We start from the raw sequence: 72,089 nt of genomic DNA on the forward strand, positions 1-72,089 counted from the left end.
GAAAAATGCGCCGTATTTGATAGCTTGCTGCGAGACCTCACACCGAGCACATATACTGCGGGTGGGTTGCCTGTTATGCAACATCCCCCAAAAACACGAAGAGGAGAGTCCTGGCCCCTAGCCCTGCCAGTGTAGCAGAAATGATGACAGATGATGATGGCAGCAGCCGTTCGTCTCTGCGTGAGCAGCTTAATGTTGTTCGTGTGTAATTTACGTTGAGTAGGCTAACCACGTTATTACATTAATGCATGTAGGCTGAACTAGCAAACATCATCATAGCTACATGCGGCTGTCCTCTTGTTTGATGGCAGATACTCCCTTCACCCTGGCCAAAAAGGCTAAAAAGACCAAAGAAAAAGTGGAAAACAGTTAAACATGAGAGGTTTAGGACAAAGTTTGTGTTTTTTCCATTGTTTAAGCACTGCTTCCAGCCAAGAGTGATACCATATATGCCCCATAGCTGCAGAAAAGGCTAACATTGTTATCTTTTTACAAAAAACAGCTGAACATGAGAGGTTTTTCGACAAATTTTGTGTTCTCCATTCTTTAAGCACCGGTTTAAGCACCGTTTAAGCACCGGCACCGTTTCAAAAGTACCGATTTGGCACCGGTATCGGATAAAACCTAAATGATACCCATCCCTAGCAACAAGTTTAATGTTCAGAAACCTAAAGTATGTATCAGCAGCAGAATGGAGCTAAAAATAAATCTAATCAAATCAAAATTTATTTATATTGCACATATTAAAACAACAGTGTTGACCATAGCACATGTGATGTGACAATAGAAGTGATTTGATTTGAGAGTTCAAACTCACTGCTGTAATAACTAATAATGATTAATATAATAACTATAATATTGGCCATATCATATTTACACTGACTTTAGTCTCATGAACAACATTAACTATTTGTTATTTACTAGCTAATCTTATATGACTGTTCAAGGCAAGGCAAGGCAAGTTTATTTGTATAGCACAATTCAACAACAAGGTGATTCAAAGTGCTTTACAGAGACATTAGAAACAAAAACAAATAAAAAGCATGATTTAAAATTGATTAAAACAAGCAAACAAAAACAAACAAACAAACAAAACAGTATATAAAATCAAAACAGATAAAATCAGAACAATAGATAAAATCAGTAGTTAAAATGTTAGTTTTGAAATTTAAGCTTAAAAGTGTGGATTTGGTGCTTTATTCAAATGCAGCTGAGAACAGGTGAGTCTTCAACCTGGATTTAAACAAACTGAGTGTTTCAGCTGATCTGAGGCTTTCTGGGAGTTTGTTCCAGATATAAGGAGCATAAAAGCTGAATGCAGCTTCTCCGTGTCTGGTTCTGACTCTGGGAACTGTTAACCCTTTAAAGCCAGTCAGAGCGGGCACGCTCTGTTTTGCGTAACTATTTTTAAATCCCGGTAGCTCTGCAACCACGTAAGCTAGCGCAATAATTTTTTTTGCATATGAAACTGGAGGAGTTGTACTTACATCTTATGCCATCAGCTTGTCCTAAGTTACAGTTTCCTTCCACATATAGCTTTGCAAAAACTGCATAAAAAGCGCTTGCAGCAACAAAAACACAATATTCCAGAAACACGCTTTGCCGATCCGATCAGCTGTTCATAACACTTCCTACGTTGGAATAGACGTCAGCGCGAACTTTTGCATGTCCACCATGACCTGCCCGAAACCGGAAGTGACGTCATTTTGCGGAAATTTGTAAATTTTGTAAATTTTGTGTAGTAAACTGTAAATTGTAAATATTGTAAAACTTTTCTTCTGTCATTTAATGGTCGGGCATTGTACAGCTACAAGCATTTCACCCCCATGTCATACTGTGTATGGTTGTGTGTGTGTGACAAATAAAATTTGAATTAGAATTTTGAATTTGAATTTGAAATGTAGTTTTTTTTTACCATCAGGGCCTCATGAGCCTATTCTGGTGTTTTTAAAAGTTTTCTTTGACTTTATGCCTTTCTGTGTCGTTTCTGGGATGCTTAGGACTCATATTGCACTGCTGGAAATAGTTTATTTTGATGCATATGCTGCTTTTTTGCAAATTTGCAGTATAATATTTATTTTCGTTTTTCCTGCAGTATATAAAAATTGGTGTATTTCAAAAATAAAACTATGAAGACACTCAAAATAAATTTCCTGTGGTGGGAAACTATTCTGTGCAACTTTTTTGTATTTACAGTTTTGAGGGATAAGCCTCTTAAATTTCTCTAACTAGAAATATATGTTAAAAAAACAAAAGCGATTTTCAATTTTTTGGTAGTTTATTGCACTTTTTTGCAATTTATGTAATTACTATGCACTTAATGCAGACATATTATTAACATCTGGGCTATAATGGTTGTATTGATGTATAGCAACTTGAAATGCTCCCAAAAATGGCACTACAACATAAGCTCTGGCGGACTTGGTTCTATGGTAGGTCTTAAAGGGTTAAAAGACTGGATCCAGATGACCTGAGGGATCTGGAAGGTTCATACTGGGTCAGGAGGTCACTGATGTATTTTGGTCCTAAACCATTCAGAGCTTTATAGACCAGCATCAGAACTTTAAAGTCTATCCTTTGACGGACAGGCAGCCAGTGTAAAGACCTCAGAGCTGGACTGATGTGGTCCACTTTTTTGGTCTTAGTGAGGACTCGAGCAGCAGAGTTCTGAATGAGCTGTAGTTGTCTGACTGATTTTTTAGGTAGACCTGTAAAGATGCTGTTACAGCAATCAAGCCTACTAAAGATGAATGCATGGACTAGTTTTTCCAGGTCCTGTTGAGACATCAGATCTTTTATCCTTGATATATTCTTGAGGTGATAGTAAGCTGATTTTGTTATTGTCTTAATGTGTTTTTCTAAGTTTAGGTCTGCATCCATCACTACACCCAAATTTCTCGCCTGGTTTGTGGTTTTTAGGTGTATAGATTGAAGTTCTCTGGTGACCTGTAATCGTTTTTCTTTGGCGCCAAAGACTATTACCTCAGTTTTGTTTTTGTTTAGCTGGAGAAAATTGTCGCACAACCAGTCATTAATTTCCTCAATGCATTTACCAAGAGCCTGTACAGGGCCTTGGTCTCCTGGTGACATTGTGATATATACTTGTGTGTCATCTGCATAGCTGTGGTAGTTTATTTTGTTGTTGTTTATAATCTGTGCCAGTGGGAGCATGTAAATGTTAAACAGAGGGGGTCCCAAGATGGAACCTTGGGGAACTCCACATGTGATACTTGTCTGCTCAGATGTGAAGTTACCTATTGATACAAAGTATTTCCTGTTTTCTAAGTATGTTTTGAACCAGTTTAGTACAGTTCCTGAAAGACCTGCCCAGTTCTCCAGTCGTTTGAGTAATATGTTGTGGTCAACTGTATCAAATGCTGCACTGAGATCCAGTAAAACTAAGACTGACATTTTTCCACTGTCTGTATCCGGTTGTTCAGTGATGACGCGACGAATCCTACTTCCGGGCCTAAAGTAGTCTGCGTTTAATATGGCTTTTGTGTTGTTAACATGTTTAATGTTAAGTATTTTCTTCTATTTGATCTCAAAAAGCTCCTAAAACAGTCAGTGATCACTGTTGACCTCCCTCGGCTTTTATTACCGCTAATCATTTATTTAAGCTCAGTTTTTAAAACCTTAGGATGTAACTACAGCCCAGCCCATGCAGCAGTATATGAATGACTAACCTCATATTCCATCCATCCATCCATCTTTATCCGCTTTATCCGAGGCCGGGTCGCGGGGGCAGCAGCCTAAGCAAGGAGGCCCAGACCTCCCTCTCCCCAGCCACCTCCTCCAGCTTATCCGGGGAAACACCAAGGCGTTCCCAGGCCAGCCGAGAGATATAATCTCTCCAGCGTGTCCTGGGTCTGCCCCGGGGCCTCCTCCCGGTGGGATATGCCTGGAACACCTCACCCAGGAGGCGCCCAGGGGGCATCCTTGTCAGATGCCCAAACCACCTCAGGTGGCTCCTTTCGATGTGGAGCAGCAGCTGCTCTACTCTGAGCCCCTCCCGGATGGCCGAACTTCTCACCCTATCTCTAAGGGAGAGGCCAGCCACCCTTCGGAGGAAGCTCATTTCTGCCGCTTGTATCCGCGATCTCGTTCTGTCGGTCACTACCCACAGCTCGTGGCCATAGGTGAGGGTAGGAACGTAGATCGACCGGTAAATTGAGAGCTTCGCTTTTACACTCAGCTCCCTCTTCACCACGATGGACCGGTGCAGCGTCTGCATTACTGCAGCTGCAGCCCCAATCCGTCTGTCGATCTCCGGCTCCCTTCTCCCATCACTCGCGAACAAGACCCCGAGATACTTGAACTCCTCCACTTGGGGCAGGAACTCATCCCAGACCCGGAGTGGGCACTCCACCCTTTTCTGGCTGAGAACCATGGCCTCAGATTTGGAGGTGCTGATCCTCATTCCCGCTGCTTCACACTCGGCTGCGAACCGTTCCAGTGCAAGCTGGAGGCCCTCACCCGTTGAAGTCAACAGAACCACATCATCCTCAAAAATTAGAAATGAGATTCTGAGGCCACCAAAGCGAAAGCCCTCCGCCACTTGGCTGCGCCTAGAAATCCTGTCCATAAAAAATTATGAACAGAACCGGAGAAAAAGGGCAGCCCTGGCGGAGCCCATCACCCACCGGGAACGAGTCCGACATTTTGCCGGCAATGCGAACCAAGCTCTTACAACGGTTGTATAGGGATCGAATGGCCCGTAGCAATGGGCCAGACACCCCATACTCCCGCAACACCTCCCACAGGACACCCCGAGGGACACGGTCGAATGCCTTCTCCAAGTCCTGGTTGGGCAAACTCCCATGCACCCTCAATTATCCTCGAGAGGATAAAGAGCTGGTCCAGTGTTCCGCGACCAGGACGAAAACCGCATTGTTCCTCTTGTATCCGAGGTTCGACTAGCGGACAAACTCTCCTTTCCAGCACCCTGGCATAGACTTTCCCAGGGAGGCTGAGGAGTGTGATCCCCCTGTAGTTGGAACACACCCTCCGGTCCCCCTTCTTAAAGTTGGGGAACACCACCCCGGTCTGCCAGTCCACAGGTACTGCCCCTGATCTCCACGCAACATTGCAGAGGCGTGTCAACCAGGACAGCCCTACAACGTCCAGAGCCTTCAGGAACTCGGGGCGGACCTCATCAACACCAGGGGCTCTGCCACCAAGGAGTTGTTTAACTGCCTCAGTGACCTCGCCCCCGGAAATTGGCGGGTCATTCCCCTCATCCCCAGACTCTGCTTCCTCCTCGGAAGACGTGTCAGTGGGATTAAGGAGGTCCTTGAAGTATTCCTTCCACCGCCTGACAATTTTCTCAGTCGACGTCAGCAGCGCTCCGCCAGCACTATACACAGTGCAGGTAGAGCACCGCTTTCCCCTCCTGAGACGCCTGACGGTTTGCCAGAATCTCTGCGAGGCAGTCCGAAAGTCTTTTTCCATGGCCTCTCCGAACTCCTCCCACACCCGAGTTTTTGCTTCAGCCACTGCCCGAGCCGCATTCCGCTTGGCCTGTCGATACCTGTCGGCTGCCTCCGGAGTCCCACAGGCTAACCAAGCCCGATAGGACTCCTTCTTCAGCCTGGTGGCTCCCTTCACCTCTGGTGTCCACCATTTGGTTCGGGGATTACCACTACGGCAGGCACCAACCACCTTGCGGCCGCAGCTCAATGCAGCAGCTTCGGCAATGGAAACGCTGAACATGGTCCATTCGGACTCAATGTCCCCAGTCTCCCTCGGAATGCTGTTGAAGCTCTGCCGGAGGTGTGCGTTGAAGATCTCGCGGACTGGGGCCTTTGCTAGACATTCCCAGCACACCCTCACTACGCGTTTAGGTGCACCAGGTCTGTCCAGCGTCCTCCCCCGCCACCTGATCCAACTCACCACCAGGTGGTGATCAGTTGACAGCTCAGTCCCTCTCTTTACCCGAGTGTCCAGAACATATGGTCGCAGGTCTGGTGATACGATTACAAAATCGATCATCGACCTACGGCCTAGAGCGTCCTGGTGCCACGTGCACTTATGGACACTCTTATGTTCGAACAGGGTGTTCGTTATGGCCAAAATGTGATTAGCACAGAAGTCCAATAACAAAGCACTGCTCGGGTTCAGATCAGGGCCGTATCCGGGTGGCGGCCAGGAGCACAGGTCCTGGCGGACTGACCCCCGGCTGCCAAGACTGGCAATAGGGATCTAACCTCATATTATGGATGGATTATCTCAGTTGTTCTCCTGGCTGAAGCTTGGTCCTTTTACAGCATCCTGCCATGCGATTACATTTGTTCCTGACCACTGAGAACGCTCACGTTAACTTTTATCGAGTGGAAAAAAAGTTAGCTTGTTTATATTATGCTAACATAGCTGTGTTGCTAGCGGTCACGTAGCACATCATTATATACCAGCTAGCCCAACTTCAGTAACCCTACAAATGTCACTGCTGTTTAATTTTCTGTCTTCATTTATGTTGGAAGTGATAACAGAGCTGTACGTTTTAATTTGTTTCCAAAACCCCACAGTCAGGAGATGCTATATTGTATTTAGATAGAAGCTAGCAAGGTAACTCCCTGCTAACTTCTAACTCCGTTAAATGTCATAAATTCCGTTTTCATGGATGCCTGGATGTTAAACTCAATTGTTACACCTGGTAGAGCAGGACGCTGATCATTTTATTAAAGATGAAAGACTTCAGACAGTTTTTCAACTCTCAGTAATGCCATAGTGATCGTTTGATATATGGCCCTGCAGCGAAGTTTAGGTCCAGACACGGCTAGTGACGTCAGACTGAACAACCGGATTCAGACATATGTCATTGAACACTTTGGTCAGAGCAGTTTCAGTGCTGTGGTTCTGTCTAAAACCTGACTGGAAGGCATCATCGCAGTTATTCTGTTTTCAGAAGTAATTGAGCTGTTGAGAAACTGCTTTTTCAATGATCTTACTTAAAAATGGGAGATTTGAGATCGGCCTGTAGTTGTTCATTTGTGTCTTGTCAAGATTGTCCTTTTTCAGTATAGGTTTTATTACAGCAGTTTTTAGTGGTTCCGGAAACATACCTGACATTAAAGAAAAGTTGACAATCTGTAACAGGTCTGACTCTAAAGTCTTTGAGACCTTTTTGAAATAACTTGTTGGCAGGACATCTAAACAGCAAGAGGAGGAGTTCAGTTGACCTAAGATGTCCTCCAGGTCTTTGCTGTTAATAGGGTGAAACTGTTTTATGGTGTTTAAACAGTTTTTCGGTGGGCACAGTACATATTCTGGATCTGCTGTTGATGTACCAATTGATTGTCTAATCTTTTGGATTTTTTCTTTGAAGAATTTGGCAAAGTCATTGCAGGCCATGGTTGAATGAAGTTCAGCTGCCACTGGCACAGGAGGGTTTGTTAGCCTGTCAACTGTAGAAAATAAGTCCCGAGCATTATAGCTGTTTTTGGTGATGATGTCAGAGAAGTAGGACCTTCTTGCACTCCCCAGTTGTAAATTATAATTGTAAAGTTTTTCTTTATAGATGTCATAGTGAACCTGGAGGTTTTTTCTCCATCTGCGCTCAGCTTTCCTACACTCTCTTTTTTCATTTTTCACTAGTGTGGAGTTTCTCCATGGAGACTTTTTCCTTCCAGAGATAACCTTCACCTTAATGGGAGCAATTGTATCCATTACATTTAACATTTTTGCATTGAAGCTATTGACGAGCTCATTGACTGAACCTCTGGACAGGTCAGGTGTTAATGGGAAGACCTGGTTAAAGATCACACTACTGTATTCAGTTATACACCGTTTTGTGATCACTGCTGTTGATATATTTGTGTGGCCTGAAATTTTACTTTCAAAGAAAACACAGTGATGATCAGACAGGCCCACATCAGACACAGTAATGTTTGAAATGCTCAGGCCCTTGGAGATCAGTAGGTCAAGAGTGTGTCCTCTATTATGTGTGGCCTCTGTTACATGCTGAGTCAGCCCAAAGTTGCCCAGAGTGTTACTCAGGTCTTTAGTCCCTTTGTCCTGAGGGTTGTCCACATGGATGTTAAAATCCCCAACAATAATTACACAGTTGAAATTAACACAGATCACAGACAGCAGTTCACTGAGGTCATTAAAAAAGTCTGTGCAGTATTTGGGAGGCCTGTAAACATTAAGAAACACAACTTTGGATGGGGCCTTCAGCTGTAAAGCCACATATTCAAAAGACTGAAAACTTCCAGGAGATAGCTGCTTACATTGAAATGATTCATTAAATAAGACAGCAACCCCTCCTCCTCTCCTGCTCACCCTGGCCTCACTGATAAAACTGTAGTTAGGAGGGGTCGTCTCGATGAGAACAGCTCCACTGTTACTTTGGTCCAACCAAGTTTCAGTTAAAAACATAAAATCAAGGCTGTGCTCAGTGATTAAATCATTACCGTAATTGTCGGGCTATAAGCCGCTACTTTTTGCACAAGCTTTGAACCCTGCGGCTTTTAGTCAGGTGCGGCTTTTCTATGGATTGTCCATGATTTTTGTCATATCATAAGACAATTTGTTTTGTTTGTTCTGCTGTTGTACGGCACTACGTTGCAGAGGTGTGGACTCGAGTCACATGACTTGGACTCGAGTCAGACTCGAGTCATTAATTTTATGACTTTAGACTTGACTTGAAAAAATGTTCTAAGACTTGTGACTTGACTTGGACTTTTACACCAATGACTTAGGACTTGAATTGGACTTGAACTGGTTTACTTGAAAAGACTTGATATTTTACCCCAAATATAAAATTTAACATGCATATTATATAGAGATTGAAAATGTGACGTCATTCACGGGTAGAACCGCAAAGGATTCTGGGAACTCGTGGCAAGCGGTACTAGCGCATGCAGGCTTTCAATTAAAATCAGTTATACAGCGATAAAAAGAAACACAAAAATGTCAAGAAGCTGTTGTATTATTAACTGCAATAGCCGGTCGCATGACAGCCACGGGAAGCCGACGGGTAAAGAGATCGGTTGTTATCGGATTACGTCGCTGAAGAGAAATTGTTCGAGCCATGTTTCCGAAGAAACAAGGAGGCGACTGGATTGCAGCCATTCAAAGACCAAATATAACTCCAGCTCACAGGTTAGTCTGCTCCAAGCATTTCCACAAAGGTCAGTCTGCTGTTGTAGTTAATACGTCATTTTTCTTAACATAATTGGTGATATAGGTTACAAGCAAGCCTGGCGCTGAACAGAAATTGTCGCGCTATGCTCCTTTGTTTATTGTGCATGAATAGTGAATTGTCCTGACACAATATTGCGTTTCGCTTCTGTTATTATGGTACATTGACAAAAACATATACTTTTATCCACAGGATAAAACAGTTGTTTTGTATCACTAATTGCCCAGTACGATTACAGCATACAATATTATTGTCACTGCTACATTTCTGTGATGCTACCAGAAATTATTTCCACTGCTAATTAATTACCATTGAGCTCAAAGGTCCTATTAATAAACGGTTAACGAATGTGTATTTATGACGACGATTTGTGAGACTGGTAAACTTATGATACGTACGATGGTCTTTACTTTCTACACGGTGCATTTCAAGGTCCTGCACCCATCCGTCGGTAAACTGTACCTGGGCTTGTTGCAGTGACCGGAAGTTACTAAACTTCATGAGTGTATGCACTCACTCCAAGAAGCGTATAATTATAAATATGCATATAAATATGCTACGATGAGATAGCTGACTTCATCTAACTAGCAAATGTTTTCCAGGCTACGTTGGTGATGCAGTTTTTTTTTAAATGATATTTTAAAAAAAATATCATTTATTTATGTATGATATTTTTGTCATGCGATTTTAAAGCCAGTCCTACAACCGCATCCAAGAATAACATGCAGCTTATCTCAGAACTGTCGGTGAAAATTATTCTTGGAGCTAGGTTTAATTGAGCTGCATTTTAAAGAGGTGCAATTTCACAATTTGTGTATATTTTCTAAGTTCACTATTTTGTCATGTGTTGAGAAAAACACAGATTTAAAAATTACATGGTCTAATATTTACATTTAGCATAAAACTGCAACATGCTTTTTTTCGTTTTTTTTTTTAAAGACTCGAAAGGACTTGAAATTCAAAATTTCAGACTTGTGACTTTACTTGGACTTTTACACCAGTGACTTGAGACTCGACTCTGACTTGCCTGACATTACTTGAGACTTGACTTGAGACTTGAGGATAAAGACTTGAGACTTACTTGAGACTTGCAAAACAATGACTTGGTCCCACCTCTGCTACGTTGCCTGGCGGAAGGATCGGGGTTCAAGAGTGGTATGTTAGTCACATGTCCGTCCGCCAGGCAACGTAGTGCCGTACGAAGTAGCGTGAAAAACAAACTTCAAAGTAGCGCTACGCGTTCAGCGGGAGGCGTGGATGACGAGCGGCGATAAACTTGCGAAAAGCAAGTTATGCCCAACTCCACCGGTGGATTCTGACAGCGTGGAAAAGTGTGAAAACATCCGCGATCACCACCAGATTTTGAAGGGCTGGACTGCTGCATGATGGAGAGGAGGACACCGACACTGACAATGAGGATTTCTTTGGTTTTGAAAGTGACAACGAAGGAGAGAAGCGGAGAGTGGATGACGAAGCCATCCTGAGCCTGTTTGTATCCGACACTGGAGAAGAGGACTTTGGTGGTTTTAGTGCGCAGGAAGAAGAGAAAGATGGTGGTGAATGACTGACTTTTCTTCTTGTTAAAGCTGTGTCACTGCACCTGAGCCTAAAAGGTAGGCCGAATCTATTTTTCTGGTGTGCTGTAGGTTACTGTTATGTACTACATGTGCAAATATGTACCCATAACTTGTTTTTCAAAATATTAATAAAAGGGGTGTGTCTCCAAACAGCCATCTCTTTTCTGACAATTCCCTTTGTGCATATTCTCTGACATATGATAAGTCAACATCGAAACACCTGCGGCTTTTGGTCAGGTGCGGCTAATGTATGTACAAAACAGGATTTTCCCCTGATTTTAGCTTGTGCGGCTAATATTCAGGTGCGCTTTGTAGTCCGGGAAATACGGTAATTAAAAATGTTTTCCCAGCTAAAGATCTAACATTTAATAAAGCCAACTTAAGTGTTTTAGAGGCATTACTTGTCCCCTCGTGTTTGGGAGCAGTCTGTGGCACACAAGGTATGTTTACTATATTTAAAGATCTTTTAGAGTGCAGCTCTCTGTGTTTTGACCAGGCCACATGTCTCCTGTCACCTAAAAGTACAGAAATTTTAAAACCTTCTAGTAAACAGGGTCCCAGCTTCTTCCACTGCCATAATCCTCGCAGCCCAGACCCTCCACACATCACACATCAGACTGTGGAGACAGAGCATGAAGGTGGTAAAGAGGAACTAAGGGGGGCGAGGCTGGGCAATGTGACTTCGATTGCTCTGTTGAGGGTGGGGCTCGATGGCGAACCTTTAGCTGCTCTGGTGGGGGGTTTATGGGGGACAAAAAGGGATTGGGCCGGGGGGTAGATCTGAGCCCAGCATTGACCCGCTCCATCAATTCCTCAGTGAATTTCAGGTGTGGGCAGGAGGGAGAAAGGGAGGAGGAGGAGGGTGATGGGGGTGATGGCCTGTCAGGGGTTTGGGGAACTGGGGAAGATCGTGGTCCCTGGTCCTGGTCCTGGTCGTCTGTGTTGTTGAAAGAGTTGGAGGCAAATAGGGACCCCTCTTCTTGCCTCAGATGCCTCTCCTTTCTGAGGCTCTTCCCGGGTGGGGGCAGATGGAGCTCCTCCTCAAGGTTTCTGCTGGGCTTTGTCTGTTCTTGGAGTACTGTTTGTTCCTCTTTATGAGATAACTCCTCGTTTATCTCAGCCTTGGCACCAAGCACAGATGGATGACGTATGGAATAAAACAAGTTGGAGGTGAACAGTTTCACCCCTGACTTGTTAAAATTAAATCCATTTGCTTTAAACAGATGCCTGCGTTCCCAAAAAATATTAAAGTTGTTGATAAAATGCACTGAGTGGTCAGCACATGCTGATAGTACAGATATGAAGCCCAACAATCATGTTTTACAGTCCTGTGGTCTCAGCCTCAGATACTTATTAAATCACACAAAGCTCATTTAGAAACAAATAAACAAACAAAATATGCTCTCCTTCATTTCTGTCAACCACACGTTTCTGAAGCTATTCACATGGTTGCTAGGCAACCTGGGCAGCACGACGGAGGCTAGACCGTCCCATTTCACAAGCCTCACACTTCCGGCCTTAGCGGTCTTTGAGTACGCTGCCCTTGAGGACTGTTGAGGCTGCGTACTTTAAGGCTGCAGACCCTGAATTGGGACACAGCCAGCTTCTTCCCCACAGCTGTCAGGCTCCTGAACTCTGCCTCCTGACATCTGACCCACGTTAACACATGGACTGGACATACACACAGCCACAACCACCTACACACACACACACACACAATGGACAACAGTACCCTCAAACACACAATAATAACATGGACTGAACCACCACTCACAACCACTAGCACTTTATATAGCCTCTTAACTGCACTACTGTATAGTTCTGTGTAAATAATCATACGATAATTTTTAATTCTATAACTGTTTACAACTTGCATAGTTCCCATTTCTGTATAGCTGTATATCTCATATATGAATTTCCTTCATATTCTGTATAGTTTTTTTCACATTTATATCCTGTTCATTGCCTGTACATAGCTTGTACTCACTACAGCCTGTACATACTTATAGTTATAGCATATTCATAACATACTTCATACTGTGTGCATATTACATACCGTAATAGACCCATTTCTGTAATATACTTACATATCTATATTATTGCTAATATATATTGTAATATATCTATATCATGGCTAAAGCACTTCTGGATGGATGCACACTGCGTTCCGTTGCCCTGTACCTGTGATTCAATGACAATAAAGTTGAATTCTATTCTATTCTATACCACACCTTTTATCTGTACCACTGACAGTTCATGTGCTGACATGTTGCGTCCACACCTTCTCTGTCAACATTCTTTTCCTCAAAGCACAGCTGCTGCCATTAGATTGATGATGATTGTAAAAATAAAGACCTCACCTAAGCAGCTTATATCCAGTGACTCAACAAGTAAACAAAGTAGAATTGACAAAAATAATACCCTATTGCAAAATGTATAAACGCTTTCAAGTTTAAAATTAAAGATCTGAAATTTCTTTAGAGGGAATTAATGTACACATCCAAGGCCAATTCAATGGCACTTTAAATGATTTACTCTAACTGTTATAATGGAAGGAGTACCAAAGGGCTGAAATGGTCAAATATATATACAAATATCAATAAAATGCTCCTCTGATATCTATAAAATTAACATTAAATATCATGTATGTTCTGCAAGCCTGAGATAACTCACACAGTTATCACACTAGTGATCAGCATCAGCCAACAGCAAATATCATAATGTGTACTTTATGCAAATATTTTCATCTCGAAAGCTTCAACTTAAGACAGCGGCTGAGGTGCGACAAAGGATCACTATTTTTGTACTAACTTTGTCTTTCTTTTCTTTTTTACGAGTAGTGTAATTGAATATTTATCTGTTATGCTCTAGATTAAAGACTATGGTTTGTTTATAACATTCTCTACTTACCTTTAGCTGTTTTGGCAGAAAGTGGTAGCTTTATTTATACAGCTTCTCTTACTTTTTGACTTGGTCATATGCGTTCTTTTAGCCTCATTGAATTTTCAGTGTTTTTTGCATATTTTTAACCCACAATGTTCTATATGGTTTTTTTTAGTTAGAGTTTTTTTTAGAGATATGACCATATATGAGGGTGGAATTATTTTCAGCTAATGAGAAAGATCCTCTAGTAAGAAGTATTCATAAAATGTTATGGTGCAAAGCATGGACACAAATTTCAGCTAATTACTGCTGAGTAACAGGCTAATAGATTATATATTTATACGTATGTATGTATATTTGTGTGTGTATGTTTTGTGGGTTTACATAAAACATTTAAATTGTGTGCAACAGTTGTGTGGCAATTCACAAGTCAGACACAACCCCAATAACTGTTTGCACATAGTCCATAACCCCTCCCTCCCTCTCCTTTTGAAAAGTTCCTCTTTTGTTGATAGCTACATAGATAGCTTGGTAGATGTATCATACAGGTTCTTCTTGACTCATATTCCTGCTTTTGTAATTTCATCTTTTTGCTGGTAAGACACCTTAAATTTACACTCTGTCTCATCTCACACTAATCTGTACTGAACCTCCAGTCATTAAGTTTCCCAAATGTATTTTTCTCTCACTATATGTGTGTGTCTATATATATATATATATATATATATATATATATATATATGTATTAGAGATGATATTTTAGGTTATTCATCAGCAATAGAGTTAATACTACAATGGCACAAGTAATTCATGCAATTACACCAACCGACAGACTCTGAAAGTATTTTAAGTTCTGTGTTTTCCTTTCTGTTGGCTGTCATGCTATTTGATTCAACTTTAGGCAACACACCGTGATGTGCTCAGGAGTAGCAGCTGGTTTATGCTGGTAAATGCTATCTGTGCAAATACCATAAATACAAGAGGACATTAAACCTTCTATGTTTATCTGATTTTTCTGCCTTCCAGTGCAGTGCTCTTAATATGTTGCCAACTATAAATAATTTTAATTAAAGAGTTATCATTTCTGTTACTGTTTTCTTAAAGGCTTAGTGCAAATTTTCACATTCACTCACATTGTATTTGTTCATAGATTGGAACTCCATCAAGATGTATTTCAAAAGGGGAAAATTCAGAGTGCACATTTTCCCACTACTGAATATCACAGCAATTGTTTTGGTCTCCATCCTTTTATGGAATTTATCTGGATATACCTTCTGTCATCAGGAGTCAAGACTTTGTGCCTGTCACAAATGTCTAACAGACAGTGATCCTTGGTTTAATGACATCATTAGTGAATCTCCTAAACCTTTTATGTCACAGAAACATAAACCCTTGGAGGAAGATTTCAACTGGTGGAAGGTAAATAATGAAAACATATTACAATAAACCTTTGTCCCACTGTGGCCATGTTAAAGTTGTTTTAACTGCCCATCCCTTGTTTATTTTATGACACCTGTGTTTACTGGTATAGCAAGAGCAGTATATTCAAGTGTGTGCTACCTCCACCCAAAAAACCAACACAAATATTCCTCCGTAGTTTAGCTACGGATTAGATAAGTTTAAAAAACCTTGTTTGATACTTATCTTTCTTTCTTTTATGTTTACTCAACTCTTTATCCTTGCAACCCGTATTTCTAACTGGCTGAAGAATTGTAAAATACAATTACTTATATAGACATCTTTAAAACAGTGGTTCTTAACCTTGTTGGAGGTACCGAACCCCGCCAGTTGCATATGCGCATTCACTGAACCCCTCTTTAGTGAAAAATAAAATATGATTTTTTTCAAATTCAAGACATAGATATGTTTTTTACTGGTGCACAAAATGAGCCGTGGTGGAGGCTCTGCCGAACCCCTGAGACCGACTCACCGAACCCCTAGGGTTCGATCGAACCCAGGTTAAGAACCACTGCTTTAAAATGACAAAAGAAAAAAAAAGAAGTTTCACCACTCATCTGAGAAGCTTCTTCAGTTCTAAGAGCAACTGGTGGAGAGTCCCAGATCTGAACCTTATTGGAAGTATCCAATTGGAGGGATAATAGGTACTTTGTATCAAACCAGTGATTTATGACCCGCCGTCAAATGCTGTATGACAGAAGAAGTAATAAAGGAAGTAATAAAGGTTTACGACAGTCATAATTTTTATGAATATCATAAAATTATATAATAAACAATATAAATAATCATATGACCCAAAATATATCATCATGGAAGTATGGTGATGTAATAGGATGATAAATAGGATGTTAAATGGCCTGCATTTGTATAGTGCTTTTCTAGTCCCTAAGGACCCCAAAGCGCTTCACACTACATTCAGTCATTCACCCATTCACACACACACTGGTGACAGCAAGCTACATTGTAGCCACAGCTGCCCTGGGGCGCACTGACAGAGGCAAGGCTGCCGGACACCGGCGCCACCGGGCCCTCTGACCACCACCAGTAGGCAAACATGGGGTTAGTATCTTGCCCAAGGATATTTGGCATGCAACCAGGAGGCAGCCTGGGATTGAACCACCGACCTTCTGATTAGCGGTTGACCTGCTCTGCCACCTGAGCTACAGCCACCCACCCATGTTAAAGCCAAAAGGTTTACTTTTTTGACAAAAAAATTTCATCCTTTTTAGACAACTGTTTTTGGGGACCCGTGCGTGTGTGTGTGTGTGTGTGTGTGTGTGTGTGTGTGTGTAAAAACGTGTTAAAAGGATCTCTTCACAGCCCCCTCACCCAGTTTTCAATTGGAGATGCTCCATGTTTCAGCCATAACTGAAGAGTCCATTCCTGGAAATGGCTTGCATTACCTGGATTTAATTGACACACAACTGAGTTTAAGATTGAAAATAATGAACAGTGATGGCTCTTATCTGGCCCTTGATGTCCTGGTTGTTGTACTTTTGAAACGGTGCCGGTGCTTAAACCGGTGCTTAAAGAATGAAGAACACAAACTTTGTCCAAAAACCTCTCATGTTTAGCTGTTTTCCACTTTTTCTTTGGCCATTTTAGCCTTTTTGGCCAGGGTGAAGGGAGTATCTGCCATCAAACAAGAAGACAGCCGCATGTAACTATGACAGTGTTTGCTAGTTCACCTTACATGCATTAATTTAATAACGTGGTTAGCCTACTCAACGTAAATTACACACGAACAACATTAAGCTACTGATGCAGAGAAGAACGCTGTTGCTGCCATCATCATCTGTCATCATTTCTGCTACACTGGCAGGGCTAGGGGCCAGGACTCACCTCTTCGGGTTCTTGAGGGATGTTGCAAACTCCAGGTCCGATAACAGGCACCACACCTGCAGTAGATGTGCACGGTGTGAGGTGTCGCAGGTCAAGCTATCAAATACGGCGCATTTCTCGGCTTTTAAAAAAACGCTATGCATCGCCAAGTGTTTCATCAGATTCGAGGAGTTACCTCCTTTGCACAGTACCTTAAAGCACTTGTTGCAGGCTGCTGAGTTTGAATCTTTTGCTGTGAAGTACAGCCAGACTTTTGACTTGGGCATTTTTAATCTGTAGCTCTGCTCTAAAAGAACATACGTACCTGGCCCCACCTACTATGCTTGCTAAGGTAAAATGATTGGCTAGAATCCAAAGTGTATGACATCTCAGTAAAATAAAAAAAAGCACCGAAATAAAGCCCTGAAATGTGCACTGCTTTTCGGTCTGGTTACTACCGTTTATGTCAGAAGTATTTTTTGCCTGTTAAAAACATTCAATTCAAGACTCATTCCACGCAATTATTAAAAAAAACATTATAATACAGTATAGGGCAGTATAGGGCCTTGTATCTACCACTCAATTCAATTCAATTTTATTTATAAAGCACCAAATCACAACAATAGTCGCCTCAAGGTGCTTTATATTGTAAGGTAGACCCTAGTGATATGCGATACCACTGATTTCCTTTCCGATCCGATACCAAGTAATATTCAGGGTGGTATCGACGATACTGATCCGATACCGATACTTTGTACAAAACGGATTTTATTTATTGTATCTCAAATTATAGCGTCATAATGATTACAGGACATCAGAATACCTTCTTCTTATCACTTAATAATGCAGAGTTCATCATATAGAAATAAAAAAACTAAAGTTGTGTGCTATTTGAACACCTTGCCTGCCTGGAGGACTAAAGGACTCCGTGAGAGACTCTCACCCTAGCAGCACCTGTCCCTCTCCTCCTCTTCAGTTCGCCTCAACATACGCTCGTCATATTTTGTGATATGATTTACTCTGAGGTGTTTGACAAGGTTAGTGATGTTGCCACAACCATACATGCCAACCCTCCCGATTTTTCCGGGAGAATCCCACCTTTCTCCAGATTTTCCACCCGGACAACAAAGTTGAAAAACCATATCGCAGAATTCATAGCGCGGCCCAGCCAATTCCAGTTTCCAACAATGACGGCAGCGACTTAGTTTTAATATCACTCTTATTTCTCTTTCTGGGTCGCAAAAAAACTTTTAACATATTTTCAGGTGAGAATGTAGCTGTGTAAACTTCAAATATCTGAGCCGACCGACACATCGTCTTCAAACCCCCGCGGTCTTTCACCACTCGGGTTAAACATGATGTACAAGTCACTTTGATAACTTAAAAATGTTCTTGTTTGGCTTTTTCAGTGTTTTATTTGTTCGTGAGTAAATCGGTTTGGCTGAGATTAAAGTTATTAGATTAGATTAAATTAAACTTTATTATTCCCTCGGGAGGGTTCCTCCGGGGTTTTCACACAGCTGAATAAACGTCAAACAGAAAATGATTAAACAGAAGAGTTTACGTCAGTGTCCGGTTATATTTTAGACAGCAAGGAGCAGACGGCAGAGTTTCACTCCACCGAGGGAGCTCGTGACGTACTACCCGGCTTTCTTTAGACCGCGAAGGCCGGTCCTCAGGTGGAAGCAGCCTCTGAATTTGGACACCCCCGCTGTTTCCGGGCCGGCCAATAATAACGGTGACATTTAACGTATTTTATCCGATAAATAAACCCTGTAAAATATATTTATCCGCCCAAACAGCCCTTTTGAATGTCTCCCTAATTCTGAGGTCTCAAGGTTGGCAAGTATGGCCACAACACCTCACTTTTTTTGCCACATTTATTGCAAACCACGGCTCAGCTGTTTGTGGAGGTAAAATACATCCGCACAATTACGCTCAGCCATTGTTGTGAGTGCGCACGCCAAGGGGCTGCGAGACATTTATACAGCCGTATTTCGCACATGACTATGAAAGGCGGAAGAGGAAGTAGTTCCTTTGAATGTAGGCAATCCGAATGTTATAGTTTCTTTCCACTGTGTTCCTGTTAATGATAAACTACAAATTTACTCTAAATTACTAAAATATCGATATTTTAATGTGAGAATCGATTCTAGAACATAAATGATTGGTATCGGAGGAATCGATATTTCAGGATCGATCCGCACATCACTAGTAGACCCTACAATAATACACACCGCTCATTATATCTCACTCCGCTGTGATATAATGAGCTGTCACGGTCACGTAGCTTTCCGTTGCCCTGGAGGTCCACCCATTTGTAGTAGTTAGAGCAACAAAAGATGCCTGGGACAGTTCAGCCATAACTTAAATCTTTTCCTGCTCATACATGCTTGGAACGATCTTGCCACTAAAGCGGACGTGCAACGGGATATCACTGCGTGGCTCAAGCACATTCATCATAGTTTAAACCCCTTGTTTTGCACAACGTCTGCAGCTAAACACCCCAATAGCTTCTGTAATAGCTTTAGCCCGGTCGGACTGGGCAGCAAAGGGCTGCTTAAATACCGCAAACTCCTCTGCTAGCGCTGGCCATAACTAATGCTTGACAGACCCACCACGCGCACCATACACATACTTTTTTTTCTTCTTTTTCCAATCTTACGGATCAACCGTGATCCGTTACACCACTAATGAACACCCATTTCCCAACCAGAGAATCACCACAATACCACCTAATAAACCAGGCATGTCCAAAGTCCGTCAGATTCCAAGTGGCCCACAGCTTCAGTCTAATTATAACTTTCTAAGTCTGAATAAATAAATCATGAATTTAAAGGTGTAATTCTTTTTTCACCACATGGTGGCAGCACCGCCCCCCCCCCCCCCCCCCCCCCGCTACTTGCACCTGTGCTGCGAGCCCGCCTTTCTCTGCTCTTTTCTGCCATGGCGACTGTACAAAAAAAGAGAAAGGTTGATGGTGAGAGCTGCCGCTTTCAGGAGTGGTGGGAATTGCAGTTTTTTTTAACTGAAATTCGAGGCAATTGTGTTTGCCTGATTTGTAAAGAGACTGTTGCCTTGTTTAAGGATTTTAACATTAGGAGACACTACGAGACTAAACATGCTGCAACATATAACAAGGTAACAGGGAGTGAGCGCGCTGAAAAAGTGAAGCAACTCCAAGCTGCTCTGGCTTCGCAACAGCGATTTTTCATGCGGGTCTGTGAGACACATGAAAATATCATGAAAGCCAGCTACGAAGTGGCTATGTTAATAGCTAAACATGGCAAACCTTTCACTGAAGGTACGTTTGTCAAAGACTGTGTGTAACTCCGAAATGACAACACAGGCACGGCTTCTTCAAGACGGGCGCTTCGCTGCATTTATTGAACGCCGTGAAAAAATTACAAACATAAAACACAAAGGCTTTAAGCGCTTCAGTCTATCAAAAGTAACACTTGTGCTTTAACAACAAGAAATTACCTCGTGGCCGCCTGCCACTTCGGAGGTCCTAGAACAATAACCTTACTGTGCATTCTAAATTAAAACATAAAATAATTAGAACACCATACATTACAAATTTTCACAATATTACAATACAGTTATAGCAAATGACAAATAGCTTGTACAGTTAGTAGACTAACCAGGCCTTTGCAGATAGCTCGCTGAACTCCTTAGCGTGATTATTAAACGTGGGCTCACAGCCTATATTATCACGCCCAAAACCTTGCGATAATAGCGGTGTAACAAAACTTGTTCTTTGTGACAAGATAAACGCACCTTTACAATATTGTCCACAGAAATGTACAAGCAAGAACATTTTAACTGCTGGAACCATCTATTAAACTTCTTTATACATAAACCATTTCTGTGACACTAACACTGTGTCATGAAAATGGTGGAGAACATTTGCCCAGAGAAGAAGCAAGAATTTCTGAGTGTTTGCTTGGCACACAACACTGTATTCGCTCTAAAGCTCTGTACCACCAACAGTTTCTGCATGACATCCTGGCTGAATATGGTGACGTAATTTATTACAATGATGTGAGGTGGCTAAGTCGGGGGTCTGCACTACAGCGATTTTTCTCTCTCAGAGAGGAAATCAGACAGTTTTTAGATGAGAAGGGACAACCAATGGAAGAACTGTCTGATCCTGTATGGCTAGCAAATCTGGCTTTTTTGGTTGACATCACGAAGTATCTGAATGCGCTGAATGTTAATCTTCAAGGAAAAGACGTAGTGGTGAGCCAACTATATGCTCACATCAAGGTCTTTGGAACCAAACTGCAACTTTTCCAAAGACACTTGTCCCTAACAGAGCCCTGTACCGCACACTTCCCAGTTTTGAAAGAGGTTATTGACAGTTTCCCAGTGGACATTAATGTCCAAATGAAGAGTTACGCAACAGCTATCGCATTTCTTTCTGGAGAATTTAACAAACGCTTTCAGGACTTTGCAGCTATCGAAAAAGACATGCTGCTTTTCTCATCTCCCTTCTCCATGGAACCTGATGATGCTCCTCCGCAGCTTCAGCGGGAGCTCATTGAGCTGCAGTGTGACGATGAGTGCTGCGGAAAACACCGGCAGTGTTCTCTTGTTGACTTTTATCGGCAGCTATAGACAAAGACAGGTTTCCTGAGGTGTGATCTCTTGCTAAGAAAATGCTGAGCTTATTTGGTTCCACATATTTGTGTGGCATTTAACACCATCATCCCCTCAAAACTTGCCACGAAGCTCGTCGACCTTGGGCTGGGAACACCAATCTGCAGATGGATTCTAAACTTCCTCACAAACAGGCCCCAGGTGGTGAGAGTCGGTAAGCACACCTCCTCATCGCTCATCCTAAACACAGGTACGCCACAGGGTTGTGTGCTTAGCCCCCTCCTATATTCCCTGTTCACACACGACTGTGTTGCTAAACATGAGTCCAACATCATCATCAAGTTTGCGGATGACACAGCCATCATAGGCCTCATCACAGACAACGACGAGACGGCGTATAGAGAGGAGGTGATGGCACTGTACGAGTGGTGTCTGGAAAATAACCTGACTCTCAACATCAGCAAAACTAGAAAAATGATAGTGGACTACCGGAAACGACCAGTCAGGGAACACCAGCCCATCCACATCAACGGTGTCAAGGTCGAAAGGGTCAGCAGCTTCAAATTCCTTGGAGTCAACATCACCGAGGACTTCTCCTGGACTCTTCACACAGACACTGCTATCAGGAAAGCTCGCCAGCGGCTTTATTTCCTGAGGAGGCTGAGGAAATTTGGCATGAACGCCAACATCACCTCAGATTTCTGGAGACTGAGCTGAGGGATGCAAAAGATGCAAACTCAGCAGCCAGCAACAAGTGCTTTAAGGTGATACTGTGCAAAGGAGGTAACACCTCGAATCTGATGAAACACCTGGCGACGCATAGCGTTTTTTTAAAATCAGACAAATGCACCCTATTTGATAGCTTGCTGCGAGACCTCACACCGAGCACATCTACTGCGCGTGAAGTGCCTGTTATCAGTCCCGGAGTTAGCAACATCCCCAAAAAACCCGAAGAGGTGAGTCCTGGCCTGTAGCCCTGCCAGTGTAACAGAAATGATGACGGATTATGATGGCAGCAGCAGCCGTTCTTCTCTGGGTCAGTAGCTTAATGTTGTTCGTGTGTAATTTACGTTGAGTAGGCTAACCATGTTATTAAATTAATGCACGTAAGGTGAACTACACCGTCGTAGTTGTTTGAAGGTAGATACTCCCTTCACCCTGGCCAAAAAAGCTAAAATGACCAAAGAAAAGTAGAAAACAGCTAAACATGAGAGGTTTTTAGACAAAGTTGGTGTTTTTTCCCCCCCCATTGATTAAGCACTGCTTCCAGCCAAGAGTGATACCATAAATCCCCTATAGCTGCAGAAAAGGTTAACATTGTTGTCTTTTTACAAAAAAACAGCAAAACATGAGAGGTTTTTGGACAAGTGTTCTTCATTCTTTAAGTCCCGTTTTTGTACTGGTATAAAACCTAAAACGTAAATGATACCCATCCCTAATTAGCAGTGCTAGTTAGTATAGCTCCAGGCTCAAAGGAAACAGAGCAAAAACAGTCATTAGAATTTAATGTAGCCCCCAAAAGGCAGTCTCAGTAATCTCAGCCGCAGGGAAACCAGGAAATCCACAGTTATTATTGTTCCCTGTCACACAAAACACAGCCCCCGAATAAATAGTCCAAAGTCTGAAACAGAAAAATTGTCCTTTTTACTCACCAAAGCCGGCTGCTCTAAAATCCCGGGGTCGGACTGTGGTGAGGGGCAACAACGGCGTGAGCACCACTTCCCATTTGAAGGCTGGACCGACGGGCCGAGCAGCGAAGCGGTAATGGCTGGGTGAGTGGTAGTGCCCGGGGAGCGAAGGTGAAGCTCGTTCAGAATAAAATCCTGTGCGAGCGGATTAAGTGAGCTGAGCAATCAGGGGAGACCGGGAACTAATCGCTGTAGCCGATTAGCTATAGCTTTCCCCTTATGCTGCGGGGACAGATTGATTAGCCGCTCCACGGAGTAGGTGACGTCCCTCTGGAGCTCCTCGGATGGATTAAATGCAGCGGGGTCCACAGTGGCTGGTTCCTACTGTCATGGCTCATGGGGCAAGCCATGTGGATTTTAATGAAGGACCCAAGATGCAGACAGCTTTCAGATGCAAGGGAGTTTCATTAGGGAAGTGAAATAAACATAAATACAGTGGGTATGAAACAGAACCTGAGGATAACCTAAACTGGAGACAACTAATAACAACAGACCTAAAGGTGATACCTAAAGTGTGTGAATGTGTGTGTGAATGGGTGGATGACTGGATGTGTAAAGTGCTTTGGGGTCCTTAGGGACTAGTAAAGCGCTATACAAATACAGGCCATTTAAAGGGGAGATGCAGGGAGACTCGGGAAAACCACACAGGAAAACTATGTCTACTATGAGCGACCATCTTTGAACAGAGGCGGTGGCTCACGACACCAACTGTCTACCATCTATAATCCAGTTTTGAGATCCCTTCCCAGACACCTTAACGCCCACCCAGGAAATCACATGATAGGGTGGGGTTAGGTTTCACAATGAGCTACCCGAAACCTTGGCTGATTGTGACCTACACCCGTTTTCACACCTTGGCTCATGTGATTAGGTAGAGGATCAGTAGGGGGTCCATGTCCCTCTTGGGGGACACTCCCACGGGTCTTAAATCTGGGACTCTCCACCATTTAACCCTAGAAATGAAGAAGCTTCTCGGATAAGAAGTGAAATGTTTTCAAGCAACTCAAAGAAATCGAAGACGCTTTTCCCCCCCAAGCTCCTTAGACTACGATGACCTGGATGATTGAGAACCTTCACAGACATATCTCAATAATTAATAACACAAATGTGAATACGTTTGATCCTTGAAGACACTTAGAAATAGATGCTGGTGCTATCTATCAAATAACTGAAATTGAATCAAACTGAATTGATTTCATGATTTTTAGAATATTGTGTTTCTGTGACTGACAGGGGATTTCTAAAAATCACCCCGTAGTTCTTCAGCTAAGACACCTGAGTTAGAAAACACAAACACTGCAGTTGTCTTTACTCGCGAGGGCAGTCATGAACGCAAAACCTGCGACCTGCGTCTCATCACTGTCTGCGTTCTTTATTTATACTTCAGAATCAGAATCAGAATACTTTATTAATCCCGAAGGAAATTAGGGTTATTTGTCTGTATGTCTGTGTGTGTGTGTGAACAAATAGCTTCTTATTCTAAGAACTCTGAGCTGAGGTTCCCCTTTTTCTAAATCTGTATGTTCTTACAGAAAGAGGACGCATTAGTTGTTTATCACAGAAAAAGTACATGTCAAAAGTCACGTAGACATTTGCTTAGTGATCAATAAAAGAATACATTTCATGGAGCTGATCACATTATATAAAAACAATTTTCCTTTGACAGTGACAAAAGTCAGAAAGTACGTATATTGTATGATTGGAATACTTAGAATCAGAACAATATTAATCCCTAAGGGAATTACACTATTGCGCACAGTTGCTCCAAGACAATGCAGATATTTTGTCATTAGCAGGGATAATGTTAAAGACGAAATGTGTTTTGAACAAGAGATGTGATCTGAGGTTGCAAAACTTTATTCTTTTTTCTCAGCCCTTACAGGGGGAAAAACAAAACTTCACTGTCTACAATAAAACACTAGAACGTGTGTTTCAGACAATAACACCCATTGCAGATGTTGAAGAACCTCGCCCTGATCGCTGCAGGAGATGTGCAGTGGTGGGGAATTCTGGAAATTTGAGAGGATCCCAGTATGGACCCCTGATTGATTTCCATGATATTGTGATAAGGTAATAATAATTTAATGGCATTTGTCCCGATTCGTGATTGAGGTGTGAGACAAACGACTACTGGTCCAAGTGCGTCAAAACAATGATTTTATTAAACACATGTGTGGAAAGATACACAGCTCGATATTGTCAACCCAGATCTCCCGTCAAAACATACTTCAGCATGGTTTTATTATGTCAGGGTAAACACCCCTTCTCGCGTTAGACAAAACATCACATGTATAGGTTATCATTAAGTTTCCGTATTTAACAGCATTTTTCCCTATATGGTTGTCCAGCTCCTCCAGATGCTTCCTGTAGACCTCGGATCACTAGTTGCCAAGCAGAGACAAAGCAAGATGTCTTTCACTTTTACCCTAGAAATTATACTTCATGTCTATGTGTATGTAAGCATGTTAGGCATTCATTCACAGCATTCAAGTCATTTCATCAATATATCAGTTCAGACATAACGCTGAACGACATTTTTAACCTTCATTAGACTGTATGCTTAACTCTATCATGAGCACAAATGAAATGTGTGTTAATAACATGATTGAAACTGTATGTTTAATAAATGGAATAAATGTTTAATCAAATGCCATTGCTCAAAGCTTAATAAAAAGATAGAAAGGAATCAACATGATATAAAATGATATAATCCCCACACATTATAACCATCATTACACAAAAACAAAACACAAAAGCTAATTTCAACAGCACTGTTCACTGACAAAACCTGAAAAGATTCATGTCACAAAAAAATCTAAGTTTTGTTATGTTTTGTTATGCATATAATGTGATGTAAATTACAATGTGTCTAAAATGCTAAATATGTAAACTTATATATCCTTCTGTACTATTTAGAGTCAACCGTGGGATGACCAAAGGTTTTGAAAGAGATGTTGGAACTAAAACAACTCATCGTGTCATGTATCCAGAAAGTTCTACTAGATTGGACAACAAAACTCATCTTTTGTTTTTTCCATTCAAAACACCTGACTTTTTGTGGCTTCTGAAGTCATTAATTCCAGGGTAGGCCAAACATGGCTTCTGTCTTCACTTTAATTATATTTCAATTTCTTTTAAAACTTATGTTGCTAGAAACTGTACTGCTACTGTACTGGAATGGCATTATGAAATTTCAGATTTTAATATCTTTGCAACACAGTCTTAGCTAACTATAAGTAAAGGTGCAAACCAGGTTCGTCTGTTTGAACAAGCAAATTAAACAAGGTTCAAAATTTAGTTAAACCTTAAAGGGTTCAGATCAATGGTGTATATTTTGTTTGGCATTGAAATTATATATTTTAATTTTCTTTCCTGGCCCTTAAACTCATTTACACAGTGGCCCCGACAGGCCAAATGGACTGCAACTTAAGAAAACACCAGCAATGAGAAAAACGCTGCAAAAGCAAACAAAACACAACGGAAATAGAAAAAACAAAAAAAGAAATAGGAAAAAACAGATTTCCAAAAGCACCAGGGAAGTGTTTCTGGGGAGACAATTTGCAGTAACCAAAATATGCTAAGTATTGCACTGGGAGATACTTAAAAGAAGTGGAGGATCTATCGGTTTTGTGAGGAAAGAAAAGATGAAAGGCAAGTGTGTTACCCTAACTATTAGCCTAAAAATCCATCATAAGTATTATATGAATCATGTTTTTTCCTATTTCTGTTTTTGTTTTTCCCATTTGTGATTTCTTTTTTCCTATTTCTGTTTTGTTTTTCCTATTTCCGTTGTGTTCTGTATGCTTTTGCAGTGTTTTTATTGCTGGTGTTTCCTTAAGTTCCAGTCCGTTTGGGCTCTCAGGGCCACCATACATTTAGCTGTAAAATGTATAGAATGTTATAAATCCTAAATGCTTCAAATAACTTAACTAAATGTTAAAAAAATGTCATTGTTTTGTTGGCTGACATAAAGGGGAAAAAGATTATTTGGGGTAGTATCTATCCACCTAATGCTGATGATCAGACTTTTAAGTGCTTTAAACAACCATATTGCCCTGGTGGGGATTTTACGGTGTCAGTGGATCCAGATCAAAGGCTTGAAAACAAATGTACACTGGCGAAGGCATTTGAAGGTGGTAAACACACTGGACACAGTGAAATAATCTCCTACACAAATCCTTTGTTTACTCCAACACAGATGACTCAAGTTTATGAGCAATGCTGCAGCTATTAGGAGATATCAATATCAGGCCTATATCTCATTTCCCAGCCTAATGTATGGGTAACTGAACCCACAAAAAAGAAACTATATGTGGCTCTGTGTCTTTCCTGGGGTGTTCCCACAACTGTTTCATGGGGAAACTTGCTTTAAAGAGTGGAAACACCCACACCCTCTAGCAGATCATTACATGAAGGAACCTTTTAAAAACAAGCGCGTCCATGCTCACAGGTGTACACACGGGTGCTCACACACACAAACTACACCCTTTTTGGCTCTTACCTCAAAGCACACTGTGCGCTGTCGATATTATGTGCTGCACAATAATGTTTAATATTTAGTATTTACTGTTATATTCCCATATATCATCGTGATGTTGTTTATTGTATTGCTCTCGTTTTCTTCTGCTTGTTTTCTTTTTTCTTTCTCAACAAGTGATCCAGGTGATTGATATATGTATTTTTTTTGTCTGCTTATTTAGTTGGTTTTTGTTTTTTTGCCCTTTATCCCCGTCCCTCTTCTCCGCTGTTTTTCCCCCCTCTTCCTTTCTCCCTTTTCTTTTCCTCATTCAAGTCAGTCCCGTATCTAGCAAGTGAAAATAAAAAAATAAATAAAATAAACAATAAAAGGTGAATCAAATAGACCATTACGGCAAGGCTGGGATGGTCAATTTGGTAAAGTAAATCCGTTGGGCATCTTTCCTCGCCTTTAGACAATAATTCTGATGGCAAAAGAACCAAACGGGACAGGCAAAAAAAGAAAAAAAGAAAAGAAAAAAAGAGTGGAAACACAAACGTGTTCTTCATCGATTCTTCTACCAGGCTCAGCTTTGATTCATTTTCTCACAATCTACTTCATTTTTTCTGCATACAAAAATGCCTTGATTTCCTGAGGGTCATGAATTGAACATCTTGCATTGTCCCATTGTATGTGTGGTCAAGCCTTTGACAGAATGTTAGCTTCAAACCATGTTTCCCTAAAACAGGCACCGCATCTCCCCATTAAATCTGCTCTCTAGTTGCCGTTGGGACCATTGGGAGTAATTTAACTTACAGCTGAAGCAGTAATACTATTACTTTTAGCTGCATATCCACTTTCTAGTGGGCTAATAAACAGGAAATATTAAAACACAATTTTGAGACACCCCACTCCCCAAGAGCTGTTTGATATTAAAATATATTCCTATGATATATTCTGGTTTTTCACATAGCTAGCAGCAACTCTTTTTTTTTACATGGAAGAAAGTTAAATAAATTGTTTTATGAACAACTGAACATCTTATTGTGATTCTTAAGTCTTAGGTAATTATTAGCATTTGTTTGTTAAACAATTTCTTTAACAAATTCAACAATATATTTTCTTTTCAACAGGGAAAACGGTGCTCCAAACTCTAACAAGATAACTAACAAAGATTTGGTGAGTATTTTAGGTTTACCTTAACAAAACTGGCAAATGTTGATGCCCAAGAAGTCCAATAATAACTTTACGCTACCATTAATTCAGGCATGCATGCTTACATAGACACTGTCCCCCATTTAGAAAGACAGAGGCGTCACACACTCTCACAAACCAATCCCGACATCAACGTCGTCATTTTGAATAAATGTAATTTTTTAAAATAAGAATTATGTATGCTCCCACTAAAAATCAAGAATGTTGGATACTGTTTGTCGCCGATTTGGACAGCCCAGCGGGTGCTCCCAATGCCTTTGGAGTAGGTGAAGCCAAAGGCAAGATATGCTTCATCACATTTTCCAGTAATGCCCCCCCCCCTTACAATGGCTCTCCCCACCCCTCAGCCTTTACTTTGTTGCAGTATTTGTTGTTTACTCTGTTCTGCATCCGGTATGTTATTGTTTTCCACAGTTGCTCATACTTGAAAATTATGTGCTCGGAAGGTCATGCATGTCACTGAACAAAGCCATGCCACTAATAGTGGCTTCTTTTAGCGACAGTGGTGCTTATTTAAAGTATTTTGTATATTAGTATATTGTGCATATACTTCATAAAAGAACAATTAATAAAACTCAGATTTAAAGATTTGCCTGATTTATAACAGGTGTCGATCCTTCATCCAGCTTTCATGAAATATGTTCATGATGTCTGGCTGAGAAAGAAGGCTGCTTATCCATCCACTGGCTTCCTTGCTGTGGTTCTCAGCTTATTAATGTGTGATGAGGTATGTTCACCTTACACAATCTACTTCTACATTATGCGTCTGACTGACACTCATTGTAGACATACTTGAAGAAAAACCGATTAAGAAGCAATTTCACAAACTAATATATTCATGTAATGTAAATTATGAAAGTATATTTATGGTTAGTACTTTAAGTGCACCTTTGATTGTGTAGTTTTTAACACTTTGGACTGGCAAGTGAAAAGTTGCTGGTTTGATTCCAACTGGAGAAACATATTGTTGTTTGGGGTTGTGTCTGAAAGGGCATCCAACATAAGTTATTCCCATTCAAACGTACAGAGCTACCCATTTGTGTCAAATAGGCAGCCAAAAATAATTTTATGCAACTCTCAGATAGCACTGTATACAAATGCCAAACTTTCAAACTGATCTAATACCAATAAAGACAGGACCAATGTTGGAGTCAAGGAGACTCAACTAATACATTGCACTTATAATTGCAGCGTATTCATGGCCAAAATTTCAATTACATTGGGGGTTTTGTATGCCTAAAGAGGAATAAAAAAAACTCTGGAAAGTTTTTTTTTTCCATGACTGAAGTTTTCATAATTCATGCATGAAAGGGCTAGGAGTGCAATTTGTGGCAACATTTATTTAAATTCAATACTAAAGACTTAATGACTGTAAAAACTTTGTTTCTTTAGGTTAATGTCTTTGGGTTTGGAGCAGACAGCGAGGGAAACTGGAGCCATTACTTTGAAATCCTTAAAAACAAACGGTTAAAAACAGGAGGCCACCCAGGAGAAGAAGAATATAAAATGCTTGTTAAATTACACATGAGGAAGAAAATAGTTTTTTTTAAAGGATGGTAATTTCCTTTAGTTTTTCATTTGTCTCCTCATCATTTTCAAGTCATCGTCAGTGATAACCATAACTCCGTAAGAATAAATAAATTTAGTTCTAAAAAAAAAATCAGTGACCAGCAAAACCAAACAGCAAAAAACACAATTACTGAAACTGACATGCACGGTTTGGGATTGTTAGTAATGAAGACTCAGACCTCAGGAGATAAACATCTGTTAATAGAATCATCTATTAATAGAATCATCTGTTAATCCAGTGGTTCCCAAACTTTTATTGGCAGATATAGACAAAATACTGTTACTGTTAATCTAACTATTTTGAGTTTTTATACGCTTACATATACACACCCTTTCTAAATGGAGTTACTGTCCCTCCATTTAGAAAGGCAGAGGCTTCATGGTGTAATTATTTCATGTGTAGTTGGTTTTTTTTTTTCCCTGTGTAACAATATTCAGCATTGCCATCAATACATTTTTCAAAAAATGCCTCTCTGTGCAAAATGGGTTCAAGAACATAAACAGCTGTGGGATACTGTTTGTCCGTGATTTGAACTGGGGGAACAAATTGTGGTTCAGACTGATATTATTTGTATCCCACTGTAACTTTACTGTATAAAGAGCTAACATCTAGGCCCCACACTTTGGGAACCTCTGTGTTAATCTATGACAATTATTAAGCACTATGTAGCAGAGATGGCGACTTGCAATCACAAGTTAGACCTGACCAAAACAAAAACCAAACCAAAGTTTTGGGATTTGAGTCTTGAGACCTTGTCATGAATTGCTGTGTGAGGCAGGTAGGATTAGACCCAAAATTCTGTTTATTGCAACAACCCTGAGTGAGTATGCACTTATCATTTTAAATGCTGTTGTACATCAATAAAGCAAAGGTCATATAAGATAATTCATAACATTTTACAAGTGTTAGAGAGACTAATTGGTCAATAGAATATCAGTTTCATCCATTAGACTCTTGAGACTTGACTTGGACTTGAAAAAAATTGCTGGTGAATATTTCTTCTATGTAGCATGTCTACATTTTGTCTCCAAAATAAAATGAATACAAAATGCAATGCTGCTTTCAGTTTGTCACTTTTCACTCCATTACCTGATTAGATGTTGAAGACTTGATGAATGGGTACAGTGCCATTTAGTATCAATCATGAATTCATGCCATTCACATTAAACTCCTGTAACCTGTTCATTATCAAGAAACGATGTATATATGTTTGTTGCAAAAAAAGTTATTGAATATATTCTACACTCATACTGGATGCTTCCATCCAAACAGAAGGTTTGGAGATGTTCTACAACACTTCACAATCAGATTTATAATAATGAATGGATTATATCGTGGTGGCTATGTCCAACCTTTGCATGTATAAATATCTGCAGAAAACATGGTGTGGCGATGGTAGGAAGCTGAAGTACTTTGATACAGTCCAGATCAAAAGTGTAAGACTACATGAAAAATGGTAAAAATAAATAAATAAATAAATCATATTTTGCATGGTTGGATCTTAACAAGGTTCCAAGTAGAGCTTCAACATGCAACAAGAAGAAATGGGAGAGGGACAAAACACTTTTTTGAGAATGCAATTTATTGAAAGCAATGCTTAAACTGTGGTAGCAAATGTTCGCAAGCTTGGCTACTATTTGGGCCAGCGCCTCCTCTGGCTGGCTCACTCGTGTTTCCGCCATGCCCCAATCCTGAGTTTTGGCACCACTGTCGACTATGCATGATGGACTCGACCACGTTTCAACACTTTTCAGCATTTTCCTTTATTCTCGGTTGTCATCTTTACTAACACCAATGGACACAGATTTTCGGCGGTGTCCTGGACATAACAACAACAACGACAATTCAGAACCCAGTTAATTCTTCTTAAGCAGGTGAGGCACAATTGCTGATGCAGCTCCAGCGTGTCCCTGCAGCGTCCCCATGGATCATGCCCTTATACAGGACACCATAAGATAAGATAAGATAAAACTTTATTAATCCCACGGGTGGATTCCTCTGGGAAATTCGAGTCATTTGGAATTTTTTAAATGATCCCGGGGGTTATGGAACAAAAAAGTCAAGTGGAAGACCCCAATTACACCAGTACTGAGGCAGAGGATCCAATTGGTTGTCTGTCATGACACTGGACAATCCTAGACGGCACAAAACCGACTGTTTGGACTTTGCAAGAGAGCTTGGGGTAGTGAAAGGTGGAATAAAGTTTCCAACATTACTGGCATGACAAGCAAATCCCACCCAAGATGTTTTCTACACGGACTGGTTAGACAATGAGTAATAGCAGTCACCTGCTGAAAGGACTTGTTAAAAAATTTGGCTCAGCACCCATACGGCGCGAGGCCCAGACTCCAGGAAGGAGCACATAGAAGCCAGGCATGAGAGAGAAGGACCAGCTGCCTGATCGCCAGATGGAGCAGCTTGTGCGACGATCGGTGGGACTTTATTTTTTAGTTTCAATATTTGTTTCAGTTTACTTTTAAGGTTGCATCGTTGTAACCCCATACAAGCGGGCCATCACTACCATTCAGCAAATAACGCTGTGCTTTGAATTAACGTTATTGTATTCCCAACTCAAAAAAGAAAGCTAACAAGGATTTGGTGAGTATTTTAGTTTTACCTTAACAGACAGGCATATTGATATCAAAGAAATCCAGTAATAACTTTAAGCTACCATTAATTCAGGCAGGCCACAAAGTCAGCTGATTTTACTCATTGAACTGGCAAATCTCATATACAGTTGGTTTTACTATTAACCTGCTTTAGCCGAACCACCGTTGCTACAAATGTGCAAGCCGTTTCACAAGCCACCTGCACCTAAACTTTTACTTTGGGCGTTGTCGGGTATTGTTATGGTTTTTCCCAGTCGCTCACTCTTGACAGTTATGTGCTTGGAAGGTCGTAAACAAAGCCATGCGACCAAAAATAGATAGTGGCTTCCTTTAGCCACCGTGGTGCTGATTTAAAGTATTTTATTGTGCATTTACTTCAAAAAAGATAAGAGAAGTTTTTGGCTTCCTATTGGCCAGTGGTGGGAAGTTGGGTGAGCGCCAAAAGTTCTTCTTATCTCCTATTCCTAACCTATTTTTCTTGACCTCAGTGACATTTTCATTGAGTAGAAGATGGACTGCAAAACACCCATCTAACTTTTCACACCATGCTCTGTTGTTTTATGCAGGACATTTAACGAAGAAAAGCCTATGAAACATATACATTCAATACAAAGGTTGCAATTATAAACAATAAGGACCATTAAGGGTCAGATTTACTGAAGTCTGCAGGAGCCAAAAGCCTTCTTTAGACATTTAAAAGCTACTGGGTTTAGTGAGAGGCACCGTGTCAATTTGTGACTGTCAGTTGTGAATAGACTATGTATTCATTAGAGTTTGACTTAAGTAAGTCTGTCCAATAGCATATAACATTTCATGAATTGTATTTATTATATTTAGCTGCTGTATAACTCCTAAGTAAAAATTAATCCTAAGACTGCAATACATTAAAGGACTTTACTAATGAACACTGATTATAAAGAAAGTTAATCACACTTTTATAAGTTAATAGAGATCATAATCTTGAGCTTATCTAGCATTCTGTGTTTTTATGCAAGGCAGCAACTCAGTAATAAGTAGTTTTGTTCCAGCGGTGTAATGCTCAAAATTCAGCTGTGAGTTTAGAAAACTGTTAAGAGCTATAACTATATCAGGAAGTTATGGCATGGAATGGAAAACACAGTTATAGTTAACATTTATAGATCTGCACAACTTTGTCTATTGTTTTAATCAATGGTCGCATGGTCCGGCACAAAGAATTGGGCGACAGCATTTTCTACTTTCTTTTCATAAAAGAAAGTAGAGCTAAAACTAAGGCGAGGTTTCAAAGCTGTGTGCCGGTGATTGGACATCAGCCGCTGATGAAGCTGTTCGCCTATAAAGTGCTCTGTAAGGAAACAAGCTCCAGCAGCTCTGCGCTCGGGGAAAACACTATATTTACTTATCTTGTGCAGAAAAATGCGCTTACATTGCTTTATATCGAGCACCGGCTGCCCAGTTAAACTGTGACTATCACCAGGTAACGTAGGCGTGTTTCTTGAATTAGCAGCAGGTGTTAAACAGCTGACAGATGAGGAGGAGGATGCATGCAGGTAAACTGAGGGTCTGTTGAGCTGATCGCTGGTTTCGTGAGAAAAATGTCAGCTCGTTCTTTATGTTACAGAAGCACAGAGACACAAGACCAGGCGGAAAGAGACGATCGTTCGGTGAAAATGAGAATCTGCGAATGCAACATGTGGAACACGGAGAGTGGAATATGTAAACAAACCGGTTAACGTAACCCCCTCGGTGCACTCTGCATGCTGACTGTTAGCAGAGCTAGTGAAATCTCTGAAAACATCTGAGCACTTTTGCAAGCATGTTCTATGTTGACAACCTGACCAGACATACGGCGCGACATTCGCGGCTAAAACACTGTTAAAAGTGTAGCTGGTGATGGGCGTCCAGGTACACACCGGCTCACTCCTTGGCGGCCGCTTATCGGGGCCTGGAGCCTGGGGCTCGCTCGGGCCACTTCGGAGGTGGGGTGCCCCCGGCCTCTCGGCCTGGGGCTCGGTCACTCAGGCGCAGCTGGCTGCCGGCGGAGCTCACGGGCGCGTCACTGCAACTCCCCCTGGCTTCTGCTCCGCGGCTGCTGAGTGAGCCCTCATCTGGGACTCTCCTCAGCTCTTTCCGGGACAGTGGCGCAGCTGCCCCTCTGTTGGTCTTCCTCGGTCTCTTGTGTTCTGGGGGCCTCTGGATGTCTGGAGTTTTGATCTCCTCCACACCTGCTTCACGCCCTGGAGGACGGGGCTGTGGCCCCCCCACACCCTCTAGCAGATTATTACATGAAGGAACCTTTTAAAAAAAACAAAAAACAAGCGCGTCCATGCTCACAGGTGTACACACGGGTGATCACACCCACAAACTACACCCTTTTTGGCTCCTACCTCAAAGCACACTGTGTTCTGTTGATCTTATGTGCTGCACAATAATGTTTAACATTTAGTATTTACTGTCATATTCCCATATATCATTGTGATGTTGTTTATTCTATTACTCTTGTTCTCTTCTGCTTGCTTTCTTTTTTCTTTCTCAGCAGGTGATCCAGGTGATTGATATATGCATTTTTTTTCTCTGCCCGTTCTGTTGGTTTTTGTCTTTTGCCCTTCTCCCCCGTCCCTCTTCTCAGCTGTTTCTCTTTCCCTCTTTCTTTCTCCCCTTCTTTCCCCCAGTCAAGTCTGTCCCGTATTCAGTAAGTGAAAATAAAATAAACAATAAAAGTTGAATCAAATGGACCATTACGGCAAGGCTGGGATGGTCAGTTTGGTAAAGTAAATCCGTTGGGCATCTTTCTTTGCCTTTAGACAACAATTCTGAGGGCAAAAGAGCCAAACGGGACAGGCCAAAAAAAAAAAAAAAAAAAAAAAAAAAAAAAAAGACAACCTGACCAGACATACGGCGCGACATTCACGGCTAAAACACTGTTAAAAGTGTAGCTGGTGACAGAAAAACGGGGTATTTTAAAACTACACCACCACTATTGCTGCCTGTGATTTGATCTGCATTCTGGGATACCTGGCTGCCCCAAGTCTACACAAGCAATCGATTATCTAGGATCGACCTGTTTTGACTTACTTTGCACGGCAACCAATCAAATGTTAGAGAAGATGCATGGGCAGCGTTAACCCCGCCCCCTGAGTTTGATGGGTGAGGCTGACAGATAAAATTATTTCAAGATGAGAGCCAGGTGCCAGGACTGCCAAAATGAAATAAATAAATATATCATTAAATAATTGATTAAACGTGTCAATAATTAAGTAAAATGTGAAAAACATAAATAATTAATTAAATGTGTCAATAATTAATTAATTAAATGTGTCAATAATTAATTACATGTGTCATAAATATTTATTTAATTAATTAATTCCAATTTTAATTAATTATTGCCACATTTAATTAATTATTTAATGGTGTATTTAATTAATTCATTATGGCAGTCCTGGCGCTCCATATAATTTAGCCTTTTGTTTATTTATTATTTTACTTTTTCTCCTTTTGTATTTATATGTATTCAGTCGGGTCTGTTTCCAACCCTTTTTAAACTTCAGTCGGCTGATAATACAATCCGGTTTCTACTTTGATCTCTAATTTTTCAGTTCTCCCTTCAATACACTCATACACCCACCCGCCCACAACCCCAGCAACATACCAACCAGGACCCAAGCCCCCGAGGCCCAGCTAGGGCCCCAGCCCAGAGACGGAGCGCCCCCAGAACCTCACGCCCGTCCCGGACCCACCCAGGGGCAGCCAGGCTACCAGGTCAGTAACCCACGTCCGTCAGCACAGACCCTCCCCTAGCCCCGCTGCACGCAGCCACGAGGAAACCGTCACCTAAGAGCCAACAGAGCCCTTAATAGGCCATGACCGCTACCCCGGGTTGAGCCCCCCAAGGAAGATGCCTCCGGGAAACCCCCAGACGCCCTAAGCCTGTCCCTACCCCCACACCAATCACAACAGTGAAGGTGGGACCAAACTATGACCCCCCACCCCCACTAGGCGATGGAGCTAATCAAAGGAACCCAGAGCAATTGATCTGATGTGGTAGCAGAGGTTGTATTAACACTAATGTAATATAATAGATAATTTCTATATTGGTTAGAATTAAGATTATTTTTATTTTTCCAGTTCATGAGGACTGTTTTCTTGGCTATTCATAGGGCAGTGAAAACCATATGGGCTATATTCTTATCTGTAGTGACATTATCTAAGCTGCCCAACAAACACACTAAAGGGGAAGTTGGAATGTTACATTTCAGACACTTTGATAAGTCTTCACATATCTCATGCCAAAACTTCTGAACTGGTGGACAGAACCAAAGAGCGTGGATATAATTGTCCGGTGAATTGGTTTGACAGTGTGAGCAGTTGTTGGTAGATGTAAAGCCCATCTTGAACATCCGATGACCTGTATAGTGCACTCTATGTAATATTTTGTATTGAATTAATTGAAGACTGGGATATCTAATTAGATGAAAGGTTTTTAAGCAAATCTGAGACCAGAAGTTTTGGTTTAAGTTAACTGATAAATCCGCTTCCCATTTTGCAATAGGAAGTGATATTGATTCATCTGTTTTAGAAAGCATTCTGTATATTTTGGATAGTAATTTGGGGGTTTTAAGAGTAAGAAATTGAACCCATATTGTGTAACTAGTCTGTCCAATAAAACAAATTCTGTTCCTTCTAATATATGTTCTAAATATTTGATTCCTTTACCACTCCAATCTGAAAAGTTTATCATATTATTGTTTTGTAATATGTCAAGGTTGTTCCAGATAGGTGTACGTTTGCATGGGATTAATGAAGACTGTCAATTTTAGAAACTCCCACCATGCTGTCAGAGAAGAGCTGATGTCAGCATCAGCTCTTCTCTGACAGCATGGTAGGCTTTTGAAGCATTCATGTCGTTGGATGTTTGAGCTGATAAATGGTAGATCTGAAATCTCTAGATTATTGCAAAGTGCTTGTTCTACATCTAGCCAAGGTTCATCTAAGAGGGTATGTTTTAGCCATCCTGAGATAAACTGAAGCCTGTTGGCTAAGAAGTAGTGCTGAAAGTAAGGCAGTTCTAGTCCTCCTTTATCCTTGGTCTTTTGTAGTGTTTTTAAGCTTATACGTGGGGGTTTATTTTTCCAAATGTGACAGGTGAGACCTGGAGACTTGGGACCGCCCCTGGTGGGCGGAGCTGGTCTTCGCTCCTTTCATAAGCGCAGGTGTGGGCAATTGGGTATTCCTTTGCAAACCTGAAGCTGCGAGTGCTTGGTCCGAGTTGGGCAAGTTGGTGTTTCTTAACTATGAAAGTCTGATACGCGTCCTCCCCTAAACTTCTGTTAGAACTGTAGGTTACACAAAAATGTACCACTTGAGCTCTGGCTGTTGGCAGAGGTTTACAGTTATTTGCACCCTTGTAGGTGGGAAACATTGCTCCCGTGAGAACGGTATAGTGGACTTCATCGCCACTGACCCACATTTATTAGGGTGTGACACGAACTTGTGGACAGGTAACAAAACCAATTCAGTGGAGGAATATTCCTGTGTTTTATTGTCCAGCTAGTGATCTCCTGCCTTTTATTCACAGAGTACCGAGCTGCTGCTTTGCCAGGTGGATTTCTGGCTGCGGGCAAAGGACCCGACACATCAGTGTGTTTTAATTTGTTTTAAACTGGTGTAAGTCGACGGACTGACTGCTGCGGCTGTCGATGGTTTTGTTTTTTTGTTTTACTTTTTTCTGTATCAGTAGGCACCACAGATATTGATTCGCAGGCGGTGAAGGCGCTGCAGGGAAAACAAATCCTTTTTTTGCCTCCCCGCTTTTGCATGCACAGCGGGGGGCCCGAGTGAAGACGGCGCTGAAGATTTGCCTTTTTTTCTATAGTGTTTTACCCATTTGGGGTCATGTGTGAGTTGCCGTCCATTTTTAACCTGTGTGCTATGTCGATTTGTTTTTAAACTGTTCCCCGCAGCGCTTGTCCTGTCTCACGGGCAATCGTACAGTTTTATCGTTTTTAATAAGGTAACGTTTTTAATTGTTTTTAGGTGCTGCTGTTACACTGTTTCTTTTATTTTGTATTAAAAATTAAACTCTTTTAAACTGACTGTGCGCCTGCGGCTCTGTCCTATTTTAAATAGGTACCTACCACGGGTCACAAACTGGCCTTGTCGACAGGATGAGCCTCTAGGTGTGCACAGCGATTAGTCAGTTGGTTTGTGTAAAATTCTTTTTTTTTTGGGTGTGTGTTTTAAACTGTTTTATATTTGTATTTATTTATTTTTTTTTTTTAGGCAAAGCAGCAGCTGGTAAATCCTGGTGGTAACAAAGTATAATCTGCATTTAAACACAGTAGGCAATTACTGTTGAGGGTTTTTATTTTTTTATTATGGAGTCCCAATCAGGCATTTCTAGCCCCTGTAGACCTCATGACTCTACCCCTATGGAGGGCTCTCCTCGAGAGAGGCTGGTTTATATCCCTAGAGAGAGGTCGTGCCCCCTGTTTAGTGGAACGGGGGAAATTAGTGTCCAAAGTTGGGTGGAGGAAATAAAATCTGTGATGCGCACTCGTAGACTGGCCCCTGTTGATAGAGCCCATTATGTCTATGATCATTTGATTGGTGATGCTCGTGAGGAAATAAAATATAGGTCCCAGCAAGTAAGAGAAGATCCAGACTGCATTTTTGATATTCTCCTTAGCCAGTATGGTTGCCCCATGTCCTTTATTGCTGTTAAGGAAGCTTTTTATGCAAGAAGGCAGCAAGAAGGAGAGTCACTGAGGGAATTCTCCCATGCATTGTTTTCTCTCATGGACAAAATGATTCAAAGTTGTCCAGAGAGGCGAATTCCTGAAGCTGCTAGACTGCTTTCTGATCAGTTTGTAGAGGGTGTCCGGGATAGAAATTTGAGCCGCGAGCTTAAAAGGATTGTTCGCGAACATCCAGATTGTGACCTCCATACTTTAAGAGATGAAGGCCTCAGGTGGGAGCAGAAAGGCAGAGTAGGAGTAGAACCCGGCCGGTTCAGGACTTATTCTGTCCCAGCAGTCTACAGCATTCAGCATACAGGACAAATAAAGGGGCCAAGGGATACTATTGGGTCAGAATTAGCAGAGGTTAAGGAAATGTTAAAATGGCAGCAGGCCCAGATTGATCAGCTTACACATGAGTTGAGAGTTGCCCATACATCAAGTAAGTCTAGGTTCACGCAGAGAGGAAGGCAGGTTATTTGCAGACGGTGTCAGAAACCTGGCCATTTTGCTAAAGACTGTGATAATGAGAGGGTAGTAGCCTTTGAATCTACAGCCCCTAGCAGGAGCTCATCTGGGCAGGGTACGTTTTCCATGCAGGCGGAAAACTAGCACCCTCTGTTATGCTGAGCCACATATCAGATGGGGACATAACTGGCTCCAACAGTTGTAATGCTCAAATGTCTGGTCCCCCACCCAAGTTGGTAGGCTCCTGTCCAAAGGTTACCATTAATATGGGAGGGGTAGATGTCTCCTGTTTATTAGACACTGGATCCATGGTCACTACCATCACGGAGAGTTTTTTTGCCAAACATTTTAGGAACTGGGGTCCAGAGAAACTGAAGGCATGCCATTGGCTGCGGTTACGGGCAGCTAATGGGCTAGATATTCCCTATGTTGGCTACCTGGAGCTTGATTGCCAAGTGTTAGGGAGGCAAATACCCAAGCGTGGTGTGTTAGTTGTTAGAGATCCTTTGGAGCCCAGCCCCAACTCAGAAACATGTGGAGTACTCGGCATGAATGTGATCCGTGAGTGTTATAGGGAGCTGTTTTTGGAACATGGCTCTGCTTTTTTTGACCTTCCTTTAGTGCAGGAGGATCCTTGGCAGCAGGCTTTGCAGCGTTGCCATACAGCGCAGCTACAGCCTGAAGCACAGGTTAGTGGCCCAGTGAGAGTTAAGGGTAGAAGAAAAATTTGCATCCCTGCAGGCACAATGAAATTTGTACCAACTACATGTCGGAAAGCCCCTTCAGCACACACTGGAATAGCGCTTTTCGAACCATTAGATGCCGGTTTGCCTCATGGTCTCCTTTCTTCTCCAGCTTTGGTCCAGGTGGTCAGTGGCACTGCATTTATCCCAGTTACCAATGTGGGATTAACTGAGGCCATTTTGCCACCTCGCAGTCAGCTTGGCACCTCGTGCCAAGTTGAAATTGTCAGCCAATCGGATGGCTCGACCAGGCTCTTGGAAGATTTGGGAGAGGAAAAATGTGTTACCATGGCAACCCAGAGTGTGGAATCCAACCCTCTGAAAACTGCAATTAATGCAATTGATCTCTCAGCCCTCACTGTACAGGATCAGGACAGGGTAAGGGCCCTTTTGCGTGACTACCAATCTGTTTTTTCTTCTCATGATGGTGACTTAGGGTGTACCAATTTAATGACTCACGAGATCCCACTTTTAGATGAGACTCCGGTCCACCAGCGGTATCGACGGATTCCACCTTCAGAGTATGAGAGTGTTAAGGCCCATATTCAACACCTGTTGGAGAGTCAGGTGATCAGAGAAAGTTGTAGCCCTTTTGCATCCCCAATCATGGTAGTACGAAAGAAGGACTCCAGTATTAGGCTTTGTGTGGATTACCGTCTGCTGAACTCAAGGACTAGGAAGGATGCTTTTCCCTTGCCCCGAATTGAGGAGTCCTTGGATGTGTTGTCAGGTGCATGTTGGTTCTCTACCTTGGACTTGGCTAGTGGCTACAATCAGGTCCCTGTTGCTGAGCCAGACAAAAAGAAAACTGCTTTCTGTACTCCTTTTGGGTTATTTGAGTTCAACCGCATGCCGTTTGGTCTCTGTAATGCACCAAGCACCTTTCAGAGATTGATGGAGCGAATGTTTGGTTCCCAGAATCACCAGTCTTTGCTGTTGTACTTGGATGATGTGATTGTCTTCTCTACCACAGTAGACGAGCATATTCAGCGCCTAGGAGCAGTACTGGAGACCTTGGGGGTACAAAACTTGAAGGCCAAGTTGGAAAAATGCTGTTTTCTGCAGACAGAGGTAAAGTACCTTGGGCATGTGATCTCCAAGGACGGGGTAGCCACGGACCCAGACAAAATATCTGCGGTGTCTAATTGGCAAACTCCTAGCTCTGTTGCTGAATTGAGATCATTCTTAGGGTTTGCTAGTTATTATCGCCGCTTTGTTCCAGGTTTTGCATCCCTAGCTGCTCCGCTCCACCAGCTGGTGGCCGAACTGGCTGGGACTAAGCACAAACGCCCCTCCAAGCGTGCATTGCAGGAAGTTTGGACCGAGCAGTGTGAAAATAGCTTTCAAGAGTTGAAAGCTCGGTTGGTGCATTCCCCCGTATTGGCTTATGCTAATTTTTCACAACCTTTTATCTTGGAGGTTGATGCCAGCCACTGGGGTCTGGGGGCAGTGCTTTCACAACAGCAAGCTGATGGCAAGGTGCGTCCTATAGCTTATGCTAGTCGAGGGCTAAAGCCCACGGAACGTAACATGTCCAATTACAGCTCCATGAAACTTGAATTCCTAGCCTTGAAATGGGCTATGACTGAAAAATTCAGAGAATATTTGCTGGGTAACAGGTGTGTTGTCTATACAGACAACAACCCCTTGAGCCATCTGACTACAGCAAAGCTTGGAGCTTTGGAACAGCGCTGGGCGGCTCAGCTCTCTTCTTTTGATTTTTCAATTAAGTATCGTCCGGGTCGTACAAATGGCAATGCAGATGCTTTGTCCCGACAGTGTCAGCCATCCGATCAAACTGTGTCTTTAGAAACACTGCTTCCTGGTACTTCCCTTCCAGACTCTTTAGTCCAAACAGTTTTACCACCCCAGCAAGTAATCCAATCTATGATTTCGATTTTACCCTCTCATTCACTTGCAGACCTTGCTACTTTGCAGAGGGAGGACCCCACGATTAGTGGTTTTTTGAAGTTTTGGCGCAGAGGAACTGGCCCTACTCGCCAGGAGAGAAGAGATTTGCCAGCAGCAGTGCTGGCAAATCGCCAGTGGAGGAAACTGGTAGAAAAGGAGGGCGTCCTTTATCGGCAGATCTTTCAGCCAGATGGGGGGGAACCAGTGTGCCAATTAGTGGTCCCTCAGAGTCTCAAGAATGAGGTTTTACATGGCTTGCATAATGACCATGGTCATCAGGGAACTGACAGGACTGCAGACTTGATACGCAAGAGGTGTTATTGGCCAGGTATGTCTAAGGAGGTTCAGGATTACTGTCAGCAATGTGAACGTTGTGCGCAGGCTAAAGCAGTTTATCCCAAACCTAAAACAACCATGGGTCACCTCATGGCTGCGAGGCCCAATCAGATTCTGGCAATTGATTTCACATGCCTTGAACCCTCCGTTGATGGCCGTGAAAATGTATTGATTCTTACTGATGTGTTTTCAAAGTTCACTCAGGCCATTTCTACTAAGGATCAAAAGGCAACTACTGTGGCCAGTGTTTTGGTTTATGAGTGGTTTTATCGCTTTGGTGTTCCCTCTAGGATTCACTCCGATCAGGGGAGGAGTTTTGAAGGAGCATTAGTTCAGCAGCTATGCCAGTTATATGGTGTGGAAAAGACTCGCACCACTCCTTACCACCCACAAGGTAATGGCCAGTGTGAGCGTTTTAATCGGACTCTGCATGATCTGTTGAGAACCCTGCCTCCTGAGCAAAAGCGTCATTGGCCCATGTATTTACAGCAGCTCACCTTTTCTTACAATACCACAATCCATCAAACTACGGGTAAGTCACCCTATTTTCTTATGTTTGGCCAAGAGCCCCAGCTCCCAGTTGACTTCCTGTTAGGCAGAGTGGAGGAACCCACCCACGGCCCGGTACACACTTGGGTCCAAGAGCATCAGAAACGTCTAGATGTAGCTTATAAAGGTGTGAGTAACCGCACCAAAGCAGCAGCGACGCTGCGTGCAGATCGTCAACCTGCCCCAGCTTCTGACCCCTTGCCATTGCATCAGTTAGTGTATTTGAGAGATCATAGCATTCGGGGACGGAATAAAATTCAAGATTTTTGGGACGTTACACCGTATTGTATTGTCCGTGCCCCTGCTGATGCTGGTCCTGTGTATACAGTGGCCCCACTCAATGATCCAGAACAGAAAAGACAGGTTAATAGACAATTTATCAAGCTGATCCCTGCTGATATCTGTGAGAAAATAAGGGCAGAGCTCCAGCAAACTGCTAACCCTAGAAGTTCACCTGACCGGTTACCCCCGTCTGAGGATGAGGGAGACTTTTATGTGTGGCAACGAAGGGAGTCCCCAAGAGGTGACCCCCAAAGTGTACAAACTGATTCTGCACCTTGTCCCCAACAACTCCCAGAAGACCTGGCTATAGTAATGAGGCCGCAGTCCAGAAGGACTGAGCCTGGTACCCTGACTCCACAGTGTAGTGTCCCCACTCCATTAGCTGAAAGTGGTACAGTTAGAAGAACGACACGCTCAACAGCTGGCCACCATTCCAATCCACACCATCTGCCCCAATCAGCTGAAGCCAGGCCACCTAGTGTACATTCAGTTACAGCTTTTTATAGACCGTGGCTTTAAGGTTTCGTTGTCGGGTCGCCAATGCAAAAACCAGGGGGGAGAATGTGACAGGTGAGACCTGGAGACTTGGGACCGCCCCTGGTGGGCGGAGCTGGTCTTCGCTCCTTTCATAAGCGCAGGTGTGGGCAATTGGGTATTCCTTTGCAAACCTGAAGCTGCGAGTGCTTGGTCCGAGTTGGGCAAGTTGGTGTTTCTTAACTATGAAAGTCTGATATGCGTCCTCCCCTAAACTTCTGTTAGAACGGTAGGTTACACAAAAATGTACCACTTGAGCTCTGGCTGTTGGCAGAGGTTTACAGTTATTTGCACCCTTGTAGGTGGGAAACATTGCTCCCGTGAGAACGGTATAGTGGACTTCATCGCCACTGACCCACATTTATTAGGGTGTGACACGAACTTGTGGACAGGTAACAAAACCAATTCAGTGGAGGAATATTCCTGTGTTTTATTGTCCAGCTAGTGATCTCCTGCCTTTTATTCACAGAGTACCGAGCTGCTGCTTTGCCAGGTGGATTTCTGGCTGCGGGCAAAGGACCCGACACATCAGTGTGTTTTAATTTGTTTTAAACTGGTGTAAGTCGACGGACTGACTGCTGCGGCTGTCGATGGTTTTGTTTTTTTGTTTTACTTTTTTCTGTATCAGTAGGCACCACAGATATTGATTCGCAGGCGGTGAAGGCGCTGCAGGGAAAACAAATCCTTTTTTTGCCTCCCCGCTTTTGCATGCACAGCGGGGGGCCCGAGTGAAGACGGCGCTGAAGATTTGCCTTTTTTTCTATAGTGTTTTACCCATTTGGGGTCATGTGTGAGTTGCCGTCCATTTTTAACCTGTGTGCTATGTCGATTTGTTTTTAAACTGTTCCCCGCAGCGCTTGTCCTGTCTCACGGGCAATCGTACAGTTTTATCGTTTTTAATAAGGTAAGGTTTTTAATTGTTTTTAGGTGCTGCTGTTACACTGTTTCTTTTATTTTGTATTAAAAATTAAACTCTTTTAAACTGACTGTGCGCCTACGGCTCTGTCCTATTTTAAATAGGTACCTACCACGGGTCACACAAAGGAATTTGGACATACATGAATCTGGAGATCTGGACCAATCTTGTGGCGGTTTAGTTGGGATCATTGAGAATAAATAATTTATTTTTGGTAAGACCATCATTTTTATAGCGGCAACCCTTCCCATGAGTGATATGGGTAGACATTTCCATCTAGCCAGATCGCCTTCTACCTTCTTTAAAAGTGGGACATGGTTTAATTTAGTTAGATCTGCAAGCTTGGGAGAAACATTAATACCTAAATATTTTATATTTCCCGATTGCAGTGGTGCAGAAGAGGAATTATGGAAGGAGCAATTAATCGGAAGGACTGTAGATTTTGACCAGTTAATTGAGTAATCTGATATTCTTGCAAAATAATATTTTTAACCAGTTAATGAAAGAGGATCCAAAACCAAATTTGTGTAAAGTTGCAAATAGAAATTTCCAGTTAAATCTGTCAAATGGTTTTTCTGCATCTAAAGAAAATATTGTAGTTTCAAGGTTTTTACTGTATGAGTAGTCTATCAAATTAAGTAGTCTACGTGTATTTGTTGATGAGTGCCTACCTTTTATGAAACCAGTTTGGTCAGGATGAATTAAGAGGGGGGTTATTTTCTCCAGTCTCTTTGAGAGAGCTTTGCAGATTATTTTAAGGTCTACATTTATAAGGGATATTGGACGATAGCTTGAGGGATATACAGGGTCTTTGCCTGGTTTTAGCAGGAGATTAATGTTTGCAGAATTCATATTTGATGGAAGTCTGCCCTTTTCTTTAATTTCCAACAACGTTCTGTAGAAAACTGGTGCTAGAATCGACCAGAATTCTTTGTAGAATTCTGCAGGAAAGCCATCTGGACCTGGAGCCTTATTATTGGGCATACTTATCAGGGCTTCCTGGAGTTCACCTGGTGTCAGTGGTGAATCCAGTGCCATTGCTTGAGTGTCCAATAATTTTGGAAGAGTTATGTTGTCCAAAAACTGATCAATTTATTTTTTAGATGGGTTTATTTGTGGTGAATACAACATTTTATAGAAATCCCTGAAAATGTTGTTTATTTGTATCGGATCATATATTTTGTTCCCAGATGAATCTTGAACAGCACATATAGTTGTTTTTTCTTTATTTATTTTTAGCTGGTTTGCTAGAAATTGACCGGATTTATTACCATGTTCATAATTTTGTAGGCGTAGTCTTTGTACTAAGAATTTTGTTTTTTTTAATCAATTATCTCATTTAATTCTAGTTTTGTTTTGCGTATTTTCTTCAATGTTTCCTGATCTTGGTGGGACGTGTAGGCTTCTTCTAGTGATTTGATGTTTTTTTCTAATTCCTGAATATTTTTGTTTTCTTTTTTCTTTTTATGTGATGAGAAAGCTTCTAGCTGACTCTCAGGTGTGACAGGTGTGCCAGCAGGAAAGAGTAATAATAACCTGCATCCTGAGGTTTGTCATGCAGGATTAAAGGAGCCAGACTTTGTTCACACAGCTAGGATTGTATTTTACACTGACCCTGGGTCAGTATAAGTATCATACAGTTTAAACGAAGCACTGAAACTTGCATATATTTATTAGAGATGCGTTGAAGCTAATCGAGATATTTGCTGTCAGTCTGTGGCTGCGATTAAACACTTTACTGGAAACTTTATTAACCAGTAACTTCATCAGTCATAACAGAAGCTAATATTTCTGTGCTAACTTCGTTTAAACAGTAACAGCTTTACTACAATATAAGCTAACTTTTACATCGTAACTTTAAGCTAGCACCATAAGGACGGTAAAATACGTAATAATATCTACAAATGCATCTTAAAGCTGTTATATTAGCACTCGGTGTATTACTAACATATCCACATTAACATTATTGACTTTTAACAGTCATTCTATAAATGCTGTCCGTTTAAATGGCCTTACCTGTAAACACTGCTGTATCCAGCGGATTCCAGCAAGAGTGGATTCTGGAGTATTCCCATGCTCCTGTTAGTGATCCTCCATCTGGATGGATGATAACAACCTTCTGAACAATCTAGCAGGAGATGGCCCATATCTATGGGATTGATTTCTGCTAATAACGCCTGATGGATTGATAACAGCCGAAGCGGGTGAATAAAGTCACCCAGTCGCTAGCTGTGCCATTGGCCAGCATACACCACTCCCTCCATAAATGCAATAAATGATACAAAAACAATAGCCTATTAGCTGTTTACATTATTTAATATAGTGTGTTCAGTATACGTCACTACTCCAGAGGGAGTGTTCGCCCAGGGCGCCAAACAGGCTAGGACTGCCACTGAGTAGGCGGTAGGGTAAACTGTCTTGCCCAAGGACACAACGACCAGGACAGAGAGTCCAGGGCTTGAACTAGCAACCTTCCGGTTACAGATGCGCTTCCCAACCCCCTGAGCCAGCGTAAGAACTGGTCCGGTCTAGTTTGGTTTATCCTTCATGTGGATAACAGGTGGTCAGAATAACAAAAACAAATCAACAAAACACATTCAAACATAACACTGGGAGAGCACTCGACAGCCACTTTGAGTACTGCAAAAAAAATTCATTTCATTTGTTTATGGCTGTAGCAGGGCCTCCTGTGAATTTGACCTTGTGAGGGTGTGTCCCAGCATCTTTCCTGCCTCAATTATCACACTTTTTGTTCACCTGACTCTACTCAGCAATTAACATGGAATACCTAAGGGCAAAGAGCCTTGCTGGTTTGCAGCTAGTGAGCTGTGTGTGTGATGACTGCTTGCTCTTTTTTGTTTGTTTGTTGATTTTACCTTTTGACTTATTTTTTAGTTTAGTGACCAACTCCTAGGGTTTTGTTTTGTTTTCTTTCTCCATCCATCCTCATCCGCTTTATCCGAGGCCGGGTCGCGGGGGCAGCAGCCTAAGCAAAGAGGCCCAGACCTCCCTCTCCCCAGCCACCTCCTCCAGCTTATCTGGGGGAATACAAAGGCGTTCCCAGGCCAGCCGAGAGATATAATCTCTCCAGCGTGTCCTGGGTCTGCCTCGGGGCCTCCTGGGAAATGGGACATGCCTGGAACACCTCACCCAGGAGGCGCCCAGGGGGCATCCTTGTCAGATGCCCGAACCACCTCAGCTGGCTCCTTTCGATGTGGAGCAGCAGCTGCTCTACTCTGAGCCCCTCCCGGATGGCCGAACTTCTCACCCTATCTCTAAGGGAGAGGCCAGCCACCCTTCGGAGGAAGCTCATTTCTGCCGCTTGTATCCGCGATCTCGTTCTTTCGGTCACTACCCACAGCTCGTGGCCATAGGTGAGGGTAGGGACGTAGATCGACCGCTTCGCTTTTACACTCAGCTCCCTCTTCACCACGACGGACCGGTGCAGCGTCCGTATTACTGCAGCTGCAGCCCCAATCCGTCTGTCGATCTCCAGCTCCCTTCTCCCATCACTCGCGAACAAAACCCCGAGTGGGCACTCCACCCTTTTCCGGCTGAGAACCATGGCCTCAGTGGTGCTGATCCTCATTCCCGCTGCTTCACACTCGGCTGCGAACCGTTCCAGTGCGAGCTGGAGGCCCTCACCTGATGAAGCCAACAGAACCACATCATCCGCAAAAATCAGAGATGAGATTCTGAGGCCACCAAAGCGAAAGCCCTCCGCCACTTGGCTGCGCCTAGAAATCCTGTCCATAAAAATTACGAACAGAACCGGAGACAAAGGGCAGCCCTGGCGGAGCCCATCACCCACCGGGAACGAGTCCGACTTATTGCCGGCAATGCAAACCAAGCTCTTGCAACGGTTGTATAGGGATCGAATGGCCCGTAGCAATGGGCCAGACACCCCATACTCCCGCAACACCTCCCACAGGACACCCCGAGGGACACGGTCGAATGCCTTCTCCAAGTCCACAAAACACATGTAGACTGGTTGGGCAAACTCCCATGCACCCTCAAGTATCCTCGAGAGGATAAAGAGCTGGTCCAGTGTTCCGCGACCAGGACGAAAACCGCATTGTTCCTCCTGTATCCGAGGTTCGACTAGCGGACGAACTCTCCTTTCCAGCACCCTGGCATAGACTTTCCCAGGGAGGCTGAGGAGTGTGATCCCCCTGTAGTTGGAACACACCCTCCGGTCCCCCTTCTTAAAGATGGGGACCACCACCCCGGTCTGCCAGTCCACAGGTACTGCCCCTGATCTCCACGCAACATTGCAGAGGCGTGTCAACCAGGACAGCCCTACAACGTCCAGAGCCTTCAGGAACTCGGGGCGGACCTCATCAACACCAGGGGCTCTGCCACCAAGGAGTTGTTTAACTGCCTCAGTGACCTCGCCCCCGGAAATTGGCGGGTCATTCCCCTCATCCCCAGACTCTGCTTCCTCCTCGGAAGACGTGTCAGTGGGATTAAGGAGGTCCTCGAAGTATTCCTTCCACCGCCTGACAATTTTCTCAGTCGATGTCAGCAGCGCTCCGCCAGCACTATACACAGTGCAGGTAGAGCACTGCTTTCCCCTCCTGAGACGCCTGACGGTTTGCCAGAATCTCTTCGAGGCATTCCAAAAGTCTTTTTCCATGGCCTCTCCGAACTCCTCCCACACCCGAGTTTTTGCTTCAGCCACTGCCCGAGCCGCATTCCGCTTGGCCTGTCGATACCTGTCGGCTGCCTCCGGAGTCCCACAGGCTAACCAAGCCCGATAGGACTCCTTCTTCAGCCCAAACATAGTAATACAAACATAATAAAAAAACAATATTTGTCTCTTATATATAATACATCTATATATACACTTTAAAAGATGTTTGTCTTTGAGTGAAGATTTAAGGTGATAATATAAATAACTGGAACTTGAATTTTTACTGAAGCTCAGTATTTGATACAGGGTTCAAGTTCACTCCTGTAATAACTAATAATGATTAATATAATAATAACTTTAATATTTAATATTGGTAATATTACATTACCAAAGTGAGATGACTTTAGTCTCATGAACAACATAAGCTAATTATTATTTACTAACTAATCTTAAAATGACTGTTTAGCACAGAAATGAAGCCCAACAATGTTTTTACAGTCCCGTGGTCTCAGCCACAGATACTTATCAAATCAAATAAAGCTGATGTAAAAATTAAAAAAAAAATGAGCAAAAGATTTTCTCTTTTATTTCTGTCAATGCTGTATGAAACGTTTCCAGCAGTCGATGTCATGGTTGCTAGTGTAACGGAGCGGAAAGGCTGATTTTATTTCCAAGATGTTTTGTATTTTTAAAAGGAAGGAAACCTTCCTCAAAACGGGCAGAGCAGTGGAGCCGCCAAGGGAAAGCACACAATTTAAACTGTAAGATTAAAAATATAATTTATTATATTTAAATAGTTAAAAATGTAAAATGAATTAAAACAACCTTGGCCAAGGAATAACACAATAAAAATCAATAAAACACAACATTAAAAGTCCAGTGGGATCCACCACGGCATAAAAGTCACAAAAAACTAAGAAATCCAGCGTAGTAGTAAAAGAGGGAAACCCAGCGGAGTCCTCGCCTTCCTCCCCGCATTCCACGTCCCGGTGCACTGAAGAAAGGGAGGGAGCGGCAGTCACTATTCCTTTCGACAGTTTTACTTTATAAAAAGGGATAAGTCAAAGACTTACCCCGGGTGGGCAGAGCTCTCAACTCCGCCCGCCGCTTCTTTAAAACTGCAATCGGCACCAGCTGTCTCACTGCTTCTGCTCTCCCGCAGTGCACAAGCTGGCTCTTGTCGTTATTGCCGTCTGACTGCCCGCTGCGCGTCCCTAGTCGCTGGTGGTGGCGCGTCCCCAGTCGCTGGTCATCTCCTCTAACGCCCAGCTCCACCAGCCCCTTCGGCTCGCAGGCGTCGCCGCCTGGCACCACTTACTCCTGGCCGTCTCTCAAGCCTCTCGGTCGACTAAAAAACTCTTCCTGTGGTCTGTCAGGCCCTCTTATTGGCCTCCCTGGGATCTCTCGCAGGTGTGATCAGTTTATTATCAGGTAGGGGCGGAGTCTTTCCAGGACAAGTCACCAAATAAATACCATTAAAACATGCAGTAAAACTCATAAAAATAAACCAGTGTACAATATTAAAATATTAAAAAGGTAAAACGCAGCAAAACATGCATAGTAGAAAAACTTAGATGACTTGTCCCTTTCCACCCCGTGACACTAGGCAACCAGGGCGGGCGGAGGCTAGACCGTCCCATTTCACAAGCCTATACAAGCCTCACACTTCTCGGTCTTCAAGGACTAGTCCCACGTAGACCACGAAGGCCGCGTCCTCCAAGGCTGCAGACCCTGAATTGGGATACAGCCTACGAACACCTGTGACACCTGAGGATCACATGTCTAATGTGGAAAAAAGGGGTGGCAGGAGGAGGAAGAGTGTGATCAGGTAATCAATGCTTCACAATTACATCTTTGAAGTAGTGTTCATGCAATGGCCAGAAAGGGACCCAGCAATGCCAAAAAAGTGTATTTTTAAGTTGCATGTCATTCATCCATCAGCTAATGTCTGTCGGTGTCAGTCTAAAGACACAACCACACATGAGGCAGTGTAGGTAACACTAGAGGGAGGAGGTTTATCAAAAGGCCAAACATACAAGTGGAAATGAGGAAGTGCTACATGAAAACAGATGAAAAAACATTTGGTTAAGAATGTTTTTAGTTACAAAATGTTAAACTAATGAATCCAGCCACATTTTTCTTCTATTTACAAACGGGTGATGGAGTTCCATTTTCCTCACCCATTCAAGAGTCACCCATAGCGTGCAACATTAGCTGTACACACACAACTATGGGAACACTAAGGTTACATGGAATGTGCATGACGCTGGCTCCAGAGATCAGATGTTAAAGACATTTAACCAGCTTAAGAAACTACAGGCAGATGTTGTTTGCTACATATGAACTTAAAACATCTGAGTTTCCTAATGTGTTCACTGCCTCCTATAACTCTTGCCAATGGGAAGTAGCAATTTTAATACATAAAAATATTAATTGCACAGTACTCAACACAGTTATAGATCCAGAGGGTAGATTTCTAATCATTAAATTAGCTATACTTAATACAAAAGCTATGTATTGTAAGTATATATAGGCCAAATGTTGATGACCCCTCGTTCTTTCACATTTTTTAGTGCACTCTCTGAACACCGAGATTGCGCACTTGTTCTTGGGGGCGACAGCCTTGGACTAAATCAATGGTTCCCAAACTTTTTCTGCTGGGCCACCCTTTGTTTTACAAGAAAAAATGTTCACCCCCCCCCCCCCCCCCCCTCCGCGCGCATGCGCACACGTCCTCCAACCACACACACCCATATTTTGCTCCGTTGCGGTTTATTTAAGATAAGATAAGATAAGATAAGATAACCTTTATTAGTCCCACACGTGGGAAATTTGTTTTGTCACAGCAGGAAGTGGACAGTGCAAAAGTTATGAGGCAAAAATTAGAATACAATAAGAATAAATACAGTACACAACTGTACAGAATAGAATAAAATAAAATACTATATACAGTAGAATAAAATAAAATAAATATACAATAAGATAAAAATAGAATACAAATACAAATACTATATACAACTGAGTAAAAATACAACGATGACAGAAAGGATTATTGCACTTAGTGTTATTGCATATGTATGGATGTGTGTGCTTGATCAGTTAAAGTCTTTATTATGGAGTCTGACAGCAGTGGGGAGGAAAGACCTGCGAAATCTCTCCGTCCCACACCGTGGGTGCCGCAGTCTCCCACTGAAGGAGCTGCTCAGTGCTGTCACAGTCTGCTGCATGGGGTGGGAGATGTTGTCCATCAGGGATGACAGCTTAGCCGCCGTTCTCCTGTCACTCACCACCTCCACTGGGTCCAGAGGGCATCCTAGAACAGAGCTGGCCCTTCGGATCACCCTGTTCAGTCTCTTCCTGTCCCCAGCAGAGATGCTGCCGCCCCAGCAGACCACGCCATAAAAGATAGCAGAAGCCACAACAGAGTCATAGAAGGTCTTCACCTCAAACATTTAGTAAACAATTAAGCAAATACAAGTAATCTGCAATAAATTACAAGTAGTAAGAAAATAAACTACTAACTCTTTTACGCAACGTCCGCACATACATGGGTATTTTTGAAAACACCGCTGTTCCGTCCACACATAAACGGCATTTCGAATCACCGAAAACTGAGATTTTTTAAAACTCCTTTTTTGCGTTTACGTGTGGACGAGGAATACAGACTTCGTCACCCAACGTCAAAGGTATATGCCTTTTTTCACATCACACTGTGTGCCATGTTATTGTTTACATGAGATGAATTGCAGAATGGCAGATAAACAGTATTTTGTCTCTATCTTCAGGTTTTACATGCTTACATATACACATGCAGTTACTGTCCCTCTATTTAGAAAAGCAGAGGCGTCACGGTGTCATTGTTTTACATATAGTGGTTTTTTTTCCTGTGTAATAATATTCAACATTGCTACCAATACATTTTTTTAAAAATGCCTCTCTGTGCAAAATGGGTTTAAAAACATAAACAGCTGTGGGATACTGTTTGTCCGTGATTTGAACAGGGGGAACAAATTGTGGCAGGATCAGCCTGATATTATTTGTATCCCACTGTAACTTTACTGCATAAAGAGTTAACATCTGCAAAATGTCAGGAGTAGTTAGTCATTACAACAAGTGTTTGTGAACTAAAAATCAAGAATGTGTGATACTGTTTGTCCGTGATTTGAAGAGCCCAGCCCGTGCTCCTGACAAAGGGAAAACCAATTATGCAGGGGAGACCTACCTTGGCACTTGTGCAGGTGAAGCCAAATGGAAGACATGCTTCATGTGGGGCGATCGTGGCTCAACTCTTGAGCCATGAGTTGGGAGTTCGTAATTGGAAGGTTGCCAGTTCGAGCCCCAGCTCGGACAGTCTCGGTCGTTGTGTCCTTGGGCAAGACACTTCACCTACCGCCTAAAAGGGCCGATGGCGCGATATGGCAGCCTCGCTTCTGTCAGTCTGCCCCATGGCAGCTGTGGCTACAACTGTAGCTTGCCTCCACCAGTGTGTGAATGGGTGGATGACTGGGTGTGTAAAGCGCTTTGGGGTCCCTAGGGGGGACTAGTAAAAGCGCTATACAAATACAGGCCATTTACCATTCACCATGTTTTCTAGTCTTTGTCTTAGAATGAAGTTGGTTTGGAAACATATTCAGCTATGCTTCATCTCCTGCTTTGCATTTGTGTTGGCGCCCTGTGCTAACAGTGTCCAAGCATTGGTTTATTGTTTTTTTTTTTTTCCCCTTTTCATACCTTGCTCCCCCTGCAATGGCTCTGCGCCCGCCCTAGGCCCCACACATTGGGAAGGTCTGGACTAAATGAAGAAATGGACAGGCTCAATATAGCAGGAACTAAGCGCAGTTGGCGGTCCACAAATATAATTAAACAGTTCATAAATGACTTTGGTCTTTGTGACGCTTCCTTATCCCAACCATAATGAATATACTTTCTTCTCACATGTCCATCACTCCTACTCTCCTCTGGATTATTTCCTAGTCAGCAGTTCACTGCTGATTAACATTTCAGACACTGAGATACACCCATGCTCCTGTATCTTTAATACTAAAACATAAGAATAATAAATCATCGCTTAAAGATGAAGAATTTATGAAATATTTTAAGAAAGAGTATTTAGACTATAATGACACTCCTGGAACATCAGCATCTTTTCTCTGGGAAGCAGGGAAAGCTGTGATGAGAGGTAAAATAAATTCTCATCACATAAAAAAGAAAATAGAAAACAAAAATATCCATATACAGTATATTTATTAGAAAAAAAACCCATCAAATCCTTAGAAGCAGCCTACGTGTCCTGTCAGGAACAGAAAATTCTGAACAAAATTTGTAAAAGATAATTAGAATTAAATGATTAATTATTAATAAAAACCAAAAACCAAACAGTTTTTAGTACACAGACTTTTGAACATGGTAACAAACCTGGTCAATTTACAATAAATAAAGAAAAAAGACTATGTCTGCTGTTAAAAGATCTGGGAACACAGTTGTCAATAGAAAATTGTACTTAGTAGTCAGTATAATCTTTTAATAATATAAGTTTACATATGGTAGTGATAGGATGTGCGATCCTTAATAGTCTGCAAAGGCTTTGTGTGCATTCCAGAGTGCTCTAGCATTCACAACCACATCCTGGGAGCATGGGAAATGTTGTACCTTCTTTTATTTTCTTTATGGTAGGATAAACGTAGCTATGTCAGTTTTAGTCTAAGTGCCTTTTTTACATATAGATGAACTGTTGGATTTTCCAGACCAGCAGGTTTAGGGAAGTCGTTTATGGGGTCACACTCTGACACACACATGCACACACACACACATACATATACACCTCCACATTCCAATGTAAGGAACAAACACCCACTGATGTATAAATAAAGACCAGGGCAGTCTCAGAGCTGCGAGTCCCTGAGCCGTCACTCTTGTGCGAGAGCTCAGAGCTGCCCTTGCTATGCAACAAGTAAAACGGTGTGTTTCTCCTCTCTGATTCTCAGCTGAAGAAGTGTTTTAGAATATATCTCTTAACAACAGCATATGACCATGCTGGGCTCGCAAAATTTCGAAATCCCTGGTAGCCCTTCGGGCAGGAACTCTTCAGTTTTTGGTAGCCCAAAATAAATTTAAGTAGCCCGAATAAAAAAGAGAGCAATTTTTTGATTGATGTTTTGTTTCCTGTTTTGTTTCCGTTACAATATTATACATTAAAGTATAATATTGTAACGGAAACAAAACATTAATCAAAAAATTGTTGAAACACAAATTTCAACATTGTATAAAAATTACAATCATCAACTCAAATACTTGGTTCTAATTGAACAGAAATTTCTATGAACTTGTAAGAACTGTGTAGAACATGAATCAGTCTGTGTCAGATCCTGAATTTGAAATTTCCACTGAAGTCACGGGTAGGGATGGGTACCGGTGTCCGGTGCCATGATGGCACCGGTTCTGACATAAACGGTAGTAACCAGACCGAAAAGCAGCGCACATTTCGGTGCTTTATTTCGGTGCTTTATTTCGGTGCTTTTTTTTTCTGAGCTGTGATACACTTCTAGCCAATCATTTTACGTTTCCGAGGATAGTAGGCGGGTCCAGGCACGTACGTTCCTTTAGAGCAGAGCTACAGATTAAAAATGCCCAATGCGAAGCGGTCAAAAGTCTGGCTGTACTTCACAGCAAAATATGCAAACTCAGCAGCCTGCAACAAGTGCTTTAAGCTGATACTGTGATACTGTCAAAGGAGGTAACACCTCGAATCCAATGAAACACCTGGCGACGCATAGCGTTTTTTTTTTTAAAAGCCGAGAAATGCGCCGTATTTGATAGCTTGCTGCGAGACCTCACACCGTGCACATCTACTGCGGGTGGGTTGCCAGTTATCGGACCCAGAGCAACATCCCCCAGAAACTCGAGGAATACAGTCCTGGCCCCTAGCCCTGCCAGTGTAGCAGAAATGATGACGGATGATGATGGCAGCAGCAGCCGTTCTTCTCTGCGTGAGTAGCTAAATGTTGTTCGTGTGTAATTTACGTTGAGTAGGCTAACCACGTTATTACATTAATGCAGGTAAGGTGAACTAGCAAACATCATCATAGGTACATGCGGCTGTCTGTTTGATGGCAGATACTCCCTTCACCCTGGCCAGAAAGGCTAAACTGACCAAAGAAAAAGAGGGAAACAGCTGAACATGAGAGGTTTTTGGACAAAGTTTGTGTTTTTTCCATTGTTTAAGCACTGCTTCCAGCCAAGAGTGATACCATATATGCCCCATAGCTGCAGAAAAGGCTAACATTGTTATCTTTTTACAAAAAAACAGCTGAACATGAGAGGTTTTTGGACCAATTTTGTCTTCTCCATTCTTTGAGCACCGTTTGAGCACCGCTGTTCCAGATCTACTGGCGTTTAGATCTACTGGCGTTGGTCGAACAGATGTGTGGCAGTCTTGCGTTTCAGGAGCTGCTACCGACAAACCAGCAAAAAAACGCCAAATGTGTCATCTGTGACACTTGTGAGGTTATGTCAAACACACTCCGTCAGTTTATTAGATTAACCACACTTATACAGACTGTATATAACAACCAACTCTAAAATGTTTGTTCGCAGAGAAAAGACACAGACAGACTACACTAATGACATGTGATGTTACAACACTAGTGAAATATTAGTGTCATTTCATTCATTTCAAAGGTTTATTTGCATGACGCACAAACAGACACAATTGAAAGGTACAAATGTGCATGACACGAATTCAAACGTGCTGCAGATGTGTGTCACAGGTTGATCTGGCTGTAGGCTGTGGCACTTGGCCAGAGGTGGCGCTGGTTGACTCGAGTCCATGTTAGTGCACAAAGTAAACTGCTCGCTTTAGTTGTGAAGCAAAAACGCTGAAACCGGAGAAATAAACCGTGTGAGGGGAACGATAACAACGACAACAGTTTCCCGATCGTTTACTCTTGCTGTCCTGTGAACAACATCGGCGTGGTGTTAATTGTTTGCTGTTTTCGCGATTGCGTCGCGCATGAGGATATCGCTAGGTAAACTCGCCACATTTTTATACATTTTGTTGTTCAACAGCATCAAGAATGACGGAGTGTGTTTGACATAACCTCACAAGTGTCACAGATGACACATTTGGCGTTTTTTTGCTGGTTTGTCGGTAGCAGCTCCTGAAACGCAAGACTGCCACACATCTGTTCGACTAACGCCAGTTGATCTAAACGCCAGTAGATCTAAACGCCAGTAGATCTGGAACACCGCCACCGTTTCAAAAGTACCGATTTGGCACCGGTATCGGATAAAATCTAAACGATACCCATCCCTAGTCATGGGTAAGAGGCAAGTGGAACCAAGATCTAGGCCATTTGCTTTTTGAAGTTTGCAAAGACTGCTAAATTTTGCCAGTGGTAGTTCACTCTTTGCAACATAGTACGCTGTTCTAAACAGATTTTTCAGGTTTATTTTTAGTATGTTATTTGCAATTGGTGTTTGTTCCGGGAAAGATATTGCAGACTGAGCAATAATGCATTTCTTGCATTTCTCATGGGTTCTAATGGGGGCCTTCCTTAAAATTACTGGCCCCAGTAACAAAGGCGCTTGTCGACTCAGAAATCGAGGGAAAACCAACAACACACCCAGCAGAACATTATGTTATTTACACGGGTGCACATAAGTGGTCCGCATGTGCGCATTCGCTGTCAAAATAAAAGACGCGCACCAGATAAGAAGTTGCAACGCGCGTTTGCGTCCATATAAAAGGCTCTGTTTTTGTCCGCTAGAGTGGGATTTTCACGACACATTCTGCACCAAGTCTCTGTGTGTTCATCATTTGTTTGAAGCCAGCTCACCTCCTGCAACCATCCGAGAATACGCGCTTCTTTTGTGGTTTGGACTCCTTCTGACATTTCTTTGGAGGTGGAGGAAAACCAAAGCAATTGCTTAAAGGAGCTTGCTTCTTCGACATCTTTAAGAGTTCTAAACAAATGTCTGTCCTCCTCCAGAAAATCTTTTGTATGCAAACACGTGTTGCAACTTCTTATCTTGTGTGCTTTTTTTTATTTTGACAGCGAATGTGCACCAACTTTGGCAATGGCACCGTTCATCCTGCCAAACAGAAACAATTCAGACAATTGTTCGTTGGTTCAGTTTACATTGTGTTACGATCCAATATTGTGTTAGGCGTGAATGTTATGTGTTTCCTGTTTTACTTTGAAGGTCTGTCTTATCTCAGTGTGTTCAGTTTACGCTTCCTTGTCTCGTCAGTTCCGATTTGCCCCAGCTGGGTTTCCCTCCTGTTGTCCATTCCCTGATTGCTCCCTCTATGTATTTAAGCCCTGTGTTTCAGTTTGTCAGGGGTTGTGATCATTGTGGTGTTGGTATCGCAGTTTGTAAATAGCTGTAAATAGATTTGTAAAGTATATTGCGCGTTCTGTTCACCTTGTATATATTGTTCACTGCAGCAGCCTAGTAGGCGTGAGAAGTCATTTTTGTTGATTAAGTTTTCTCCTGTTTTTCATGTAGCGAGTTAGGTAAGGGAATTGTCTTTTGTTTGGTTTTCAGTTTAGGTAGGAAAGCATAGGGACCATTAGGGAGTTTTGTTTGTTATTTTTGGCACTGCTCACTGCTGAAGCAAATAAATGGCTGCTTAGCATTTTAAAAGATACTATTGTTTGGGTTCTTGTTTTGGGTGGAGTGTGGTGGGCCAATGTTTTGTTGCGTTCAAGACACGCCTAGACTTAGAACGTAACAATTGGTTTAATTGTAATGTTCAAAATCAGTCGCTAGTTCAGGCAATAGCATTCAAATTGAAGGCAGTGTGATATACCTTTCATTTTATCCTGCTTTTCATTCATTTTTGTCATATAGCAGCCTTTGTGCAAGTATTTCCAAAATGCATTCCCATAAGGTCCAAGAGGGGTTTTTTTTTTTTAATAGAAGTTTATTTACGTCACTGAAAAAACATGTGCATTTAACAACTAAAGAAAGTTTTCGTGTATAAATGAATAAAAGAAAATTGGTTATATTGCAAGGTTTAGACTTAATAGCTAGAACTTTCAACTTTTGAGTAGAAATGACATTTGCTAAATATTTAGTCATTCAGATTCTATAATCCAAATCACTTAATGATTTGATTCCTTATCAGTTCTCTTATTGATTCTCATTGGGTTTGCTCCACTAAGTGACATGTTATACTACTTTCACTTGACCTGAAATGCACTGTCTCTTAATTACTATTTAAGAATATGAAGCTAATGACTACAGTTATACACACAAACCCAAGATGAAAACAAGTACAAAGAAAAAAAAAAAAAAGCTCTTCTTTTGGCGACAGATGTTACAAAGAGCTCCCACAGTCTCAATCAAAAGTTTAAGACCACTTGAAAAATGGCAAAAAAAAAATCACATCTTGCATGGTTGGATCTTTACAAGGTTCCAAGTAGAGTCTCAAGATGCAACCAGAAGAAATGAGAGTGAGACAAAACATTTCTTTGAGCATGCAATTTATTGAAAACAACGCTTCAACTGAAACCGGCTGTTTTACAGCTGATCAAAAGTTTAGGACCACATGCCTTTAAAAGACCAAATCTGTGCAAAAATGTGGATTCATTGCCATTTTCTGTCAGGTAGTCACACTGTCATGATGTTCTGATGGCAAAGGCAAAAAACATTCTCTTTTTAAATGTGGTTGGGCTGTTGAACTGCATAAGCAGTGTCTCTCACAGCATACCATCGCTGCTGAGATGGGACGCATTTTCAAGTAGTCTTTAAAAAAAAGATAGGGGAACAGGCCTCACAGTGACAAAAGGCTGCTTCTGCCACCACCACCTGTGGCGATATAAGGATGAGGCGGAGGAAGATGAAGTAAACATGGTTAAAAATAGATTAAGAAGGGAGAGATTCAAGGATTCAAGTAAAATGAATGGCTACTTAGGGCACGAGGCATTGCTAATAGCTAAAGCAAAGCTTTTAATTTTCGTCATATGCTTCACTGCAACTAAGAAATAACATTTGTACCAGTCTGATTAAAACCTGTTTCAATATTTATAATCAAACAAAATTAAATATATGCATAATGTTAATGCATGAGATATATAGCAAGATCATGGTGCAAAAATGCCAGAGCTGATTCTGAATTCAGTAGCATTTAATTTGGATCATAAAATACTAGGCATCAACTCATTCAGTGACCACTTGTTCTTCAGTGATAGAGGTTTTGGCGAATGGAGAGGACCATATCATTACGAAATTTCTCTTCTCTCTTCCAAGGGGATAATTGGGGATAGTATAAAAATATTAAATATTTTCTGCTAAAGTTAGAAATTAACATTTTGTCTGGAATACATTCATTTTCTGTTTAAAATAGATTAATTTCACTGTCTGTGTTTCAATTTTGTAATACATGCGGTGATATGAAAAAGTGTTTGCCCTCTATTTGGTTTTTGTTTTCTGCATATTCGTCACCCTTACTTCAGACAACAGAACACATTTTAATTTCAGACAAAGATATTAACAGAGTAAATTAACAAAAGATAAATACAAACATTTCATTAAAGGGAAAAATATCATATCATATTAATTTATTGGAATTTAGGACCACAGAAATGCACTTTAGGATAACAGTGACTTCCTGAGATGAGTAATAATAATCAAATCGACTTTTCTCCAGATGGTTTAGTTTGCGTGTATAGCGAGCTATTACTGCTGGGTCATTTTTTTGCAATGATAACACCACAAAAGCAGTTGTAAAAACAAACCAAAAAGCTACCATCATGAGTAAAACTGAGCATCACACATTGTCTCATATACACTGAAAAAAAATACAAATGCATTGTTTTTGCTCCCATTTTTCATGAGCTGAACTCAAAGATCATAATGCTAGTGCTAAGGTTATGCTAAGGTTATGCCGCAAGTTTTGTAAGGTGCTTTTGTGACATTTAATGGATCAGGTTACATTTTTTATTTCTCTCCAATATCCGATCCAGTAATTTAGGTCAGTATTGGACTGATACTGATACGTAACATCGGATCAGTCCATCCCTATTGAATGATGTACTTTCATAATTTCTTTAATTGGGATGGATGCAGAAGCGGTGGCATAAATGTGGCCTCTACAGCTACCTGTCCAGCCTTAGCCTTACTGCTCTGACTGACTGACTGTTCTATGTTTTTGCTTCGCTCCCTCCAACATCCGATTCTTTACAAAATCTCTGACCTGTCTAATATTTGTGAGAAGTCCTTATTGTTTTTTCTTCGAGTGCTGCATGGATAGTACTGTAGTTGCCATTGTAATTTCTGTCCTACCTGTGTCCACTAGAGGCTGGCAGGTGACCTGCAGTACTACCCTCCTTCCACCAGATGGAGCCAGATACTCCTACAACTAGTTGGTATTAATTCACTTTTTCTTTTTGGAATTACACTGTTTTGTATCCATGCTGTGGCACTCTTACATTTTTTTTTTTACCAGATGTGGAGTGATTCTTAATCACCCCCCCACCCAAAAAATTCTAGTTACACTTCTACTTCTATCTATCTATCTATCTATCTATCTATCTATCTATCTATCTATCTATCTATCTATCTATCTATCTATCTATCTATCTATCTATCTATCTATCTATCTATCTATCTATCTATCTATCTATCTATCTATCTATCTATCTATCTATCTATCTATCTATCTATCTATCTATCTATCACAAAATATGTGATGTGGGCCAAAGGCTAGCATAGCCTGTAACGTTATTATGACAGACACATTTTATGAGTTGACTTGACGCTAAGTGACTTTCTTATATCCAGGTTCTTCCTTTTTGCTGCCATCCTCCGCTCTTCCTTGCAAGTACTCGAAGTGCAGGCTTGCCGCTGCTAAAACTAAACAGAGCTCCTGAAAGGCACAGCCAATCACATTGGCCATATTTGTCACATGAGGTAGGACTACAGTAGAGAACGTGATTTAACTCTTAGTAGTAGGTGAATGAGACGCTGACAGATTGTTTTTTTTTCTTTCTATCGGTTTTGGTTTTCTTTCCTTGAAGAAAACAAATTATTGGTGGGGACAATTCAATAATAGCTGCATATTCCGTCCATGCCAAATCTATGCCCTTGATTTGTATAGCGCTTTACTTAGTCCCTAAGGACCCCAGAGTGCTTTACATTACATTCAGTCATCCACCCAGGAACATGTTATCTAATGTGTTAAACTAATTGTTTTTTAAAATGTAACGAGTCGAATTTTGCAAATGTAGCGGAGTAAAAGTACCGTTTCTTCTTCAAAAATGTACTCAAGTAAAAGTAAAAAGTATCGTGCAAAAAAGGTACTTTAAAAGTACATTTTTTTTCAAAAACTTACTCAAGTAAATGTAATGGAGTAAATGTAACTCGTTACTACCCAGCTCTGGTGGTGGACTATTCAAATGAGAACCAAATGTGCAAATATGGAAACTAAGAGTAAGCCCAAAGGAAAACAATAACAAAATTATATTTATTTTTTAAAAAGTATTCATTGTTTGCTCCATACCAAGTGGGTAGAATGCACAAACATCACATAAGTACAAAAAAGGGGTTAGTGTTGTCTTGTATTATGGTACTTGAACTGAAAAACTTGAAAAACTGCTCTTCAGTTAAACTTTCATTGTGATGCTGGTCTTAGGTAACCAAAAATTAAATAACATAAAAAGGAAAAAAAGGATGATTTTTTTTTTTTACAAAATGAAAAAAAAAGAACCCAACCCATATTGAAATTCCACAAAGAACTGTCTACTTGAGGCAGATTAAAATAAATTTTTAAGTTAATGAATGAAAAAATGAAATACATGCAAATACTCTTTCAATGTTGAATGTGCATTGTCAGTAAAATGATTGCATTAAAAAACAAAAAAACAACAACAGGCAGATGTCATATGTCAGATGTCAGATGTCACGATGTCATAAGTCACTGGACACTGTGAACATCCATGGTCACCACCAGTGTTGGTCAAGTTACTTGAAAAAAGTAATCAGTAACTAATTACTGATTACTTCCCCAAAAAAGTAATCCTGTTACTTTACTGATTAATTATTTTCAAAAGTAATTAATTACTTAGTTACTTAGTTACTTTTTAAAAACACGATTTACAACCTGAATAGGTGATAAAACGATAGATCTTTCAGCCCAATTCTACTTTTCCTACATAATCCATCATACAAAATGTCATCAAATGGAGAAGTTTCTTTTTAAAACTTGTTTTATCAGTTTTAATCTTTTAACTTTATGCATCAAGCAAAAATTTAATTATATGCAACATTCTCTGACTGGAAGAAATTTGTTTAATATTTAAACCTATTTTCTGCACATTCCAGCACATAATTTGTGTGTGTTTTTTGTGTGTGTTTACACTCACTCTTTCCAATAGATGCAAGTAAAACACAGCAGAAAATAAATAAAATCAAAGACTAGCGGTCCTTTTGCTCTATTTTCACCTGTAAAGCAGCAGTGGGGTAGGCGGAGGTTTACCCTGGTGCAGGTGTGCCGCGGTGGTCAGTGGATTCGCGAGTTTCTCTGTGAATTTCCCATTACGTCGTTGCGCACTCTGTGCTTGCTTGGAAGTTTAGGGGGGGGGGGGGGTTTGCTGTAAAAAGAAGTTTTCTTCCCACGCACAACGGACACTAATGTTTTTGTCACTTTTTATGGAATCAAACTTAAAGTAAGGTCAGTACTTCCACGCTTTAAACGCTGCACGCTCATACTCTCTTCCACACTCGATATATTATCCACTGTTGATCTGCAGACAGCTGTTGTCACAAACGTCGCACTTGCTTACGTCACTGTCATGAGATATTCTCGCAAAAAAATCACGGTTTTAGTAACGCAGTAACGCAGCATTCCTACGGGAAAATAACGGTAATCTAATTACCGTTTTTGCAATAGTAATCCCTTACTTTACTCGTTACTTGAAAAAGTAATCAGATTACAGTAACGCGTTACAAGTAACGACTGGATGCGTTACTGCCCATCTCTGGTCACCACTTCATGCATAATGGAGCTTCCATGTGTATGAACATGTGCAGGTATATATGTATGTATATCTATACATATGTATATTTAGTGTGTACATGTGTGTGTGTACATGTCTATAAACAGGAATAGTAGTGGTACAATAGCTATATCAAGCTATATAGTTTATGTCTTCCATATTTCCAACCATATCCATAATCACATACTGTGTATGCTACCATTGTATATAGTGTATTATCTTACTTTTTTTTCATTGATTGTACTTATTGTATTTTTGTATTTCCTTCTGATATCTGTACCTGAGCTGAGGTGACGCAAAAATTTCCCCGTTGTGGGATCAATAAAGTCTTATCTTATCTTATCTTATGAGTCAAGAAAAACTTGCATGATGTAATTATCAAGCTATATATGGCGCTATCAACAAATAAGGAACTGTTCAAAAGGAGAGGGAGGAAATTGCTTAGTTTGTTCCGGCACATCACATGGCCAAAAAGAATGCATTGATTCAAATGGTTTGGGTGTTAAAATGCAAATTCTAGCTAACACAGTTAGCATGCAGCATATGAGTGTGGCAATGTGCTAATAAAACATGTAACAAAGTAAAGGAAAACATAAATTGCTTAAATAAAGCCACTACATGCTGCCAGAACAACAACAACTGGATATACTTATTCATACTTAGGAATCTGTCATATATTTTTTGTTTATCTGTTATTAAATGCTTCTTTCAAGACTTAAGGGTAAGGGGTTTGTCCTATTCAGAAATATACATTTAATTTATTGATTTATTTATTTTAAACAAAATAGTAGTTAGGTCTCTGCTCTTTTTATTTATTCATTTATTTTTGTTGTTTTTTTGGAAAATGACAACCACTGTTATAAATAAATTATTTAAACCCTGGAAGTAGTTATTTAATATTTATTTAACTTAATGTTATGTGATGCTTTTGCATGAAGACACATTATAATGTTTGCTGTTGGCTCATGTTACTCAGTAGAGTTCAGCAGGCATATTATGTTTAATGTTAATTTTTCTCTCAAGTGAAACACTGCAAATGTCACAGAGAAGTGTTGCTTGGAATTCTTCTTTTAATTCCTTTTGTTTTCATAGATCCAAATTAACAATAAGCTGTTTGTAACATTCCCAAAAAAATTCAACAAAAACCCATGACTGTAGAGCAGCTAAAATCCAAACAAGAATTGGACATAAATCCCCTCAAACTGGTCTCATCATTTCTTACAAGATTATGAACTATTGTTGAATGAAAAGAATGAAGTGACTGGATTAATACTTGGGCAGGACCCTGTTTGCATCACATTGTAATAGACATGGAACCTCTTTGACATAATTTCTTGTGACCTCTGTCCACTGTTGTCACTGTGTTGAGATCATCACTCTTGCTGTGATCTTTCCTAGAATTTAACCAAGACATCTTGACATCAAAACCTTACCAATTCTCTATAAAAACAGTTTTGTAGTGTTGTATGATGTGTTTGAGTTAACTGCATCAATGTACAGTAATATTGTATGTCTAAAATCTAGGATGAAATTGTGTTCATTTTCAATTACTCCGTAAAAACGTGGTGAAATTAACATGGTTACAATCTGTATAATACACAACATACACAACAAAAAAAGGCTAGACATGTGTAGCTTATAAACGTTTGTGTAACGTTTGTTCCTAATTAGCCTAACAATGTCCTGAGAAAGTGATTTACTAATAACTCCTTACAAAGCAAATTTGTTCCTTAATGACACTTTAGAGGTTTAAGTCTTTTTTGGTTTTATGCCATTATTTATAACATTGTGTGACTATATGACTGTAACATAAGTTAAAGGGCAAAAATGTCTGGTGTTTTTTAAGGGGAAAATGTAGATTTTTAGGGATTGTGCAGCAGCCCTATATTGTTGATAAAAAGAGGTTTTTTTTCATGAGAGTAATCAGTGTTGCCATCTATCAGTCTTGTCCTGGTTGTGATTTCAGTAGAAGTCAAGAAATAGTCAACTCCAATCAAGAAACAACTTAATGATACTTCACTAACCTTGAGTAGATTTTCATTGTATTAGGACTAATTTTCTTGTTGCAGTGCATTCATTTTCTACAATTAACAATTCAAAACATAGAAAAGGGCTTACATTTAGTATATTTACCTTACTTTGGGGGCTTAATAGATTCATTTCAAGTAATTTTTTATCTAAAATTTAGCTTTTTAAATGTTGTTTAACTCTCTTGAGTTCTCAAATGTAATAATTTTTTTCTGGATTAAAAAGTCTTATTTCAAGATTTCTTATTACGTGAAATCAGATTGCTGCATAGGACAGATAATTCTTAGGTAGGTTGCATAGTTTTTCTATGGTGAGTGTAAAGCCTACCTTTGAAATTATAATGGAGACTTTACCAGGGTGCAGTATTTACATTGAAAGCTGAAATTATTAATTACCTCTAGTGAGAGTTTTCATTTTGAACTTAGAGACTGAAGAGAGATATAATGACTGACAGTCAGTGTCAGGGTATTGGTAACACATGTGCTGTGATGGAACTTCTAGTCAAATTTCTGTTGAAATGAATGTTGACAGAGAAGGTGTGGATGTGTCAGCACACAAACAGTCAATATTAGACAGGATATATATATATATATATATATATATATATATATATATATATATATATATATATATATATATATATATATATATATATATACTTCCATGTTAAATTTGTAGCTGTAAATGAAAACACTGCAACCAGTCATGTGTACTGAAAGGACATTTTCTATTGTGGCAATACCATCAACTTGTATAAAGACATGAAATTATGAAAAAGGGGGAAGAGGGGAGGAAGAAAATCTGTCAGACAGACACAAATGGCCAAGACAGAGCTCAGAGAGGGACTCAAGTCTATCAGCCCTTTCAGAGATGAGAATATTAACCCTTGTATGGTGTTCGGGTCTGTGAGACCCAGTTTCATTTTTTTTTTCAAAAGAAAAATTAAACAATTAATTATTTTTTCAACCTGAAATTCATTCATTTGGCCACGGAATCCCTGTGGGATGCAGAAACCGGCAAGAACCTTTCCGTGCATCAATGTCTCTGAAAAACTACCACAAAATTTCCAGGATTATCCGTTTTGATAACCGAGACGACAGACCAGCTCGACGGCAGAGAGACAAGCTAGCTGCCATCAGGACAGTGTGGGATAAGTGTGTGCAGTGCACCACCTCCCCCTGTTTTACAACCCTGGGCCTAATGTCACCATTGATGAGCAGCTGATCCCATTTAGTTGTGAAACATATTGCTTCACGTGTAAATGTGTTGTGTCTTTCCACTCACTCCACTTGATTATAACTGATTTATTTTTTTTATAACATTTTATAAAAAAAAAAACCAAAAAAAAAAAAACCCGAGAAGCACATTAATTCCTAAATGTGATCTAACAAAGGTAAAGGGAAACAATTAACCATGTTTGCTGTTCATATGGCTTGTAATTGGGATGAAGTAAACATCTGTTTAGTAATTTAACGTAAAATTGTTTGATAGTGTTAATTTGGAAAGCCAAAACTCTAGCGGGTCCACCAGACCCATGAACACTGGCTGAGTAACACCACACAAGGGTTAAATATGTAGCTCACGTAGGGATGAACGTAATTTTTCAGTCTTAACCCATGTTCGGTTCTTCAGTATTACTCAATGTTAGTGTTATTGTTGCTACTTTAGCAGACTGACAACCTAAAAACTATATTCAGGTCTTCAAATAATATATTCATCCCACTGAATTCTGTTAAATAAATGAATTCATTATTTTATTGGAGATGATAATATATATAGCTCAAACATGAACATGAACAGAAGCAGTTCCAAAGTGCTACAAAGACACATTTATATTACAGGTCTTCAAAAAAAGACAGTTTCAAAACGCAAGATAGCTGACATGTGTGTTTTATTGTGTTAACTAATTATCCTGGAAAGTCAAAATCAAAATGATTTAGGTGTCATTAAATTGTGTTCAGATTTGGCAAAGTGACACATCGATCTCCTACATAAGGTGCCTTTATAAGTTGAAAGTATCAGTATTTGTACTGGTATTGGTATCAGCAATACCATTCGTATATTTACTTGGTCCTGGATAAATTGCTGTATCACACACAACTAGTCTTAATCACACACAAACACACTCATTACCTTTTTTGCTTATTGTGGCACAGTGGTATGTTATGATTTGCCCTTTCTTTCAGGTAAAGGGGAAACTGGATGGTTTAGTAGTACAATAATACTAACCGCTCAGTATTTCACTTCAGAACACATTTTGATCATTGTTTTAATTTGATTTGATTGGCTCTGTATTTTGAAAGGATGCTGTTAGAAGTCAAAATGGATCTGTCCACCTACTGTTCTCCAATCTTAAAAGGACTTTGGAGGGCAGTGACCATCTCTACTCAAAAAACAAAAAAACTGAAACTGTCATGAAATTAATATCATTAGTATCCTTATTTTCTTATTATATTGTTTTATGTACTTTAATAATGAAGGCTTGTAGAGCAAGGCCACGTTTGACTCACAAACTAAGTGCTCAGCCAGACTGAAAAACAGGAAGTTTTAGTGCACAGGCATATTAATAGATAAGACACAGAAAAGAGGAGCTTTGCCATATAAGCAATGTTTGAAACTGTGTGACGTGTAGAGTACCAAAATAAAACCTATATGAGGCACAGTTTATAATTCCAATGTTAGAAATCCTGCAACTGGCGTTTGGGCTGTGCAGGGGTCTCTCTCTTCCGGAAGATGATTGAATAAAAAGAAATATAAATGTTTTAACACACTATTAGTCGGTTTTCTCTGTTCTGTTCATGGGGACAAAAGAATCAGGGTTTAATAAAACCAACCAAACAAGATATATAGATATCTATATCTCAGTTAAATCAGCTGATGAATTAGGTACAGTGATTTGTAAAACATGAGTTTTTCATACAGCTTATTGTTGCTCTGTCACACCATCCTTGTGTTGGACAATATTTTAGTACTGTATATGTGCTTTTCTGGCAAAACAGTACATTTGTGAACTTCATTATCTGTCATGTTAAAGAGCAGTAAAACATTTAAGACTTTAGCATGCATCAAGACATTTAAGACTCCCTTTTTTTCCCCCACACATAAAAGTTTACATTACTTAAAAAAAAAAAATCAAAATAAAGAATTACTTTTGAGACCACTGCTGCAACATTTCTTACATGTACAAGAGAATAAAAATGATCAGCGTGTTTGTAAGGAAAACAACATGAGGGATCTAATGACAATTGACCTTTTAGTACATGGTGTCATGCACTGTAACTGTGTTCACCACTAGATGTCAGGTTTGTGCTTATATTCAATCAGCAGTCTAATTCTACAACTCACTGGTGACGATAATGATAACTTGGCTGTTTCCTTTTCCTGGTTACCACAGTATATTATTAAATATGTTACTATATGAGTAGTTTTAAACACAACATGTTCAAATAGTGCAAGCTATAATGAAAATATTGGCAGATTTCAAACATAGTGTCAACAGATCAACAGATATTGACATCCAAAGGCTGAGGATAGAAAGTGAGTCGAAATCTTAATTTTAGACCTGTTACAGCTAGACTTAAAGTCAAGCTAAAGAGCAAACTTAATGGGTGCGATACTGTGTTGTTGATCACTCATACTCACTCTCTTACATGGTTCCATCCTTTTCCCCCCTCAGGTGTCCCATTTGCCTCTCTTCTGTCCAGTCCACAAAGGCTTTTGCATTACTGCAGTTCTAAGTTACGTTCTTTGACGTAAATACATTTACATTGCTCCAAATGCACATGCAATGCTCATAGAAAACTGTAGGTGGCAGAAGTTAACCATAAGTAAAGCACATTGCTGTTGTGCTGTTCAGCTATATTTGATGGGCCAAGAATGTATCATACTTGGTTTGCAGCTCTTTTACACCACTGTTGTACTTTGACAACTTGTAGGTATAGTGAAGGCCTGGTGAGGTATTATTTCCTTTTTCCCTGTAAAAACCTGACTTGTCAACCATTTTTTCTAGTGAATATACTTTTAAATACAATCACAATGTAAATTCGATATAAATGACATTGAAAATACACTTAGTTACAGCTGTGTTATAATGTATTACCTAATATTCTCATCACACTACAGGACACCAACAGAATCCCCCAAGTAACCTAGAAGAAAATATAATAGGGTCAGTATCCATGGGTACATTTACAACTGTACAATCTCCTTAAAAATGCCCTGCCAAGTTAGCTCTGTAGCTGGCATGGAGTTTAGCTGCAAACAAATGTCCTTGCATGATTCACCTGCGTGCTCCATCCCCCACAAAGTAGTAGCACACCTTTTTTGGCTGTGTGTTGACAGCCATCATCTCCGAATTCCTCGGTTTAAACAAGTACACGTATTGATTCAAGATCACACACCGAAAGAGGATTTTTAAGGTTGTAGTTAAGCGCAGGGTTCAGCAGTCTTTGTGAGAACATGCACATTGAAAAAAGAGAGAGAGAGAACAACAAAAAAAACCCAAAACAGGAAAGACCAGAAAATGCACGAATGGGTATTTGTACTATAGTCACTCGTGTTATTGCATTTGGCAAACTAGAACACTGTGTTCTAACTTTGACATTTCCCATACGGTAAAAAAACATATTTTAAAATACATTTTGAAATATATTTCAATATATACAAAAAATGGCCAAAACATATATGTGCTAAAATACATTTTAAAATATATTTATATATTTTGAAATATATTTAAAAAAATATATTTATAATATATTTTGAAGGAGCTGGAGGAGGTGGCTGAGGAGAGAGAGGTCTGGGCCTCTTTGCTTAGGCTGCTGCCCCCGCGACCCGGCCTCGGATAAAGCGGATGAGGATGGATAGATGGATGGCTTCATTTAGCAAACAGATATTTCTGTTTATATAGATACAGATATTAATACAGATATATTTTACGCATAATTTTACCTCTTTTTT

The 72,089-nt window shown here is 41.0% G+C and overlaps 2 protein-coding genes and 2 long non-coding RNA genes across 4 annotated transcripts; 3 read left to right on the forward strand and 1 right to left on the reverse strand.

Moving 5' to 3' along the window:
• Positions 1-11,324: 11,324 nt before the first annotated feature.
• LOC146549702 (uncharacterized) lies at positions 11,325-12,987 on the reverse strand. Its single transcript, XM_085261701.1, has 2 exons — positions 12,951-12,987; positions 11,325-12,004 (listed from the first exon to the last, which is right to left on the reverse strand). Exons 1-2 carry the CDS (start codon positions 12,985-12,987, stop codon positions 11,325-11,327), a joined length of 717 nt encoding a protein of 238 aa, XP_085117827.1.
• Positions 12,988-13,782: 795 nt separating this feature from the next.
• Positions 13,783-31,444, forward strand: LOC146549703 (CMP-N-acetylneuraminate-beta-galactosamide-alpha-2,3-sialyltransferase 1-like). The gene is made up of 7 exons (XM_085262877.1): positions 13,783-14,198; positions 14,753-15,021; positions 25,045-25,241; positions 26,088-26,255; positions 28,761-28,806; positions 29,450-29,569; positions 30,235-31,444. Exons 2-7 carry the CDS (start codon positions 14,770-14,772, stop codon positions 30,400-30,402), a joined length of 951 nt encoding a protein of 316 aa, XP_085119003.1. The 5' UTR covers positions 13,783-14,198; positions 14,753-14,769; the 3' UTR covers positions 30,403-31,444.
• A 6,907-nt stretch (positions 31,445-38,351) lies between these two features.
• LOC146549704 (uncharacterized) lies at positions 38,352-39,092 on the forward strand. The gene is made up of 2 exons (XR_014890469.1): positions 38,352-38,498; positions 38,576-39,092. It is a non-coding gene; the product is annotated as an uncharacterized LOC146549704 (long non-coding RNA).
• A 5,643-nt stretch (positions 39,093-44,735) lies between these two features.
• Positions 44,736-45,543, forward strand: LOC146549705 (uncharacterized). The gene is made up of 2 exons (XR_014890483.1): positions 44,736-44,949; positions 45,027-45,543. It is a non-coding gene; the product is annotated as an uncharacterized LOC146549705 (long non-coding RNA).
• Positions 45,544-72,089: the final 26,546 nt, after the last annotated feature.

This window comes from Mchenga conophoros, linkage group LG22, assembly GCF_057382185.1.
Source record: "Mchenga conophoros isolate Kocher_MC1m ecotype Shallow Benthic linkage group LG22, M_conophoros_male_GT1.1, whole genome shotgun sequence".
Classification (NCBI taxonomy): domain Eukaryota; kingdom Metazoa; phylum Chordata; class Actinopteri; order Cichliformes; family Cichlidae; genus Mchenga; species Mchenga conophoros.

Bases quoted from the DNA above. Each gene is read 5' to 3' on its own strand.
- LOC146549702 (XM_085261701.1), bottom strand. From the start codon at position 12,987: ATGTCAGCACATGAACTGTCAGTGGTACAGATAAAAG. The intron at 12,005-12,950 runs GTGTGGTATAGA...CTGTACTATCAG, and splicing joins GTCAGTGGTACAGATAAAAG to CATGTGCTGACCACTCAGTG.
- LOC146549703 (XM_085262877.1), top strand. From the start codon at position 14,770: ATGTATTTCAAAAGGGGAAAATTCAGAGTGCACATTTTCCCACTACTG. The intron at 15,022-25,044 runs GTAAATAATGAA...CTTTTTTCTCAG, and splicing joins AAGATTTCAACTGGTGGAAG to CCCTTACAGGGGGAAAAACA. The intron at 25,242-26,087 runs GTAATAATAATT...TGTACTATTTAG, and splicing joins TTCCATGATATTGTGATAAG to AGTCAACCGTGGGATGACCA.